This window comes from Hordeum vulgare, chromosome 1H, assembly GCF_904849725.1.
Source record: "Hordeum vulgare subsp. vulgare chromosome 1H, MorexV3_pseudomolecules_assembly, whole genome shotgun sequence".
In the NCBI taxonomy this organism is placed as follows: Eukaryota; Viridiplantae; Streptophyta; class Magnoliopsida; order Poales; family Poaceae; genus Hordeum; species Hordeum vulgare.
Genome location: NC_058518.1, coordinates 455855463 through 455927551, shown reverse-complemented (window position 1 = coordinate 455927551; position 72089 = coordinate 455855463). Strand labels below are relative to the sequence as shown.

Here is a 72089-nt window from a genome sequence, read left to right as displayed (position 1 = left end):
TAACAGGGAGGTGGCCGGTGTGCATGCGAGCACGGGGCCGGCTGCTCGCCAGAGTGCGGGAAAACGAGAGGAGGGGGGTGGCCGGACCCGCGGTGGTTCACCATCGTTGACGGGGAGAGGGGCGGCGAGGAGGAGGTTGAGGAGGTCCGGCAGTGCGATGAAGGGGAACCGGAGGAGGCGCTGAGGTAGGGAGGGGGGCGGCCGGAGGAGGTGCCGAGGTAGGGAGGGGGGGCGGCCGGATCCGGCCGAGGGCGGAGTGAGATGAGGGGCCAGCCGGTGGGGAGGTCGCCGGAGGGCCGGCCGACGGCGGGGTGGCACTGGGCGAGGCGGAGGAGGGCTGGAGAGGGAGAAGAGGAGCCGGCGAGGTGCGGTGGTTGCCAGCGACGCGCTGGGGGCGCCGGCCGACGGGAGCGGCACGGGGCTGTTGACGTGCAACTATTCCTGACTTGATGCCTCCACGACAACGACGCCAGAAAAGAGCTGCTCCCGAGTTGCTCAACAATTAGCAATTGTCTTGCAATGGCCCACCTACGTGTGGGATCGCGACAGTTTTTGAGGGTAGAGTATTCAACCCAAATTTGATGGTTCGACACGATGGGAGTGAAAGAATATTCTCCAGTATTAGCAGTTGAGTTGTTGGCTCAACCACACCTGAAAGATTAGTATCTGCAAGCAGGATATAAGCAGCAAAGTAGTATGATAGCAACGGTGCTAGGAAAGATCTGTTGACAAGGTAGACTATTCCTAACTGAAGTATCAATGGCGCCAGAAAAGTATTGTAGCAGGTAGCAGCAGTGTAACGAGTAACAGCAGTGGCAAGGAACAACAGTAGTGACAGCAGTAGCAAGTAGCAGCAGTAGCAAATAACAGTAGCAGCAAGTAGCAGTAGTAGCAACAGTAGTAGCAGCAGCAGCACGACAAAGCAAGTAACAGTAGCAGCAACAGTAGTAACGACAGAGCAAGTAACAATGGCAGTGGGACAAACTCGTAGGCAATGGATCGGTGATTTGTTGGACGACATTCATCATGCAACAGTTATAACACGGAGAGATATGTGGCTAGCTCCCGTTTGTCAATGTGATGTAGGCATGCATTCCGTGTGTAGTCATACATGCTTAGGGAAAAGAACTTGCATGACATCTATTGTCCATCCCTCACGTGGCAGCGGGGTCCAAATGGATACTACGGGATATTAAGGTTCTCCTTTTAATAAAGAACCGGACCAACGCATTAGCACTTGGTGAACACATGAACTCCTCAAACTATGGTCATCACCGGGAGTGGTTCCGGTTATTGTCACTCCGGGGTTGTCGAATCATAACACATAGTAGGTAACTACAACTTGCAAGATCGGATCTAAAACACACATATATTGGTGACAACATAATAAGTTCAGATCTGAAATCATGGCACTCGGGCCCTAGTGACAAGCATTAAGCATGGCAAAGTAGTAGCAACATCAATCTCAGAACATAGTGGATACTAGGGATCAATCCCCGTCAAAACTAACTCGATTACATGATAGATATCATCCTACTCATCACCGCCCAGCGAGCCTACGAATAGATTACTCACGAACGATGAAGAGCTTCATGGAATTGGAGAGGGAAGAAGGTTGATGATGACGATGGCGACGATCTCCTTGATCCGAAGCCCAAAACGGACTACAGATCTGCCCTCCAGGACAAGAACGGGATGTGGCGGTGCCTCTGGATCGAAAACGCGATGAAATCTTCTCTCTTGATTTTTTCCGGGACGAAAGGGAATAAATAGCGCTGGAGTTGGGGGCGGCAGAGCCACGTGGGCCCCACAAGCCCTGACGGCGCGACCTGGGGGGGTGGCCGCGGCCACAGGGCTTGTGGCCAAGTGGCTCACCCCCTCCGGTCAATCTTTGCGCAGGTATTTTTAATATTTTCCAGAAATATTCTCCGTAAATTTTCAGGACGTTCCGAGAACTTTCATTTCTGCACAAAAACAACACCATGGCAATTCTGCTGAAAACAGCGTCAGTCCGGGTTAGTTCCATTCAAATCATGCAAACTAGAGTCCAAACAAGGGTAAAAGAGTTTGGAAAAGTAGATACGATGGAGACGTATCAACTCCCCCAAGCTTAAAACCTTGCTTGTCCTCAAGCAACTCAGTTGACAAACTGAAAGAGAAAGAAAAACTTTGACAAACTCCGTTTGATCTTGTTGTTGCAACTATGTCTAACTCATAACCAGAATTTCAGCAAGATCACAAGTTAACCACATAAGCAAGTGACACATAGGTCCCACGGTAAACTAATATCAATGGCATAATCAGCTAGCGAGCAAATAATAATGAGTTTCAGATACCAACAATTCAATCAAAACAAGCATGAAGCAATATGAATAGGTGGTATCTCGCTAGCTCTTTCTGAGACCGCAAAACATAAATGCAGAGCACTTTCAAAGATCAAGGGCTGACTAAACATTGTAATTCATAGCAACGAAGATCCAGTCATAGTCATACTCAATATCAATCAAAAGCAAAGCATAAAAATGACAGAGGTGCTCTCAAATTGGTGCTTATATAAGAAGAGGATGACTCAACAGGAAAATAAATAGACAGGCCCTTCGCAGAGGGAAGCATTGATTTGCAGAGGTATCAGAGCTCAATCTTTGAAAACAGAGATAATAATTTTGGGTGGCATGCTTTCATTGTCAACGCAATGACCAAGAGTTCTCAATATCTTCCATGCTACTGATGCTATAGACGGTTCCCAAACAGAAAATTAAAGTTTTAACTCCCCCACCACCAATCAATCACACTCCACGGCTAGCCGAATCCTCGGGTACCATCCATACTAACATCAATCTGGGGGAGTCTTGTTTTACAGTTATGTTTTCGATTTAAGCGTGGAACTGGGCATTCCAATTACCGGCCCCTTTCTCGGGAATGACAATGAATAAACACATGTCGAGGATAACACGCCTAACATGGAAGATACCAATAGCCCCCTGTCACCACATGAGCGGTTCGGGCATGCAAAACAGATTATTTCTTGAAGGTTTAGAGAATGGCACATGCAAATTTACTTGGAACGGTAGGTAGATACCGCAAATAGGTAGGTATGGTGGACCCTCATGGGAAAACTTTTGGGTTTATGGAAGTGGATGCACAAGCAGTATTCCGCTTAGTACAAGTGAAGGCTAGCAAAAGACTGGGAAGCGACCAACTAGAGAGCGACAACAGTCATCAAGATGCAATGAGTTTGACTAACATTGAGTGCAAGCATGAGCAGGATATAAATCACCATGAACACGAACATCATAGAGGTTATGTTCATTTTGTTTCAACTACATGCATGAACATGCGCCAAGTCAAGCCACTTGAATCATTCAAAGGAGAATACCATCCTATCATACTACATCATAGTCATCTCAAAATCTATGTTGGCATTCAAGACAAACCATTATAAGCTCCTAGCTAATTAAGCATGGCATCAGAAACTATGATCTCTAAGTTGTCATTGCAAACATGGTTCTCTCTCCACAAAGCTGAATCTAGGACGACAAGCTAGTCATATTTACAAAAACAAAATAGATAGAGTTCATACCAGCTTTTCCAGTCTCAGTCACTTCATCATATATCATCATTATTGCCTTTCACTTGCATGATTGAACGATGTGAACAATAATAGGCGTGCTCGTGCATTGGACTAAGCTGAATCTGCAGGCAAACACAAAGGAGAAGACAAAGTAATATGGCTCTATGAAAGCTAAACAGGTATGCATGCAAGAGCCACTAAACATTGTAACGAATATCTTCTACCTTGACTCAAAGAAAAAGAAAAGTATTTACACGGGAAAGCTCCCAACAAGCAAAAGAAGAAAGGAAAATATTTTTGGGTTTTCTCAAAAGGACACAAAACAAGAAAACAAGAAAATGAAAATAAACTAGCATGGATAATACAGTGGCAAAGTGTAAACACCGACTAACAAAGTGAAAGCATAAGCATGAATGTAAAGTTGGTGCAAACACGTACTCCCCCAAGCTTAGGCTTTTGGCCTAGCTTGGTCTACTCCCAAGGAGGGAAATAACCAGCTCCGGGATACTCCGGAGCGGACTGTGGATGCCACTGCTGTGTGAGCTCCTCTGGCTCCCACTGATAAACTGGCGTCTGGTACTCGACTGGCGGCTCGGTCACGGGCACCTGTGGTTGGGCCAAGCCCCAATATGCGTAGATGTCCGAGGGCATAATAGTGTACCTGTCTACATAAATGTTGAACAAAGAAGGAGCAGGCAAAGTAATAGTCTCTCGAGTACCCTGACTAAATACCAGGTTATAAATCATCCGTCTACTAGCATCTCTATCTAGAAAATCATGGTGAACCATGCTGTCATAATCCAGATATTTCTCAGGAAAAAGCATCTCTTCTTCCTCCCCCAGTCTAACGGGTATCTCAAAGTGTGTGGCAAGACGGGTAGCATAGATACCTCCATAGACGACACCTTTGGAACGGTTTGTGTTCAACCGCTGAGCTACTATAGCACCTAGGCTATAAGTCTTATTGTTATAAAGGCCTTCGCACAAAACCGCAAGGTCTGGAGAGCTAAGTGATCCAGCCTCCCCACGGCCTATCAAACATTTTCCCACAAATAATGAGAAGTACCGAAGCACAGGAAAATGTATGCTAGCAATTCTAGCGCAAGACACTCCTCTCTCCTCTCCAACAGCAATAGTACCTATGAAATCCTCCAAGCCCCGTGGACGAGGATCATGAATATCCCCAACATAAGGTAATTTGCATACATTGCAAAAATCATGTAGTGTCATGCACTGGGGGATATCGTATAACATGAACTCAACCATAGGAGGATTCTTCCTCGGATAAAAGTTGAAGCTTTGAACAAAAATACTGGTGAGGAGGAGGTATTGTGCGCACTTATCTTCAACGAACGCGGTAAGACCCGCGTTCTCCACCAAGTAATAAAAGTCTTCATAAAGCCCAGCGGCGCGCAAAAATTCATCACTTGGCCACTCGCACGCTCGAACTTCTGTGACTCGAGGAACCACGTATTTGGGGTGGTTCTTCTCATCCTCCTTACGACTTCAAGAGCCTCTCAAGAACCTCCTCATCTTTTCCCTTTTCTAACTCTGAAAAATTCTGAAATTTTTAGAGACTTCGAAAGAAAAGTGAGTAAGGATTAACCCAACTCGTAGCAACTATTCCTACTAGTGCCTAGAGACCGTATCACGCGCTAAAACTACCTGGGACCAGTTAAAATCAACATTTCAAGCTCAAGAACAGGGTCACCAAGGTAGCAATAATACGCGAAGGATAAAGCACTAGAGTAGAAACTAATTGGACCAATGGAGGAGTCACTTACCAAGGAGTAATTTCCCCAAAACAGTTCGGGGAATGTGGCTTTGAGCAAGGAGATCGAAAATCACAGCCAAATGAGCAAGAACACGGGTTTGAGCTGCAAAGCGATTTTTCTAGAGGTAGAAGAAGAGGATGGGAGGTGGAATGAGTGGAAGGGGTCCCTATGTGCCCCACAAGCTTGGTGGCCGCGGCCAGGGGGCAGGCCGCGGCTACAGGGCTTGTGGCCCACTGGTGTGGCCCCCAGGCCAGCTCTCAGTCCTAGTATTTTTCAAAAAATCCAGAAAAAATCTTATTTGATTTTCAGGACCATCGGAGAACTTTTACTTTCGGGGTACTTTTCTCCAGGACGCTAAAACAGAGAACATGATAAACTAAACTAAATCTATCATTTTTCTTCTAAGCAACAGAAAGTGAAAGCTTAAAACAGAGGTATGTGACTCCTCGATTCATCCATCTCATGGTCATCGAAAGAAATCCGTCAATGGGGTTGATCAAATCCTCATGACAAAACCTTTTCAAATCGCAAAAGGAAACGGAGAACTTCTGAATAGTCACTAGGTCACCTCAATGGGGATGTGTATCTCCCCAACAAGCAAATCATACTTCATCTTGACACGAGGAATAGGGCATTAAAAGCTCCCAATAAGAATTGATGAAGTTTTTCGATAGCATTGATGCAATGTACTTGATATAGTTTCTTCAGAAAGTGCATTGTATGCTCATTACCGTTGACATGGAAAATGACATTGCCTTTGTTGCAATCTATAACAGCCCCTGCAGTGTTTAAAAAGGGTCTTCCGAGGATGACGACCATGGCATCGTCCTCGGGAATATCCAAGATAACAAAGTCTGTTAAGATAGTGGTGTTAGCAACCACAACAGGCACATCCTCGCAAATGCCGAGAGGGAAAGCAGTTGATTTCTCGGCCATTTGCAGAGAAATTTCAGTGGGTGTCAACTTATCCAGTTCAAGTCTACGATAAAGAGAGAGAGGCATAACACAAACACCGGCTCCAAGGTCACATAAGGCAGTTCTTACGTAGTTTCCTTTAATGGAGCAAGGTATAGTGGGCACTCCGAGATCACCAAGTTTCTTAGGAGTTCCACCTTTGAAAGTGTAATTGGCGAGCATGGTGGAGATCTCAAGATCTGGTATCTTCCGTTTATTGGTCACGATATCTTTCATGTACTTGGCATATGAAGACATTTTGAGCATATCAATTAACCGCATCTGCAGAAAGACATGTCTCAACATTTCAATAAAGCGCTCAAAATCCTCATCATCCTTTTTCTTGGATGGCTTAGGAGGAAAGGGCATGGGTCTCTGAACCCATGGCTCCCTTTCTTTACCATGCTTCCTAGCAGTGAAGTCATTCTTATCGTATCTCTTAGGTTGTGGGTTATCAGGATTAACCGTAGGTTCAATCTCCACATCCTTATCATTTCTAGGTTGAGCATTATTATGAACATCGCTGTCCATATTGTCACCAGGTTCATGTTCATCACCAGATTGTGTTTCTGCATCAGATGCAGAAATATCATTTGGTTCTTCAGGTGTAACAATATTTGGTGAACTCACATGTAGGTTTCTATCATCCTTCTTCTTCTTAGGATGACTGGGTGTATCAGCATTAATTCCTTGAGAATCTTGATGAATTCTCTTAGGATGGCCTTCAGGATACAAAGGTTCCAGAGTCATTTTGCCTCCTCTTGTAATGACTTTGACAGAGTTGTCATTTAATTCATTGAGCAAGTCATTCTGAGCTTTAAGTACTTGTTCTACCTGAGTAGTAATCATAGAAGCATGTTTACTCAGAAGTTTCAGATCATTGACATTTCTGTCTACACAAGCACTTAAATGACTAAGCATACGAGCATTCTTTTCCAATTGTCTGCTAACATAATCATTGAAACTCTGTTGTTTGGCAACAAAGTTATCAAATTCATCCATGCATAAGCTAGCATGTTTATCAAAAGGAATATCACTCTCATCAAACCTACGCAGAGAATTTACTTCTACTACCTGTATCGGGTTATCGAGACCATGGATCTCTTCGATAGGTGGTAGATTTTTGACATCTTCAGATTTAATGCCTTTCTCATGCATAGATTTCTTGGCTTCTTGCATATCTTCGGGACTGAGGAATAGAATACCTCTTTTCTTAGGATTTGGCTTAGGAGGTGGTTCGGGAATAGTCCAAGCATCATCGTTGATCAAGATGTTATTCAGTAGGACCTCAACTTGTTCTACAGTTCGTTCCCTAAAAACACAACCGGCACAACTATCTAGGTGGTCTCTAGAGGCATCGGTAAGTCCGTTATAGAAGATATCAAGTATCTCGTTCTTCTTAAGAGGGTGATCAGGCAAAGCATTCTGTAGCTGGATGAGCCTCCGCCAAGCTTGTGGGAGACTCTTTTCTTTGAGTTGAGCAAAGTTGTATATTTCCTGCAAGGCAGCTTGCTTCTTATGGGCAGGGAAATATTTCTCATAGAAGTAATAGACCATATCCTGGGGACTACTCACACATCCAGGAGCAAGAGAAGTGAACCAGGCTTTAGCATCATCCTTTAGAGAGAAAGGAAACAACTTAAGGATATAATAGTAGCGGATCTTCTCCTCACTAGTGAAAAGGGTGGCTATATCGTGTAGTTTGGTAAGATGGGCTACGACCGTCTCAGACTCATAACTGTGGAAAGGATCAGATTTGACTATAGAGATTATCTCAGGGTCGACAGAGAATTCATAATCCTCATCGGTGATAAAGATAGGTGAAGTGGCAAACTTTGGGTCGTATTTCATCCTAGCTTTCAGAGATTTTTCCTTCCACTTGAGAAGTAATTTCTCAGCGTCATAGGCATCCTTACACGCAAGAAAATCCTCAGCTATCCCTCCCTCCATAACATAACCCTTAGGTATATCAGGCAATTCATATCTAGGAGAGCTAGATCTAGTAGGAGCAAAAGCAGGTTCTATCTCAATAATATCGGCAGTTTCAGAAGCATCACGCGCATTGGCAATAACTCTAGCAATATGAGCATCAAGGAATACCCCTAGTGGTATATCAGGCAAAGTAGTATCTCTAGCAGTATCAAGCATAGCATCATCAGGAAAAATAGCATCTCTAGCATCATCAGGCAAAGCAGTATCAAGCATAGAATCTCTAGCAGTATCAGGCATAGTAGCATCATAAGCATCATCAAGCACAGGCGACATATCAAGATTTCTAGCAGGAGGTGGTGTTGCAAACTTACTCATAACTGAAGGGGAATCAAGTGCAGAGCTAGATGGCCGTTCCTTACCTCCCCTCGTAGTTGAGGGCAAAACTTTGGTTCTTGGTTCTTTCAGATTCTTCATAGTGATCAGCAAATATAAATCCCAAGTGACGCAGAGAATATAGCTATCCTTCCCCGGCAACGGCGCTAGAAAAATGATGTTGTCGTGCAACTATTCCTGACTTGATGCCTCCACGGCAACGACGCCAGAAAAGAGCTGCTCCCAGTTGCTCAACAATTAGCAATTGTCTTGCAATGGCCCACCAGCGTGTGGGATCACGGTAGTTTTCGAGGGTAGATCATTCAACCCAAATTTGTTGGTTCGACACGATGGGAGTGAAAGAATATTCTCCAGTATTAGCAGTTGAGGTGTCGGCTCAACCACACCTGAAAGATTCGTATCTGCAAGCAGGATATAAGCAGCAAAGTAGTATGATAACAACGGTGCTAGGAAAGATCGGTTGACAAGGCAGACTATTCCTAACTGAAGTATCAATGGCGCCAGAAAAGTATCGTAGCAGGTAGCAGCAGTGTAACGAGTAACAACAGTGGCAAGGAACAACAGTAGTGACAACAGTAGCAAGTAGCAGCAGTAGCAAGTAACAGTAGCAGCAAGTAACAGTAGTAGTAGCAGCAGCATGACAAAGCAAGTAACAGTAGCAGCAACAGTAGTAACGGCAGAGCAAGCAACAATGGCAGTGGGACAAACTCGTAGGCAATGGATCGGTGATTTGTTGGATGACATTCATCATGCAACAGTTATAACACGGAGAGATATGTGGCTAGCTCCCGTTCGTCAATGTGATGTAGGCATACATTCCGTGTGTAGTCATGCGTGCTTAGGAAAAAGAACTTGCATGACATCTATTGTCCATCCCTCACGTGGCAGCGGGGTCCAAATGGATACTACGGGATATTAAGGTTCTCCTTTTAATAAAGAACCAGACCAACGCAATAGCACTTGGTGAACAAATGAACTTCTCAAACTATGGTGATCACCGGGAGTGGTTCCGGTTATTGTCACTCGGGGGTTGCCGGATCATAACACATAGTAGGTAACTACAACTTGCAAGATCGGATCTAAAACACACATATATTGGTGACAACATAATAAGTTCAGATCTGAAATCATGGCACTCGGGCCCTAGTGACAAGCATTAAGCATGGCAAAGTAGTAGCAACATCAATCTCAGAACATAGTGGATACTAGGGAACAATCCCCGTCAAAACTAACTCGATTACATGATAGATCTCATCCTACTCATCACCGCCCAGCGAGCCTACGAATAGATTACTCACGAACGATGAAGAGCTTCATGGAATTGGAGAGGGAAGAAGGTTGATGATGACGATGGCGACGATCTCCTTGATCCGGAGCCCAAAACGGACTCCAGATCTGCCCTCCAGGACAAGAACGGGATGTGGCGGCGCCTCTGGATAAAAAACGCGATGAAATCTTCTCTCTTGATTTTTTCCGGGACGAAAGGGAATAAATAGCGCTGGAGTTGGGGGCGGCAGAGCCACGTGGGCCCCACAAGCCCTGACGGCGCGGCCTAGGGGGGTGGCCGCGGCCATAGGGCTTGTGGCCCACTGGCTCACCCCCTCCAGTGGATCTTTGCGCAGGTATTTTTCATATTTTCCAGAAATATTCTCCGTAAATTTTCAGGACGTTCCGAGAACTTTCATTTCTGCACAAAAACAACACCATGGCAATTCTGCTGAAAACAACCTCAGTCCGGGTTAGTTCCATTCAAATCATGCAAATTAGAGTCCAAAACAAGGGCAAAAGAGTTTGGAAAAGTAGATACGATGGAGACATATCAGGGGCTGCGGTGGAGCTCCCTGCGTGGTGGGAGTGGGAACGAGGGGAGAGGGGGTTCGGTCATAGGGTGGGGTTTCGATGGGTGGCTCGTGGGGTGAGCGAGGGAAGGGAGAACGAGGGGCTGGTGAGTGAGGGGAGCGCTCGTGGGGTGGGATCGGTGGAGGAGTTGGGGAACGAGGGTGGATCCCCTCGTGGGGATGGGGAGGCTGGCGGCTGGGAGGAGGAGGGAGTGGGGGGCTCGGTGATGGGCTATGGTTAGGAGGTTTTTTTATACCCATGAGGTAGTTGGGCCGGTTTGGGTTAGATTAGGTGGGCCGGCTGGCCCAGTTGGGGTGGGTATTTTTTTCTATTTTATTTTATTTATTTTCAATTTTCAATTTAGTTTTATTTTATTTTAGTGAACTCAAATACCTTCAACAATAATGATTCCTAAGGGAAATTTCCTATGTAAAATATGACACACATCGAACATTTTTATTTTGACATTGAAAACTTTTATCGTTTGATTTTATTTAAATTTAAATTTGAACCGGGTTTGATCCAACGCGAGATTAACAATAGCAATCACGGTGACATGGCATCATTAGCATATGGTTACAGTAGCTTAATTACAGAGATTACTGTAGCAAAAGTTGAGGATGTCACAGCTAGGGTGTGGCGTGTGTGTAAGAGCATCTCCAGCCGTTTGCCCCCCAGCGCACCCGACGAAATGTTTTGGGCTTCTCCGCCGACGGTTTTTCGGCCAGGGGGGATCAAGTTTCCAGTCGCACCCTCAGGTTTCGGCCCCCAACGCACAAAAAAATTCAAAGTTGTCTTTCCCGCTACCAAAAAACCAGACAAGTTCGACGATCATCATGCCACAAGTCGACGGTCATCATGTCACAGGTCGATGATCCTCATGCCACAGGGTTGACGACCGAACATAGCCAAAGTCTGACGATCAAAAAGGTAGGAACCATAGACATGAAACTCAAATGATAGGCTCCCCCGGCGTAGGGCTGGGAGAGGTCGGCGTTGTGAGCACAACTTTAGTGCTTGGCGTCGTGGGTACAACTTTAGTGCTTGGCGTTGTGGCCGCAACTTCAGTGCTCGACATAGAGTGGGCGCAGGCGAGACTGAGTATGTTGGCGGCGAGTAGCTGTACTGGGTACTAAGGCTGACGGTGAACGTGAGGGATTGCATGCATGAGTCGGTGTTGAAGATGGTGGGGGGAGCCATGCGGGAAGGTGATGTTGGGGTTGAAGCCGCCAAGTGCGTCGCCATCGATGTACTCATAGTGGAGGCAAGAAGTTGGTCGGTGACGCGACGCTCAGCTGGCTCCCCACCCGCCTTATGGGCACTAGCCGGCCTACTGATGATGACGCGGAAGGTTCGCCATCCAAGTCGCGCGAGACGCCTCCTCCCGCTCCACCGCTGAGTCCCTGTCCCTCTTCATGTTGAGCCTGTTCCGTCCGTTGATGGTGACCGCCGCCCGACGATCAACGTCGCCCTTCCATTTGGCGTTCGTCAAGCCCGAGGGCCTTGCCATCGGCGCCCTCCACTACTAGGAAAAACCGTAGCAGTAGCGCGGGTCAAAAATCTAGCAGTAGTGCGGACAGCCGCACTACTGCTTGAGCTAACTTTTAGGAGTAGCGCCGGTTGTCGAGCGCTACAGCTAACTCTTAGCAGTAGTGCCGGTTGACAAGCGCTACTAGTAACTGAGTTAGCAGTAGCGTGCTTTTTTAACTGCTCCACTACTAAATACGCATATTATTTTATATTTATATTATATTTACACACGGTTATACATATTAATATACAACAACAATAATAATTGTGCAAAAAACAACATTTAGATTAAAGTGGAGGGTGCAAGTGATCAAGTTGGGTTAGAGAGAAAATATGATGTTGCGAATTGCAACATCATATTTTCCTTTAATTCAACTTGATCACTTGCATCCATCAACTTTAGTTTAATATCTATCATATAACTTATCATCCTCTTAATCATCTAACAACTCATCATCCTCTTAATCATCTAAGAACTCGTAATGCCCTTAATCATCTAACAACTCATCGCCATCCTAATCCACGAAATTAAAATGTCATAAAACAGAAAGACGCCATCATCATCATCGTCTTAGTCGATAATGCTAAGTTAATATATGTCATATAAACTAGAAAAACTCCTCTCTCATAGGACCTAGCCCTCTCTCCTAAGTAAAATGTCATAAAATAGAATAACACCTATGTCTCTATCATGAAACAAAGAGATCCAACTATTTTTAACTTGTGGCTTGCGATCCTACTTTATTTCTCCCATGCTTCAGTTTGGAGTTTTCCTTGTGTTTTGTGCTCAGTCGAGTATGGAAAAGCGAAATGGACCCTCGTAGTGTTTTTAATTGTCATATTACCTTTGCCATGCATCAACGGAGGCACAACACCATTTGACATTTTGTGTTGAAGAACATAATAGTAGCCTAATTAACAATTGTGATTTACATAATATTTGAATAATTAGAAATATTATTTATGTAATAGTAGTGTAGTTAGCAACTATTACCAAGATATTTCCACGAATGTCATCAACTTTCAAAATAAATGAACAAAATTTGAAAACAAGAACATTTTTTGAAATTTATGAGCTATTTTTGAAGCGGGAATATTTTTGAAATTATGTACAGTTTTTGAAAAGATGATAATTCTTTAGAAAATAAAGAACATTTTTTGAAACTCCCAAAAAAATTGGAAAACACGAATATTTTTTGAATTTTGTGAACAATTTTTGAAGCGGGAACACTTTTCGAAACTCCTAAAAAGTCGAAACATGAACATTTTTTAAGTCCCAAATAGTTTGAAATAACCTTCCAAACAAATTTTCAAAACACAGACATATATGCTGCTGCAAAAAGGGATACATGAACATTTTCGAAAATACTAGTAAACTAGTTTTTAAAGCAGGAACATTTTTTGTAATTCCAAACTATTTTTGAAAAACGTGTGAATATTCTAAAGGAAAACATACCGAATTTTGTTTTAAAAAAGATCAATTTTGAAAACTGCAAACAATCTTTCAAACGTGAACTTTTTTTGAACCCGTGAAAGATGGACATTTTACAAACAATTGCTGAAATAAGAACTATTTTTAAAATTTGTGAACATTTTTTGGCAATTCAACAAAATAATGTGAACAAATGTTTATAATGGGAATATTTTTTAAAATTCTGAACCTTTTTAAAAAGTACAAATATTTTTTTAAAATCCTGAACAACAAAACAATAAAACACAATGATTTATAAAAAAATGAAACAGAAAGGGAAGAAATAAAATAAAAATTGAAAGGAAAGGAAAGAAAAGAAAATAAAAAAGGAAATTGAAACAAAAGAAAAAATGGGGGAAATGAGAGAACATAAAAAAAAGAAAAAAACGAAAACAAAAAAAATAGAAAAGAAAGGTGGAAGAAACTTTTAGAAGTTTCCCCAAACCCAAAAAGACTGATTAGGGACCGGGCCAGCCGTCACGTCACTGCTTGGTCGCTCGTCTGTACGAAGCGTTGACAGTTTGATGCAAGGAGTGACGAATAGGATTTTCATTACCGGCGCCTATTATAGGTAATTTTTATTTGATACTGCAGGTGTTTGTTAATGTGTACTCTTTCCGTTCCTAAATATAAGTCTTTTTAGACATTTCAATAGTAAACTACATACAAATGTATATAGACATATTTTAGTGTGTAGGTTTACTCATTTTGCTTCGTATGTAGTTCCCTGTTGAAATGTCTAAAAAGACTTATATTTAGAAACGGAGGGAGTATTTTGCAAACGGATGCTTGTAGCACTGCCAGATGGGTGGCCCGTTTCTATGTTTTATTTTTCTTGTTTCTAGAGGGTTTCTTCCTAACCCACATGCCGTTACCCCGCGTTTGAATAATACTTTGCTCCTAACTTTTATATTTCAAAAGTGTCCTGTTTGGTTTTCTTTTCTTTTTACCCTTAATGTGTGGTGTTTTCCAAAATCGTGATCATTTTTTCTGAATTGATTAACCCTTTTAGAATTATGTAATTTGTTTTAAAATTTGATGAACTTTTTTTAAAATTGATAAATTATTTTTCAATTTCGAGGATTTGTTTTCAGATTCGATTAACTTTTTCGAAATCAATGAGATTTTTGCAAATCCTGTGAACATTTTTTTAATTGCTCAAAATTTCTTTCAAATTTGGTGATTTTTTTTCAATTGCGTTGATTTTTTTTTAAATTGGATGAACTTTTTTCAAATTCAGTGAGATTTTTTCAAATTTGACTAACGTTTTAATATTGGAAGAACTTTTTAAAAAATTGTGAACTTGTTTAGAAATTTCATGGAAATAATTTAAATTTTGTGAAGTTTTATCAAATTTATGAGCTTCTTTAAATTTGTTTGAATCTTTTGAATTTTTCAGTTTTTTTAATTCGTGGTTTTATAACTATTATTGAATTTCTTTTCAAAGTTTACGTTTCTTTTCATATAATTTATATAAGGGGGCTGCTACACATCTAGTGGCGGATGTTTACTAAACATCCGCCACCTGGAGGTCCGCCCGATGTACGCGCAGTCGGCCCGATCTATGCACGCGCAGCCGTCCGATCCGTTTCAACCGGGCACCATATAATTCCTGAAACGACGGCCGAGTTGCAGAAACTTTCATTCCTGAAACAACGGCCGAGTTGCAGAAACTTTCGATTTGTTGCGAGAAATAAATTTTGCACCCGTTAATTCCTGAAACAACGGTCGAGTTTCAGAAACAATTTGCTTGTTGCAACCGAGTGTTTGTTGTAGATTTTTTTTCTGCAACAGTAGACAATTTTTTTGCAACAAAAAATCATATTGCCGATTTTTTTCCTCAGTTTTTTCTCTTTTGCAACACATGTGTTGTTGCGGAAATAAGTTTTGCAACACATGTAATGTTTCAGAAAAAAAGAAAATAACGACGCTGCAATCCAGATTCTCGTCCGCACCGCCCGCCATCGACTTCAGAGTTGCGGCCTCCGCTCTGTTTGGCCCAACGCACGGGACACGTGTCGTGCACACAAGGAGGCGGATGAAAAATGTCCGTTCCGCCGGATGATTAGCATCATTTTCCTTTATATAAGGTAAGGTCAAATAGATCTCTTTCCTGATAATGGTTGTCAAGGGGACCTCGGTCTAGTGGTTAGTGACATTTGCTGCTGTATCATCGCCCTTTTTTTTGGCTGGCAAATACCAACTGATAAGAGGGCCAGTGTCTAAAGCAAACGACAGGCCCGGCCAGCGGTCTCATTCCAGCGAAAGCTCGGCCCACGGCCCAGCTGCGACATCACATCACTCTACTCGACGGTGGCACCGGAGCACGCCGCAATCGCCGAGGTTCGCTGGGGGCTGGGAGGGGAGCCCTGCCGGACGAAGTACCCCGTCGCTCGGTCGTTCCCCGTGGAGGCCGGCAGCACACGCCGTCCGGGTCAGCTCGCGAGTCTCTCCCGCCGCGGGTTGCCGGAGAGGGGAGGAGGAGGAGGATGCCCATGGAACGCGCCGTGGGGGTCGAGGGCGAGGGGATGGAGCAGGCGACTGCGACTGCGACGGCGACGCCTCCTTCCAGGTAAAAATATATATGCTCTGCTGCATTTCGTTGCTGGGTTCGTCTGATTCGCGATGTCCGTCCGAATCCCGCCGCGTGTCCTTTTTTTTTTTAGCTTCGATAGAGGGTTTCTCGGACTGGGGTTTTCGAGAGTGTGGTGTCGATTGCTTCAGGCGTTCGGGATTTTGGGCGCCGGAGATGAACCGTGGAGCACCCGAGCGTCATGTGCTGAACTCTGATCGATTTCGGGCAGAGTGCGAATTCCGTTCGCGATGTAGCCAGACTACTGAATTTTATCGGAGAATGTCAACATGTTTCCCATTGAAAATATTGGGGCTTTTTTTATACATGAAAACATGACCTAGCTTTGTCGTGAAAAATTGGGGGATTGGCACTAGTTGTAGTACTTGTAGTTTCCAGCAGTACAGCAAATAGTATTCTTGTTTCGAACTTGTAAGTCCTGGGAAGTTTGACAAGATATCTTGGCCTGGTAGATTTCTGAAAATTGTTTGCATTGTCTACTGAAATTTTAGCGCAACAGAGCAGGTAATGCAGAGCAATTCCTTGGTACAGTGCCTACAAAATGCATTTGCTCCTAACTCCTAAGATCTAAGTATTCAGCAACTGAACTCAGCCAATCCAGTGAGTGCGCTTGCAAATATGCATTTCCAGTAAACAAACCACGACTAGCTGAATATCTGTGTGCTGTTCAACTACCTACCACTTCAGAACACAGCTTCCAGCATAGCACAACCTTTTCTGCGTATCTTCTTGATCATATCCATGCTGATAATTGTTGATTAACCACTCCTAGAGCGCTGGCATGGCCTTGTTTATCACGGTTTCCATCGAGATCTGAGATGCGCATTTTGCTGTTTGCGTGCAGTACGAGCAAGACAAAGCGAGTTCGTCCCAAGAGCAGTGCCATTCTTGGGGTCAGGACTCCGGTGACGGCTCCTCCTGGATGGAAGGGTGGTCCGGAGAACAGGCACCACAAGTACCGTGGAGTTCGGCAGCGCATGTGGGGCAGGTGGGTCTCCGAATTCCGTGAGCCCAACGGCGGCAAGCGACACTGGCTAGGCTCCTTCGACACCGCCGCTGAGGCAGCCCTCGCATACGACAGGGCCGCCATGGCCATCTTCGGCTCCCGCGCAATCGTTAACTTCCCATCTGCCATCTCCATCCCCACCGCCCAGCCAGTGGAATGTCATCCCATGTCTTCTTCTCCTTCTGCTGCTGCTGCCTCTGTCTTTGTTAAGCATAAACTGAAGCCGGTGGCCGCTGCTGCCTCTGTCCTTGCTGAGCATGGAGTGAAGCCAATGATGGCTGCCACCTCTGTTCTCGATGAGCATGAAGTAAAGCCGATGTTCATCGCCCCTGTCTTCGGTGAGCATGAGGTAAAGCCGATGATCACCGCCTCTGTCTTTGGCGAGCGTGAAGTGAAGCCAATGGTCGCTGCCTTCAGTGAGTGTGAAGTGAAGCCAATAGTCACTTCCTCTGTCTTCGGTGAGCATGAAGTCAAGCCAACGACAGTGCACGGTGGTGATGATGGGATGGGGATCACTCAGCATTGGGATGCTTCTTGGGCCGAGCGAGAGGAAGCTTACGTTGACTACCTGAAGGACATTGCCATGTATATTGACGTCGATCCGATCACTGAGAAACTGGCATACCACCCCGACATCTGTAGTGAATATTCCCAGGTGGGCGGGTTCGATGCTGAATTCACCATCTCGCCTTTGTGGGAGCTGGGTGACTGAAATGGCAGCCGGAGGATGCTTCGTCTGGTGGAAATGGAGAATGTTTGCTGACTTGAGTGGCTTCGTTATATTGGTAGCCGTCTGGATGGTTTAGCTCGGCATATTACATACTTGATTTAGAAGGAGGGAGCCTTTTTATGGCAGGTAGAAGTGTAATGATATATGTAGATGATCATGCTGTGTCCAGCGAATCACCTCGTTGTCTTCTCTAATTCGGACAAGATGGGCGTCAGCATCTTAACATTGGGGTAACAACTACGATGATATGTGTTAGTTGCTAATAACTCTGATAATTAGAAGTGCAAGCCATTATCTTTGTTAGATACATGTTACATGTGTTCACTTCAGGAATTGCTAGAACACTCTCACGTGTCAATTTTTCTCGCCCTCTGATCTGCATCATGACTCCTGCACCACCAGTCTACCACAAGCAAGAATTCATTTGAGCAACTGTCCTTGATGATCGCATCCAGACGTCAGTATTTTCCCATATCTTTGTCATGGAGACAAGTGAGTGAAGACCAACATATACTATACTCGTAGATTTGTGCTTTAAATTATCATGTAAATACTTTCTTCGTCTGGAAAAACTTGTCACATAAATGGATGTACCTAGATGTATGTTAGTTCTAGATACATCCATTTTTATACATTTGTGCGACAAGTAATTCCGGACGGAGGGAGTATGCAACAACTTGATCTGCATGCTTTAAATTATCATGTAAATATGCAACTATGTGAGTTTAGTTTCATACAAGTTGTAAAATGCTAAACCACACGGCAAACTTGTGGGCTTGCAGTGACCTCCGCTTGCCTTTTTCACACTGATGATTTTGTAGGCGAGGGAGATGGAATGCAAAGATGCACCATCAGATCAAATGTCCCAAGATAACTTTTTTTAGGATGAATGTCCCATGTTATCTAGAGTAGCGGTAAGCTTGTTGAGAATGTTGAAATGATGAGAAAATGTGTGGACTTTTGCGATGTACTAGTCCTTTGTGATGTTGTGAACTTGTTTAGGTGCTCTTTAATATGCAATGTTATTGATCGTGTGCAATTGTTAGGTCATGTTGTGGACTTGTTTAGACGCCCTTTTGCTATGTAGTGGTATTGGTCTTAGAGCATCACCAGTAGTGCCCTCAAATGCTCAAACCAGTTTAAGGGCTGAAAATTGGCATTTTTCTGGCACTTTTAAGGATTAAAAAACGGGGGCAAAGACTAGAACCCTCAGACCCCAACTCTTAAAACTGTCATTTGATATATCACAATTTTCATCATCTCAATAACGGTTTGAAGAAAACAATAATCATTCTAGTTATTATTACAACACCGAATAGTATCTTCAAACACATAATAATCATTCAAGCAAACTACAACAATGTTTACAAGCAAATTACAATAATTGTTCGAATCAAATAGAATCAAATAGAACATAGAAAAATAAACAAAGGTAGATCATGGGCCTTGGCGCCGCCCAGCCAACTGCCACCGATGCTCTACTAGATCATCCCGGAGCTGACCATGAGTGTTTGCATTCTCAATCTGAAGATGTGCTTGAAGAAAATCTTGTATGCGACAAGGGTTTCTTTTCGGTTGCACACGGGTACCAACATTGTCATAAAACAAGACAATTTTAACGTTCTCATCCTCAATGATCATGTTGTGTAGAATCACACAACATTTCATGATGTTCTTCATGGTTTTTTTGTCCCAAAAACGAGCTGGACCCCGAACTATGGCAAACCTTGCTTGCAAAACACCGAAAGCTCTCTCAATATCCTTGCGGGCTGCCTCTTGTGCCTTGGTGAAATGAGCCTCTTTTCTGGTTAAGGGCACCCCATTTTTCTCCTCGATGGACTTCACAAGAGTTGCCCAATCGGGGTAAATTCCATCGGTGAGATAGTATCCCATTGAGTACTCATTGTCCATGATTTTGTAGTTGCAAGTTGAAACATCCTCAGAAACTAATCTTTTGAACAAAGGAGATCTATTGAGCACATTGATATCATTGAGTGTTCCCGGCAAACCAAAAAATGCATGCCAAATCCATGTGTCCTCCGATGCCACGACCTCAAGCACAATGATAGCATCACAACTTTTACCGCAATACATTCCTTGCCATGCCTTTCCATAATTTTTTCATGTCCAATGCATGCAATCAAGACTACCAAGCATCCCCAGCCATCCCCTTTTTTTCATTCATCTCCATCAATCTCTTTGTATCTTCCTCGTTGGGTGCCCGAAGATACTCATCGCCATACAACCGGATGACTAATTTTGCAAACCTACGAACGGGCGCCGTGGTTGTATCTTGTCCAATGCGTAGATACTCGTCGGTATAGTCCGCGGGTATGCCATAGGCGAGCACCCGCATTGCAGCCGATATCTTTTGGTACCCACTAAACCCCATGATACCGGCGGCGGATCTACGACGCTTGAAGTAATCTGAGGCGGCCTCACAATCGGTGACAATCTTCACAAACAAACTACGGCGCATTCGGTACCTTCTCCGGAAGAGGCGAGGTGGGTATGTCGGTACCTCCACGAAGTAGTCTTGCATCAAATGCTTGTGACCGAGACCGCGGTTCCGATAGATGGTGACTCGCCCCATCTTCGACCCTCTCCTCTGATCCATCAGCTTCGTGCGGTCTTCAAACTCTTTCACGTCGAGGAGGAGGCCCATCATCTCAACGTCATCGTTTTGAAGCAACTCCTCAATGTCTGAATCGTCCGATGACGTCCAACCGGAATCGTCGGACAACGCCTCCATCTACACAACACAAAATAAAAAATTGTGAGTGCCAACAATGAATCAGAAAGGAAGAAATTAAACACAAAAAAACAGAAAAAAAACATACATGCGGGTCGGCAAGGAGAGCTCGGTGCGGCCTCTTGCTGCGGAGGCAGAGGGCGCGGGGGCGGTGAAGGCGGCCGGGGAGGTCGAGGCGGAAGCGGGCGGGCGGCGGCCGGGGAGGCCGAGGCGGGCGACGGCTGGGGAGGTCAAGGCGGGCGGGAGGCGGCGACGGAGGTCGAGGAGGAGGCGGCGGCCGGGGAGGTCGAGGCGGGCGGCGGCCGGGGAGGTCGAGGCGGGCGGCGGCCGGGGAGGTCGAGGCAGAGGCGGCCTGGGGGCGAGACAGCGGCGGCGGCTCAGAAGGTGGAGGGGAGGCGGCCGGGGGGCGGGACGGCGGCGGTGGCCGGAGAGGCGGCGGCTCGGGTGGGCGCGGGAGGGAGTTGAGATGGGAAATTTCCCTGCCGCGCTAGGATGGATCGAAGTGAGGGTTGGTGTAGATTTTGCTCCCCAATCCTCACTTCTAGAGGTCGGGAGAGGGTTTGGAGGTCGGATCCTCAATTTTTTTGAGGGTTAAGGGGTTCTAGTCTACACGGTTTTTTGCTCGCAAACTATAAAAAACAGTTATTTTTAAAGATTTGAGAGTTTTAGGGCACTACTAGTGATGCTCTTATGCAGATAGTTGGGTCTTGTTGTGAATTGTGTTATCGTTCGCTCTCTTCTAGTCTTGACTCGTGGGATGGATATTCACATGATGATTTTCTTATGCCCTCGCAGAATCCACAGCTTCATCTAACTCACCGTCATCGACAATATTGCAGAAATAATTCATTCTAGACAATTCAGTGATAACGAATGCATTGTCTCATCGCAATATCACAAAAGATATACAAGTACACCATCATTGCATCATTTTGCTTTCACTTCACTAGTCTACAAGTGCATTTTTCACCTCTTAACTCTTCACCTTCTCATGACCATTGTTTGAGCTCCTATTCGGACAAACTTGGCTTCTTGGGGAGTATATGGTACAAACTATGCTTGGCTTGGCCTGGTCACGTGGCTCTGTCGGGGAAAAGTGCAAGTCCGCGCGTGTGTGAAGCTGTCGTAGCTCTTGACCTCCTAATTTTCTTACAAAAAAGACCACATGGAGTTCTAAATTGTCAAAATCAGGTCCCTTCTCTTCAAGTTCTATCGATGTACTCGAGGTCAGCAATTGGTGGGCAGGCTGCGAACTTCGACTCGTCTTTTTCATGTTGTTGATCATGCGGGTGACGGAGATGTAATGCGGCCCTCTCGACATCGACCCTTACTACGGTGAGCCTCCATATGTTCTCTTGGGTGCAAAAGAAGATGGAGGTGATGTCTTTGAGATCAACATGACACAAGATGCACCTATAGTTTGAATGTCCCAGAGTTAATTGCAGAAAACATCGACATTGAGGGCTAGGGTTGCAGGAACACTTCTTTGCAATTGTGCCCAAAACCACTAATTCAGAGGCTAATTTTTTGCAAAAAACACAAGTCGCTCGGTTCGGCCCTTTTAAGTATGATTATGACATGTGGGGCCGTTTTTGTCGACGTGGCGACATTGTTCACCCGATAGAGCCGTTTGATGCCGCCTGTCGGGCGGGTTTGATCTAACCCCCGCGAATTGGTACCCCGCACTCCCTCGCTCCTCACTCTCTCGCTCTCTGTTTCTCCCTCTGTGTTATTCGTCGCCACCGCCCCTGGCACATCTTCGATCGCCGACGCTGCCTCGCGATGGTGTACTGGAGTGATGGGGATAGCAGCGAGAGTTCCTTCCATTACCTGAGCTCTGCTTCAGACGATGGCATGAAGGTCAGTTGAGCTAGGGTTAGGGTTAGGATTTGGGGATTTCTTTGTTGATTTTGTTCTGATGTATTCTTTCACAATTTTTGTCTTTCCTTTGCACATGCAGCTCCCTGCTGCCACGGGGGACTCCAATTTCGCGGGGATTGAAACTAACATTGATGTTGAAAGGACGTGGATGTCGCCTAGAGGGGTAGAGGGGGGTGGGGGTGAATAGGCGCTTTAAAATAATTACGGTTTAGGCTTGAACAAATACAGAATAAAACTAACGTTTAATATGTCAAACACAAAACCTACAACAACTAGGCTCACCTATGTGCACCAACAACTTATGCTAAGCAAGATAAACAACTAAGTGATAGCAAGATATATTACAATAAACAATATGTCTATCACAAAGTAAAGTGCATAAGTAAAGGGTTCGGTTAAGAGATAACCGAGGCACGCGGAGACGATGATGTATCCCGAAGTTCACACCCTTGCGGATGCTAATCTCCGTTGGAGCGGTGTGGAGGCACAATGCTCCCCAAGATGCCACTAAGGCCACCGTAATCTCCTCACGCCCTCGCATAATGCAAGATGCCGTGATTCCACCAAGGGACCCTTGAGGGCGGTCACCGAACCCGTACAAATGGCAACCCTTGGGGGCGGTCACCGAACCCGTACACGTGGCAACCCTTGGGGGCGGTTATCGGTACCCGTACAAATTGCTCGGGGCAATCTCCACAACCTAATTGGAGACCCCGACGCTTGCCCGGAGCTTCACACCACAATGATTGAGCTCCGAGACACCACCAAGCTTCTAGGACGCCAAGGCATCGACGAAGAACAATATCTAGGGTACTAAGTACCAAAGGTAATAAGCTTCTCAAACTTCACTTCCACGTATCACCTTGGATAACTCAAACTGATGCAACCAATGCAATGGCAAGAACACACGAAGTGGTCAAGTCCCTCACACTCAAATCCCTCCACAACAACGAAAGCTATGGAGAAATATGAGAGGAAGAACAAGGAGCTCACAAAGAACTCCAAGATCTAGATTCAAGGGGTTCCCCTCACATAGAGGAGAAAGTGATAGGTGGAGATGTGGATCTAGATCTCCTCTCTCTTTTCCCTCAAGAACAAGTAAGAATAATTGGAGGGATTCAGAGTAAGCAAGCTCTAAGAATGTCAACAATGGAGGTAGAACAAGAGCTCAACTGATGGATAAGACCAAGGGGGAAGAAGACCCCCCTTTATATAGTGGGGGAAGGAATCATACCGTTACCCCCACTTACAGCCCGAGTCCAGCGGTACTACCGCTGGCTCCAGCGGTACTACCGCTGACCCTGCAGCAGTACTACCGCTGGCTACACCGGTACTACCGCTGAGACCATGGTAGCGCAAAGATACTACCGGGCCAACCACCGCCAAGAAAGTCTTCGCAAAAAGGTCTGACGAAGTACAGCCTCTAGGAAGGCGGTACTAAGCTCCTGGAGCGGTACTACCACTGACCAGGGGTGGTAGTACCGCTGTGCCAGCTCTAGCGGTACTACCGCTAGGGCCAGCGGTACTACCGCCAGCTCTAGCGGTACTACCGCTAGGTCCAGCGGTACTACCGCTCGTCCCTGAAACAACCATAACTTTCGCATACGAGCTCCGAATCGAGCAAACCCAAGCTTGTTTGATTCAGGACGACAAGGGCTATCCAAACAGCGTCTGGAAATCTTAAGACCATGCTGATATGAAAATGCCAATGATATAGAGATGTGAGACCTCTATGAATGAAGAACCGGCAAAAACTCCAACATCGAAAACATCATAGTAGTTGCATATGGACTCCGTTTTCGATGAACTCGAGCTTGTCATGAAGATGACCATAAGCTCTAAAACTCACAAAGAGAAACACCAAATAAGAACCAAGAAGTATGATGCAAGGATGCAAATGGTTTGAGCTCTCAACAAACGATACGATCAAGCTAATCACTTGAGAGCCCCCCCCCTTGACAGTAAAACATTCTATCCTAAACAGAAAACCTATCAAGGGCAAACATATACCTTGCACCTCGACCTCTTGAGCTAGATGACGATGATCTTGGCTTCCTCAAGATGGACCACCTTTCTTGATTGCGTTGGCTTGATGAAGACTAGTTGATTGCTCCCCCATACTCACTATGGATGAGCCACTCTTCAGCATACCTTCACAAGTCCATTGCCACCACAATGGACGGCAAGCTTCAAGCATGATATATTCGTGTTGATCCTCTTGAACTTGCACATCGCAATTGTAACGACCAAGATGCGGTTCTTTCCGATCTGGGGGTCGAGGCCCCCGAATAGGAAAGAAGCGCATCTAAGCGTTTCGCAAGCAAGTAACATAGCACAAATAATAATAAAAGTAAACAATTCGGGATTCAACTGTCTTCTCATTAATAACTCAGAGTACATCACAGATACAATCAAGGTAGTTCCGCTACGGACTACAGAACATGAAAATGCTATGCTACCCTGCCTGCAGGCCCACGATCACGACCACGCCTCAGTCCTCGGAATAGTTCACGTAGAGGTGGTCTGTCTCCTTGTCGTACTACCACGCCAGCTGGGTGCCGTCGGGATCATCTGTCTCTGGGGTACCTATACCTGTTGGGAGTTTTGGAGGAATCCGTGAGCCACGGGGACTCAACAATTTAAGACCTTGGTGCCAGAACTAGTCATGTTATTAGGTAGGGTGAGGGTGAAGTGTATAAGGCTGCAGCATCCTAAGCTTGACTTAGTGGCTAACTTACGCAAAGTAATTGTGAAGGCGGTCTACACTAGCGGTCGGGATTACTTGATCACTAAGTGATCCTGAACACCTACCTACGACATTCATAACGCCACCGTGTTCCCGATCGAAGAGAGATCTTCAAGGGGACAGTCACGGTTACGCACACAGTTGGTAATTTTATTAGCTTATGTTTAAGTTCTCTAATACCGGATGTTAACAAAATATTCCAAGTTGCCACATAACCGCGGGCACGGCTTTCCGAAAGATTAAACCCTGCAGGGGTGCTCCAACTAGTCCATCACAAACGAACACATGCCACAAAGGCATCCTCTATCACGAATCTCGTGATCTCGTCGGATTCCTTAGAGGAAAACCTCAACTCTGGGGAAACCAAAGCCTCACTGGGATTCCTATACGCAATATATACCGCTAAGGTAAGGCAAGGCTAGCAAGACCTCCCGTCACGTCGACGACCCTGATAAGAGCCGCGTATCTCAGTCTCAGGACACGACGGATGAGCTAGACGTCGGGATGGCTAAACCTCTGGGTGACCAGTGGGGCCCCGAACATCGCTCAGGTGGGACCAACACTCATGAGGAGCACTGGCCCGGGTTGTTGATTAAATTCCTTGGGGTAGCTATTCCCTATGCAGATTATTATGTGATTAGCAGATTAAAACCAATGTTGGGTCCTGCCGGACAAGCCTTAGCACTACGCGATTTATCAAGGGGGTCCCCATAACAACCCCGAACGTGTTAGGAGCGATCATTATGGAATCAAACACCGGTAACCGGTAACTAAGGCGGCAATAACGGAACAAAGCACCCGGCAAAAGGCTAGGCCTCCCGTCATTTACCAAGTATATAGGTGCATTAATTAAATAACAGAATTTAAGATAATGATATCAAGCTCATGTTATCACATGAGTCAAAGCACCTGCATCTAGCAACGCTATCATTAGTAGCTAAGCGAAGCCTACTTAGCCATACAAGTTTTGCTAGGAAGGGGAATGGTGTTTGGGCTCATGGCATATGAAGAGGCAATTTAATTTCAGTGGTAGGCAGCGAGCAATATGACATGGAAACGAAACTAGCATAACAATTCTAGAGATGGAATCAAGGTCATATCATCTTGCCTGTGATATCCTCAGCTTGGAATGGTTCTGGTTCGTCCTGCACGTACTCTCCTGACTCCACGTATTCGTTCTCCGATCCCGGTGCTATCCAACATAAGAATAACAACCAATGAACAGCAGCACCACAAGATGCAACAAACATGTGATGCATGAGATGAAAAATGAGCATGCATCACTATTTCTATTACTAGCACAAGCAAAAGAAACTACTATAAGGTTCTGGACAGAACTGTACACTACGCTATTTTTACATGCATGAGGATGGCATGAACAGATGCGGCTCGTGAAAACGATGCAAAACCATATAAAGAACATTGCAAACGGAGCTACGGATCAACGTGAATCAACGAAACAAGATATGAAGCTCTACGTGGAAGAATCTACACCACACCCACAATTGGCACAAATCTAGTATTCCCAGGTTGCCAAGACATATAACAACCCAACATGAATGGATTGGAGCAAGGAAGAACACCACAACATCAACTAATCACCCACAATCATCAAAATGACTATACTACACAATCTGCCATAATCTGTATCTTAGCTCTTTGTGAGCTACATGCAACATAGCTACAACCCTTCAAATATGACAAATGATATATGTGGCTGTAGCCAACCAAGAACACTACAAGCACCAGCAAGAATCACAGCAAAAGGTATTAAACTCTAGAAGATACAAGGCCACAAACTTTCCCAAAACCATCAGATCTCACGGACTTAGTGAAAATTCCTGCACCTGACTTTCTGCCTTAGTTCTGAAGCTTTTTGACAGCAATCAAAACACAACCTACTTGACTCCAAATGAGATAAAATTTGACAGGGAGCTTCACAAACATACCAGGTCCAAAATCCTAGCACTGAACTAAGGCTAGTTCCCAACACAATGATCAGCACATCCTCATCTATAGGAGAAGAAAATGTTTCCAGATTCTCAGACTTAGTGAAATTCCAGATTTCACTAAGCTGGACTTTTTCAGCCACATGCCCACTTTATCTAGGCATAGTTTGCACCCAAATAACACCAAGTGATAAATGACACCACTATGGTGTAGAGAAAACCCCCTAATACTATCACACAAAAGCTCATGCCCTTAGGCTCCACCTATTCCATGGAAACAAAGAGCAAACTTGCAACAAATCTGAATATGTCAACTTCATAAGGTATCCCAATAGCAAAACTAACTTCACCACTGGATTCCTTGGGAGATTGTACCCCAAAATCATATCTAATATGTGGGCACTTAATTGGAACAAGTGTCCACAAATTAAGGAAGAGGAAACTACTATAAATCATGCCTAGTGAATAGGGCATCATTTCATGCAATTCCACTATATCAACTACCACATAGGTGAGCTCATGTGCACAATGACAAAGTGACATGGGGGTTTGAACCCCATGTTTGTGTCATGCACATCAACTTCACAACTACTTCTCTCTAAGTCACTCACACACTCACACATCATGCCCTCTCTCATATGAACATGAGGAGGTGCACAACTGTTGCCAATGGGGCTGTTTCACCTCACACACATATCATCACCACAACCTCATCTAGGTGCACATGAGGGCTACCCTCTTGCATAAATGAATGTGCCAACACATGCACACACCAAGTGCACAATGCACCACAACTCCACTCACTTGTGCATGCATCTGCACTAGCACTCACACACACAGACAAGTACTCTAGAGCACACACACTCACAAACAATATGCAGGAGGATATTACATAGAGAACAAAAGAAATATGCTAAGTTGCTGCCAAGACAAGAGCACAGGAATTAGACAGGGAAAATACATGGCAAAAAATAACAGGGAACAGTAAAAATAAAAGGGAGAGGGTCTGGAATCGAACCCCAGACCTGCTGGTGTTACTGCTGCAGCGCTACCACCCTGCTAAGCTAGTGCACTCGACAAAACACGGGCTTCACACAAGTCAACATGCCCTGATGCGACAACCTCAACACCGAATAAAATCAACAAAACAAAAGGAGGCCTCCCCTGGGATCGAACCCAGGACCTCTCGAGTCAAACCGCAAGACACCAACCACTGCGCTAATGCATCACAGAGAAGGAACTGAATCAAGAAATGCTACTGCTACTGACCACCTGTCTATAGGGGCGCACCGGCGTCAGGGAGAACGACGGCTGACTCGACGGGCTTGCTGCTGCTGCTGCACTACCGGAGGGGCCGAGTCAAAACGAGGAGAAGGACGCCCCTGCTGCACAACATGCAGGCACAACATCTCCCAGTACTGCACCACACACCACCCACTCGAACGAGGGTAACCGGCTGCTGCTCTGCTCGACAGGGTAGCACGGCGACAGAGAGATCACCGGCTACTCGTCGTGCTGCTGCTGCTACTGCGCCACCGGAGGTCTACCCCGACGCTACCTCTCTGCTGCTGCATGGTGCTAGCCACGATCTGCTCTGCTGCACGAGCACGCCTCACACACATCACAACTCGGGCATGGAGGTGCAGCAACTACGGCTAGCCGGAGCCAACGAGGGAGAAGGGAGGAAGAAGGAAGGGGGGGAGGCACCTCACCTTGGGGAAGGAAGGAGAGGACCCCACGGCGACGAGACGATGAAGAGGAAGGAGACAAACTGCTGTTGTCGAACCGAAGAAGAGGAAGAAGAGCTCCTGGACCGAGGCCATGACGAGGTCCTGGCCGTCGTTGAGGTCGCTCCTCGACCTCAGCGGTGGCGGGAATGGAGTGCGGGGTGATCTCCCGTGCCACTGGACATGGCCACCGGTGCCGGAGACGACGGGAGGACGGCGTTCGACGGCGGAGGGTTCTCTGGCTACCTACTGTACTTACCAGAGAGGGGAGGAAGAAGAAAGGAGAAGGCGGCGGCGATGGAGGAAGGAGAGGGAACCCTAGGTACGGAGGAGGGTTCCTGCAGCTTATAACACCTCGTGGAACGCGCATGAGCCGCAGGATCGAAGGGGAGGCGATCGAGAGGTCGAGCTGCAGTCGTACAGAGATGACGTCGAGAGGAGGAAGAGAGGTTCGCTCTTGTGGGCTCTGTGCACGTGAGGGAGAGAAGATGGGCCGACCAAGGAGGGAGAGAGCCCACCTGTGGCGGCAGATAAGGGAAAACTATTTCCTTTTGATTCCCTATTTACAGAAATAATAATAGGGAAGAAAGAAATGCACATGGGTATATACAAGTGATAAAAATATCACGAGCACATCCCTGGACTTGGAAAATCAAATCCTATTTAATAAAAATAAGACCAAGGATATATGAGCAAGTAGATATTTTTACAAAACAACATTAGTTTGATCTGTTTTGTAATTTCATATGCACCTTTAACACCCATTCAAGCCAGCAATTTACATCTCTCATCCATCACAATTTTAGCTAAAACATGGGCATTATTTTAAAAGGAAAGGAAGAGGTGAGATTTTACATAGGGGAAAATAGAGAGGGGGAGAAGGTGGTTGGTTTTGAAAACTAAGCACTTGCTAACACATGCTACACTCCACACAAGTCACACATCACATGAACACATGAAATATAACACCACAATACTCACTCCTAGCAAGACCATATGCAATCATGATCATGACATGCAATCATTGTTGGAATTATGCCCTAGAGGCAATAATAAATGTATAGTTATTATTATAATTCCTGTATCAAGATAATAGTTTATTATCCATGCTATAATTGTATTGAATGAAGACTCATTTACATGTGTGGATACATAGACAAAACACCGTCCCTAGCATGCCTCTAGTAGGCTAGCCAGTTGATCGATGATAGTCAGTGTCTTCTGATTATGAACAAGGTGTTGTTGCTTGATAACTGGATCACGTCATTGGAAGAATCACGTGATGGACTAGACCCAAACTAATAGACGTAGCATGTTGATCGTGTCATTTTGTTGCTACTGTTTTCTGCGTGTCAAGTATTTATTCCTATGACCATGAGATCATATAACTCACTGACACCGGAGGAATGCTTTGTGTGTATCAAACGTCGCAACGTAACTGGGTGACTATAAAGATGCTCTACAGGTATCTCCGAAGGTGTTAGTTGATTTAGTATGGATCAAGACTGGGATTTGTCACTCCGTGTGACGGAGAGGTATCTCGGGGCCCACTCGGTAATACAACATCACACACAAGCCTTGCAAGCAATGTAACTTAGTGTAAGTTGCGGGATCTTGTATTACGGAACGAGTAAAGAGAGTTGCCGGTAAACGAGATTGAAATAGGTATACGGATACTGACGATCGAATCTCGGGCAAGTAACATACCGAAGGACAAAGGGAATGACATACGGGATTATACGAATCCTTGGCACTGAGGTTCAAACGATAAGATCTTCGTAGAATATGTAGGATCCAATATGGGCATCCAGGTCCCGCTATTGGATATTGACCGAGGAGTCTCTCGGGTCATGTCTACATAGTTCTCGAACCCGCAGGGTCTGCACACTTAAGGTTCGACGTTGTTTTATGCGTATTTGAGTTATATGGTTGGTTACCGAATGTTGTTCGGAGTCCCGGATGAGATCACGGACGTCACGAGGGTTTCCGGAATGGTCCGGAAACGAAGATTGATATATAGGATGACCTCATTTGATTACCGGAAGGTTTTCGGAGTTACCGGGAATGACGAATGGGTTCCGGGAGTTCACCGGGGGGGGGGGGGGCAACCCACCCCGGGGAAGCCCATAGGCTTTGGGGAGACACACCAGCCCTTAGTGGGCTGGTGGGACAGCCCCAAAGGGGCCTATGCGCCAAGAGAAAGAAAATCAAAGGAAAAGAAAAAAAAGAGGGAAGAAGTGGGAAGGGAGGGGGACTCCTCCCACCAAACCAAGTCCAACTCGGTTTGGGGGGGGGGAGTCCTCCCCCCCTTGGCTCGGCCGACCCCTTGGGAGTCCCTTGGACCCCAAGGCAAGGTCCCCCTCCCTCCTCCTATATATATGGAGCTTTTAGGGCAGATTTGAGACGACTTTCTCACGGCTGCCCGACCACATACCTCCATAGTTTTTCCTCTAGATCGCGTTTCTGCGGAGCTCGGGCGGAGCCCTGCTGAGACGAGATCATCACCAACCTCCGGAGCGCCGTCACGCTGCCGGAGAACTCTTCTACCTCTCCGTCTCTCTTGCTGGATCAAGAAGGCCGAGATCATCGTCGAGCTGTACGTGTGCTGAACGCGGAGGTGCCGTCCGTTCGGTACTAGATCGTGGGACTGATCGCGGGTTTGTTCGCGGGGCGGATCGAGGGACGTGAGGACGTTCCACTACATCAACCGCGTTCTCTAACGCTTCTGCTGTACGATCTACAAGGGTACGTAGATCACTCATCCCCTCTCGTAGATGGACATCACCATGATAGGTCTTCGTGCGCGTAGGAAAATTTTTATTTCCCATGCGACGTTCCCCAACAATCATAAGGTATGGCAAGGAATGATATGTTATGCATGCATGCAAGGGAAGCAAGTAATAAGGGACACACATGAAATCATGGCTCAAAATGACATCATCATGTCCAAAACAAGGTGGACCCACTTGCAATAGGTTCCAAATGTGGCAATTACACACTTGGGGCATTACAACAATCTTGATGACGATCACCACTTGACGTCATCCTTCATGGGTTGTATGAGATCTTCCTTTTGACGCAAGCCCATGGAAACACACCTAACCCATACATAGAACTCTCACGAAGACCATGGGTTAGTACACAAACACGTAATGGACAATGCTTACCATACCATGGGATCACTTGATCCCTCTCGGTACATGTTGTATGCTTTGTGTGTTGATCATCTTGATTTACTCTTTGTCTGAGATCTTGATCAACCTTGTGTCTCTATGACCATTCTTTGGATAATACCTTGAATACCACCTTGGTCATCATATAAACTCCTTGAACCCAACAGATGGACTTCAAAAGTGCCTATGGACAAATCCTATAAATATAACTTAAGGCAACCATTAGTCCATAGGAATTGTCATCAATTACCAAAACCACATATGGAGATATATGCTCTACCAAACACCTCACTGATGTTGTTCACAACCAGATCAGTCTTGCAGTTAAAATCCATTGCATGTCTAGCCCAAGTATGAACATGTATTTTATTAAGACATGCCCAAGCTTCTTCACACTCTCTTTTCAAATCATTCATTGCAGCAAGGTGTTCGTTCTTAGTATAAGAGTAGCTAACTGTATCCTTGTGTTTCTTTATTTCATCACCTCTAAAACCACCAGTTTGGAAATATTGATATATATGTCTAAGGCAGAATCTTTGTGGACAAATTGAAAAAACATGGTTGACTCCATTTAAAAGGCCTCGCTCACACAGTAGGAACTATAGCTAAGCATGTGCAAGACTTTAAGATAGCTATGAAACAACAAAGCTATGAAAAGAGAAGTTTACCTTCTGCCTATCAGAAATTATTGTATAGTAGCCAAATTGTCCACTTTCTCCATCAAGTGCATCTTTCAGCTGTGTTAAGAACCAGGTCCAGCTATCCGTGTCCTCTTTGTCAACAACTCCAAATGCTATAGGGTATATATTGTTGTTTCCGTCCCTTCCAGTTGCAGCAAGAATTTGTTGTCATGTTGATAGCTTGATAAAACACCCATCTACCCCTGCAAAGTGACAAATGAGCACATAAATACTTCACAATGTGAGCACAAAAACACTTCACAAGTTAAACACAGAGTACTTATGAATGGCCTGCGTCCATTTAAAAACCCCTTCTTTGCAAGCATTAAGACAAAAGAACACGCCATGGAACCTTGGGTTTTTTCTTGGGTGTTCTGGTATGTGCTTTGTGGTCACATCACATCTACTGCCTGGATATGTATCCAACACATCCTGCAAATAATATCTGATCCTACAAATAATCTCTGATCCTAGTGTATTGTCCTCTCTGATCTCCTTGGACAACCTTCACGGCTTGCTTCCTAGCCTTGTAGGTCATCTCGGTTCAGATCTCTACTCCATATTTCTTCTTTAAATTCTGGATTATTGTGGTGATTGGTGTACCAATATCAATTCTCATCATGGCCTCACACTAGTGTGCTACCCATTTTTCTGTGACCTTGGTGTTATGTGCTACTGCTGGGCATGTGTGCAGAAAATTAGCCTTTCTTATGCAGAAAGTGCTCTCATTTGCAATTACATAAGCTACAATGTAGAAAGGGCATTTTACATTAGTGCACACAACTATGATGTTGTCATTGCAGTTTCTATGGAACTTATAGTTTCTATTCTGACTTATGTGAAATGCCTGAAGTGCTCTCCTAAATTGTAGACATCAAGGAAAGAAAGCTTTCTACAAAACTGCTCGTGTGGGTTCTCTCTTTATTCACTATACCACTTCCTTGGCAAAGATTTATATGCCCTGCTCTTCCTTTCACTAGCAGAAAATGTGCTTCCTCAGCCCCATCATCATATTCTGTATTCAAATCACCTACATCTGGCTCCTCATCTGATGATGGCACCCACACATGCTCAAACCTTTGCTCCAAGCTAGCATGTGACCTCTTGTTTGGCCCTTTTCTATTTATTTTTCTTCTTTGATGCTCCCTCTGTTGGTTCATGTTGCTACTCTACCTGCTCCTCTGGCTCTTCCTCAACCTACTCCTCTTCCTCTTCTTCTCCATACACTTCATCCACATGTGTGTCTCCTTCAAAATGAAGGAGTGGGTCCTCTATCTCCCTCCTCATCTCATTAAGCCTCTTAAGAAAGTCCTCATCTCCATCCACATCTGGATCATCTTCAGTTAGAAGAACTGGTAGTTTTTGCCTAACCATTTGAACATGCTTAGTTGCCTTCTTATGTTTCCTAAATTGGCAAAAAAAAATCTCCTCTTAAGCTCCACTAATATCTCCAACTCATTATGTTCATCCTGCTCCATAGCAGCAACTAAAGCTACACCCTAGTTTGTGCTTTGTTGTGTGGAGAAGAACTGTAGTGGCTATGGCTGCTTTCTGTTCCTTGCATTTTTCTGGTGATCTGAACAGAACACCAGAAGGATTGACTTCATGGACACGTTTCTCTCCTATTTGACTCAAAGGAACCTCCTTCTCATAAACATAGCCTGAATTCAAATCTGTAGGTCTCGGATCAGTGGCCCTAATCACTGTCAAGTTAACTACAGTGTGAGCTTTATTAGCAATATGATCAAGCATTTCATCCACCTTGTCATCATCACAAACTTCTTCCAATCCTGCAACACCCACACCAGGATCATTCACAAAGTAAATGTAATCATTTAGCCCATATCCCTCTCTATATATTAGTGCTACCAAATTGCAATAAAGTGATGTCTGAAAGGCAGATTGATCTCTCCAAGTTGTCTCTATCATGGAAGTGCATTCTAACTTCCCACACAGCATCATCCAAACTACACTGGAAGAAAACACAACAATTAGTATGAAAGTTCAAAGATTTTTGTTCTGATTAACACTTAACTAAATATTGAACACTGCCTTGACTGAATATAAGACAGTGACTTAACTGAAAATATCTAATTAACAACATATTGACTACTCCAACAAATTCTCACTACTCTAATTAGCTAGCTCATTGACTACTCTAACAATGCCAACATATCTAATTAACAACGCATAGTGCCCAAATTCGAATAAGCCGAACCCTAACCCTAGAGATCATTCAAAACTAGGTCCAATGCAGATGGAAACTTACTAGACGTCGTCGAATGACGAGCCCCACTAGTGGCTTTCTGTTGGATTCTCTTTCACGACCCTAGCCCAAGATCTAGCCGCGGCGAATTCGAGCGACTGCTCGGGGCTCGGGCTGGTGTCCGAAGGGGCGTCGGGGTTTGAGCTGTCGCAGAGATCCGCCTCCACTTCTTCTCCGCCGCCAGCAGGGCCGCCACAGTCACCGTCGCCGCTCGTCGTAGACATGTCTAAGAGGAGAGGAGAGGGCGCGGAGGAGGGAAAGAGATAGGGAGAAGAGCGTGGCAAGGGAAGGAGACAAGGGTTATATCGAACCCGCCCGGAGCGTGGCGTGAAACGGCTCTGTCGGGTGAACAATGTCGCCACGTCGATAAAAACTTACCCCACATGTCATAATCATACTTAAAAGGGCCGAACCGAGCGACTTGTGTTTTCTGCAAAAAAAAATAGCATGAGAATTAGTGATTTTGGGCACAATTGCAAAGAAGTGTGGTTTCTGCATCCCTAGCCTTCAATGTCGATGTTTTCTGTAATTAACTCAATATCCCAACATATCTAATAACGACATATTTTAAAGTGTACATTTATTTAATTTGCGTGTATAGTTTATAGTGAAATCTCGAAAAGATCTTACATTTAGGAAACGAAGGGAGTAGTATTTTGTACTCCATCCATTTCATAATGTAAGACGATTTTTGATATTAGTATAGTGTTAAAAAACGTACTGAGGGAGTAGTTTCGAGCCATAGATTTGGGCATAGAAAATCTCTGACTTAGCTTTTAGCAAGACCATTTTGTGTTCTTTGAGAGAAGATTGCATGACATGCATCAATGTTGTTCTTGACCGTTCAGGTTTAGCTTAATTGCTATTCTTGGACACTCGCCTAGATCGAAGAATCACTAAGTTGGCAGTTCCTAGCCACAAGAATCCAACTAAACAAGCTGAGCTCGATATATTCTCAAGGCTATCATGTTCTGAAGCTTTTTTGACATGTCATTATTTTATCTGGTATTCGCCTCCTCCGCATCCCCTCACCATCGCTCCTCACACCCACCATGCAAACCGCCATGGATGAAACAGCTTGACGAGGCCACAGGCGTCGGGCAAGAGGAACCACGGGTGCGCGCGGCGACGGCGCCACTGCCAACAGCGCCGAGCCGGAGGAATTGATGAGATGGACAAGGTCGACTGCTATGTCGTGCCGCAGACCACGGGCACCAGCCGGAACATCTTCCAGGGCGGCAGCCCGCTGTCGTCGTCGCTGCCCCTCCTCGGCGTACAGCTCGTCCTCATCGTCTCCGTCACCCGCGTCCTTTACTTCGTCTTCAAGCCGCTCAAGCAGCCCCGCGTCGTGTCCGAGATCATGGTACGCTCTATAATTTGACAAGATCATGGGCTTGAATCGATCTCTTGCGGTGGATGTGGATCGAGAATGAGATCGATGGAGAAAGTGTTTGTTCATTTTGGCGTTGATTTCAGGGCGGCATTATACTTGGCCCGTCGCTGCTGTGTCGCTACGAGGGGTTCAAGCAGCTGGTGTTCCCGGCGAGGGGGGAGCCGGTGCTGAACACGGTGGCGACGTTCGGCCTCATGTACGTCATCTTTCTGATCGGCGTGCGGATGGACCCGATGCAAGCCGTCCGGTCCGGCAAGAAGGGCGTCACGATCGGCCTCTCCGGCTTCCTCCTCGCGCTAGCCCTGACGGCGGCGGGATGTTCCGGCGACGCTCTGTCCGAGGAGGAGGACATGTCGATGCGGTTCACGTTCCTGTTCGCGCTCACGGCCACGCTCTCGGTCACGTCCTTCGCGGTGCTCTCGCCGATCCTGTCTGAGCTCAGCCTTCTCAACTCGGACCTCGGCCGCATCGCCATGTCGGCGTCCATGACCACGGACGGCATCGCATGGCTCATCATGGTGGGATACGTGCTCGCCGAGGCGTACCTCGTGTCCCCCGCCACGTCGCTCTGGGCGTTCATCTCGGTGGCGGCGCTCGTCGCCTTCATACTGCTGGTCGTGCGCCCGATCGCGCTCCTGGTGATCGAGCGCACGCCGGCGGGCAGCCCGGTGGACGAGGCGTACGTCTTCTTCTTCCTCCTCATCGTGCTCCTGGTGGGGCTCTACAGCGACATCATCGGCACCAACTCGTTCCACGGCGCGCTCATGTTGGGGCTGGCGATCCCCGACGGGCCGCCGCTGGGCACGGCGCTCGGCGAGAAGATCGAGGCAATGGTGACCGGGCTGATCCTGCCGCTCTACTACACCATGACCGGGCTCAGCACCGACATGTGGGAGGTACACTGGGGGAGGCTGCAGTTGGTCCTGCTCCTTGGGTGGTTCGGGAAGTTCGCCGGCGTCCTGGCGTCGTCGCTGTTGCTTGAGATCCCGGCGCTGGACGCCGTGTCGCTCAGCCTCTTCATGAACTCCAAGGGCATCGTCGAGGTCATCACCTTCAGCTTCTTCCTCACCAACAAGGTGACCACCTTACCTGAATCTATCGTTGCGATCATCATCTCGCTAGTCACGATCCGGTGCGTACTGAGTACTGACATGCAAGACTGATTTCGGTTGCACGGGCAGCTGATCGACAAGCACATGTTCAGCGCGCTGGTGTTTTCGTCGGTGGCGCTCACGGCGGTGTCGGTGCCGGTGGCGAGCTTGCTGTACGACCCGGCGCGGCGCTACGCTGTGTACAAGCGGCGCACGGTGCAGCACCTCAAGGCGGACGCCGACCTGCGGATCCTGGCGTGCATCCACGACGAGTCCCACGTCCAGGGCACGCTCTCGCTGCTCGAGGCGTCGTACGCCACGCCGAACACGCCCGTCGCCCTCTGCCTCCTCCAGCTCGTCGAGATTGCCGGCCGCTCCGCGCCGGTGTTCATACCCCACAAGCTCCGCCGGAGCGCCTCGTCCAGGATCGGCCCGACGTCGTCGGCCAACGCGCAGTCCACCGACTCGGACCGCATCATCAACGCCTTCCTCCAGTACGAGCAGCGGCATCCGGAGGGCGCCGTGTCCATGCAATCCTTCACCACCATCTCTCCCTACTCCTCCATGCACGACGAGGTGTGCCGCCTGGCCGTAGACAAGCGCACGTCGCTCATCCTCCTCCACTACCACAAGCGCCACATGCTCGCCGGAGGCATGCGCGCCGCCATGGGGCTCCGCGTGGTGAACCGCAAGGTGCTGGAGGTCGCGCCGTGCTCCGTCGGGGTCTTCGTCGACCGCAACGCCGGGAGCGTGGGCCTGAGCGCTTTCATCATGCAAGACCACTCGGTGTCGTCGTCGTCCGGCGGCCGCCCGAGCGGCCTCGGGTTCCACGCGGCCGTGGCGGCGCTCTTCTTCGGCGGCGGCGACGACCGCGAGGCCCTGGCGTACGTGACGCGCATGGCGCGGCACCCAGGCTCAAAGGCGGCGGTGATCCGGTTCCTGCCGACCCGGGGCATCAAGGACGACCCGGCGGACCGGCGGGTGGACAACAAGGCCATCGAGGAGGTGAAGTCGCTGTCGGCGCGGAGCAAGTACATGAACCTGCAGGTGCAGGAGGAGCTGGTGGGCGACATGGAGAAGATCGTGGAGGTGCTGAGGGGGCTGGACAAGGCCGGCTACGACCTGGTGATCGTGGGCATGCGGCACAGGTGGTACCCGGTGATGTCGGCCAACGGGCTGTCGGACTGGAGCGAGTGCCCCGAACTGGGCGTCATCGGCGACCTGCTCGCGTCGTCCGACTTCGACACGCCCTACTCGGTGCTCATCATGAAGCAGCAGGACCAGGGCGGGCTGAACGCAGCCGTGCCCGGCGCCCAGGACGTGTGGCACGGCGACGATGGTGCCGGGGCGCCCGCGCCGGAGCGAACAATGACGACTGCCGTGTCTAGCAGGTACCGGCAGTAGGCTGGAGCGAACAATGGCGACCGCCGTGTCTAGCAGGTACCGGCAGTAGGCCGGCGCGGGGAAGAGCAGCACTGACGTGATGTTGACCTTTGCATCGTAGATGTTGACATGTCTAGTTCCTAGTTGGACCTGATTCAAATAGACATTTTTCAGTTCATCGCTTCGCAGTTCGTATGTTGTGTAGTACAGTACAGCACAGCCACCGCAGCCCCGCTATGGTTCCGTTTAGTACGTTGGTACTTCTACTTATAGCGAAATATAGGAAAATAATCAACAACGGTTTCGTGGTGTAGTTGGTTATCACGTCAGTCTAACACACTGAAGGTCTCCGGTTCGAACCCGGGCGAAGCCATATGTCTTTTTTTTTTCTCTTTTTAACAGACAAAGCTCCTCATTGTACACAGCAGCGGTCCAAATGCCATCTGCTATGTGCATTCCACGTGGTGCAGAATGCAGACTTCCCATTTCTACCTTAAGCAAACAACATCCATGGATGCCTGTATCATCAACTGCTGCAAAAAAAATTACCTTAGCCATGGTTTTAGCATTGTAGGGACGAACATTCATCAATGGGGGATGCTCCCATGATCTCCCAGGTATCTCAAGCAGAAGAATATGTAGCTTACAGCTTGAGTAATCCTCATCAGCGAGCATTCGTCGGTACGCCTTGTGCCAGATCCTAACCTAACACGGACTCGCTGGCGACCATGTTCATTACACCGCTGGGACCAAAGCCCTCACAGAATTGAGTCTTCAGACTAACCCTGCAAGTTCATGAGCTACAGAATTACTACGCCTGCGGCTGAATGCAAAATGGAAGTTATCAAAATTTACATGTGCTGCCTCTTCGCCTCCTTCACCAGGACACGAATCGCCGACTTGTTATAATCGTTGCTGCTCAGAGCTCGCACCACGCTTGAGGCGTCAGATTCAAAGATTACTTTGGTCCACTCGCAACCCGATAGCCCTGTCAACAGAAGCAAAGCAAGCCAACTTTAGAATGCTGAGCCTCTCTCAGGCACCACCCCCTTTGCTCATCAAGATGGCATGGCTAGAATTTATATGCGATATTGCATGTTCAAGGAGAGAATTTATACACAAAATTCATCCCAACTGAATCCAACAAAGTGCGGCGCATGAGTGATTCCAGCAGCATCAGCGAAATGTGCACTGCAACTAGAGACAGTCATACTGCCATGAGATAGGTTATGGGATTATGGCATATGGTTACTGGATCCAAATAATGAAATTTGAGATCTACTAGTTCTGAGAGGTGTCAACATTGAGATTCACTGAGCTGTCCAGATTATGGATCACTGCAGCAAGTCAGTAAGCAACTTCCAGGAGTAATTAGCATTACTAAACGCAACCTGGTAGAGCACTGCAGTACCAGGAACGGTGACGTCTGGTAGTCGAGGCCGAGGCCGAGGGCTGGATACTACCTTCTGACCCTCTTTGCTAATCAGCATCACTCTGAGAGCCCTAGGGTTTCGAAGGGGACACTTAGTTCAGGTCAACTTTCATGCATGAACCTACAATCCCCAGTACAAGGCACTGAGGATGACAGGAGCATCTCCAATTATCTGCAGTGAAAATAAAACATATAGTTTGCACTCATAAGCCTACAGTTAGGAAAGAAGGATCATGTGCAATGATCTGCAGTGGAAATAAAAACTCGCATGGTGTTACTCGAAAGTTGAACCTACAGTTACCAGTTGATCAGGAACAAGGAGTTCTATAAGAAGAAGAAGAAGAAAATCCAGAACACTGTTGAGCGGCATACGCGTTTAATCAGTTCCCAGCAGTTGCAAGTTTTCTAGAAGCTCCAACTCCGCTCACTATCGCCGACGTGAGGGAAACCAGGCCCCATCTTTTACTCATGATCGACAAAGGACATATATCATGTAAAAGAAACATCAGTAAACAAACAAAAATGATTCCAGCCCTCTTTGCTATCAGTAAACAAAGAAAGGACACAACCTTCTGACCTGCTTTGCTATTAGTAAACAAACAAACAAAAATTAAGCAGAGAAAACTGAGACAGTAAACGTAAACTAGCAGACATAAATAATATATGATGACTTAACTAGTAGAAAATTTAGTGAAAAGGGGACATGCATGTGCTCACTGTATGACTATTCCTAGTCCTAGGCCATAACAGTATCATGCCCTAGCCGACGAACATAATTTATTTCACGGGAAATAAAAATTACTCAACATTGAACCTATACTGTCATGCACTGGACAAGTATAACAGTTGTATATTTGACTGCTGACAGCTGCACCAGACACATGTCTATGATACGCCTAAATGATATCCTAATAACTGCACATCAACAACCACAGTTGAACATAAATAGACCTGTGTGACCAAGCCATTCTGTGGCATATAATTTTCTTTCATGGAAGTTACTGGGTACCATCTGAATTCTGAAATAAGGTACACTGCAACAATAGAAATTTTCCATTTCATTGCTTCGCAGTTCATATGTTGTGTACAATACAATCAGTCCCCACTAATACAGGAAGTTGAAATAGCTTGTAACCCGATCATGAGGGTAGGATCTACTTCTGGCCTGGGACACCCAGGATTGGTTATTATGTATCCAAGTAGTATGAAATAGGACTAAGCACAAAACGGTTTCGTGGTGTAGTTGGTTATCACGTCAGTCTAACACACTGAAGGTCTCCGGTTCAAACCCGGGCGAAGCCACTAAGTTTTTTTTTATATTTTAAATCATAAGAGATTGTTCAATGACCTAGTAACATTTACGGAATGAAATCAAGGCATGGCAATAACAATCAACTAAACGAGCACCAGCAAAGCTCCTCATTCTACACAGCTAGCAGCAGTCCAAATGCCCTCTGCATCCAACATAGTGCAGAACGCAAACTCCCCGTTTCTACCTTAAGCAAACAGATCTTCAGTCGAGCAAACAAGGTTCATAGTTATAGGGGCATTTACCAATAACTGTTGTAAAAGTAAAACCATTTACCTTGGTCATGGTTATAGGGGCAAAAACTCGTCGATGGGGGATCCTCCCACGATCTTGTAGCTTCTCCTGGACCATCAGCAAACCTTCCGTCTTACACGGCCTTAAGCCAACAAGCCCCAGCCATCTGAAGGTACCTCTCTTTGCTCATCAAGACGGCACAAGTGGGGACCTGATGACAAAAATTTATATGCAATATTGCCTCTTCAGAGAAAGACTGTGTGCACAGGATCCTTCTTGAGTACAACGTGCCAACCTAATGCAACCAATGTGCACCACACCTAAGTGATTCCAGCAGCACCAGTGAAGTGTGCGCTGCAACCAGTAGTAGATAAGATAATGGGACAGCCGAAACTGCCATCACATAGGTTATGGGCTTATGGCATATGGTTACTGGATACCTGAATTTTCAGATCTACTAGTAATTCTCACTTCTGACAGGTTCTAATATTGAGATTCACTAGGTTGTCCAGATTATGGATCACTACAGCAACTCAGCAAGCAACTTCCAGGAGTAATTAGCATTAATAAACACAACCTGATAGAGCGCTGCATTACCACGAATTGTAATTTCCGGTAGATTAGGCTGAGGCCGAGGCTGCACAATAACTACCTTCTGGCCTTCTATGCTATTCGGCATCACTTTGGGTGCTCTAGAGTTTCAAAGGAGACACTTGGTTCAAATCAACTTACATGCATGAACCTACAAGTCCAAGTACATGGGATTCAGGAACCTACAAGTCCAAGTACATGGGACTCAGGATGATGGGAGCATGTCCAATCATCTGCAATGGAAATAAGACATAAATTTTGTATTCCTAAATCTACAGTTAGGGAACAGGGAACATGACCAATTATCCACACTAGATATAAAAACTCGCGATGTGTTACTCGAAAAGTAAACCTAACACTGAATCAGATACCTCAGGGAGAGGGTGTTTTGCAAGTAAAAATACATGATACTGTTGCTCTGTACACCTTTTAACTCAATTCAACAGTGTTAGGGGAAAATTTAACCAATTCCCAGCAGTTGCAAGTTAAAAATCCAGAATACTGTTGAACTGCATACCCTTTTAACTCAATTCAACTGTAATATGGGAGATTTAATCAATTCGGGGCAGTTCCAAGTTTTCTAGAAGCTCCAACGTCTGCTCACTATCGCAGACATGAGAGGGAAATCAGACCCCATCTTTTACGCACGGTAGACAAAGAGCATACATCATGCAAAAGATACATCAGTAAGCAAACAAAAATGATTCCAGAAGGAAGTTACAATGAGAAATTTCATTAAGCAGAGAAAACTGAGATGGTAAACGTAAACAAGCAGACACAAATAATATAGGATAACATTAACTAGCAAATTTAGTGAAAACGGACATGTATTTGCTCACTGTCCTAGGCCATAACAGCATCATGCCCTAACCGACGAACAAAATATATTTCATGGGCAATGAAAATTACTTAACACTGAACCTATATAGTCATCCAATGGACAAATATAATACTTCATCCGTCCGGAATTACCTGTCGCTCAAACGGATGTATCTAGACGTATTTTAGTGCTAGATACATCAGTTTAAGCGACAAGTAATTCCGGACGGAGAGAGTATATAATTACAGTTGTGTATTTGACTGCTCGCAACTGCACCGGAAATGTGTCTATGATAGGTCTAAAATGATATCCTAACAACTGCACATCAGCAACGACCATTAACACAAGTGGACCTGTGAACAAGGCATTCTGTGGCATCTATATTTTTTTCATGGAAGTTACTGGGTACCATATGAATTTTGAAAAAGGGTACACTGCACACTGAAGTACCTCGCTACATCAGTTTTGACAAAATATGGCGTTAACCAGTTTTTAATGGAAGTTATTATGAATCTGAAAGCAAAAGCAAAATATAAACGGAGGATCGGGGATACCAGCTTACAAAAGAGCATCAATCATTCAATGGAAAAAAAACAGCCACAGCTTGATACTTCAGATACAAAATGAAATCTGTGAAGTGAAACACACAGTCCAATGCACCTGAGACTAGACTGCCCATTTCCACAGAACATTGCTAGAAGATGCAACCAGTCTACATTCTAAACAACAACGACAGAGATTTATGACGAGGCTCATGTTTACGGACTCACCTGGCACGAAAAGAGTCCACCACTTTATCTGCATCTCTTTGCTGATAACGTTATAGACTTGTAGTGATAAAGTGATAATGGCATGTTTAGGTATGCCATTGATTTCAAGATGTGGACATATCTTTGCCAACCACAGAATTAGATCTTCCACAAGATCATAATAGAGCAATTCTTTTGAGATGTATGAGCACATGAAGTTGTAAAATAAATGTTGAAATTCGCACATAATACAATTGTGTGGTTAAACTGAAGGAGTAGTTGGAACCAAAATGGGACCCTACTTTTCTTACAAAATAATCAGCTTACTAGTTGACATACACACACCTAGACAATCATAAGCATGTACACCAGTTGCCAAACTCCATAATTTCTTCATGGAGGACAACATACAAATGATACAGCAATACAAGGTTGAGGTAAGAATATCACCATGACTGAGGCACGGATATGCAGCAAGATCCCTGCCAGCAACTTCACAAACCCAAAGAATAATAGATTATCAACGGAACCACAAGGTACTGATTAAGTGATCACTTTGCTGCTCCTTCAAACAAGTGCTGGATATGTGCCTCGACATCTTCTGGGGTGTACTTGATGTACAAGTCACGTCCGGTTTCTGGAGCTGATTTTAACCTGGCAATCAAAGCCGCATATGCTGGCATTACTGAATCCTCCACTGCTGACCTAACGTCCATTCGCAACTGATCATCGGCTACCATCCATTCTGATTGTACTGCATAGATCTCCTCAAAGTAGGTATTAAACATCCGCAATTTCTGCAGCATTGCCTTGGCTGGGAGTGCACCAACGCCTGAACCACCAATCTGCAGCACGGTTGTAACCTTGCCCCATGTTGAACGCTGATAATCCATGCTCCAGCGACGCACTCTAGTTGACAACTGCTTGATCCAGTCATCGCCAAGTAGAACACCTAGCTCGCTATCATTGACTTTTTGGATAATGTACTTGCCATTGTTCATCAAGAAGATGCAAGCTAGTGATGGATCTCGGTAAATCTTAGATTTTGTATCCAAATTCTTGTGAAGAACATCCATGATCCATGCGATGTGCACAGCAAGTGAAGACGTGGGGCGGTCGGGGTCCACGGAAGCAGCAGCTCTACCACCAGCACTAAGGTCACCTTCCATCACCTCTTCCAATGTCTGTCGTGAACCGCATGCGGCTCGGAGATAGTTCATGACGTACCGAGTGATGGGGTGTATACCACCACCAGGGGTGGCAACCCGGGCAGGATCTCGGCGGATGAGATTTTCCAATTCCATGAATATACCTTTGATTGAGGAACCGAGGGTGTTGCACACGGCAGAGACCTCTGCACGGAGTGCAGCAGAGTAAGGGTCGGAGAACACAGGGTCAAGGTCCGGGAGGATGTCCCGCACAGCCTCATACATGTCCACAACTCGGAAGAGGCGCTCAGGCGAGCGGCTGGAGGAAGAAATGGCGTCGCCGAATGATATGAGCTGCAGTGCCTGAGTGCGCACAGCAGCTATAAAGGCGAGGTCGCCGAAGGGGGCGAGACCGTCGAAGACGCGGTCGCATAGGCGGCGCTCGCTGGGAATCAGAATGCGGAAGACCATGTTGAAGGCTGGGATCCAGCGGGCGATGTCGAACTCCAGCTCCTCCCAGGGCGACGCATGGACCTCTTCGGCGGTACGCGGCCGGACGCCGAGACGCGCAACGCTCTCGTCGACGAAGCCGCGTCGTGCGGCGGCGTAGGCCTCGGCGCACTCCCGGCCGAAGCCAGCGTCCACCATCCGGCGCGAGATCTGGTGCACGTTGGCAATCGAGCCCGGCGAGAGCGCGTCGATGACGACGTCGTAGTCGGTGACGGGCTTGGCGATCGGGATGGGCTCGTCGCCGTAGCCGTCCTCGCCGCCGTAGAAGTCCTCGTCGTCGCTCCCGTCGGACGCGAAGCCGCCCGGCGCCGAGGGGGCCGCGTCGTCGGGGCGCTCGATGAGCGCCCGGAACTCGTCCTCCAGCCGCGCCATGCACCGGCTGAGCAGCTCATCGGCCCGGTCGAGCAGGACGCGGTTGGTCCCCGCGGCATCCAGCTCCTGCACGGTGCCGATGAGGTCGTCGACGGCCTCGAGGAAGGCGTCGGCGTCCCCCGAGTCGGCCCAAATCAGCCTGTCCATGGTGACGAACTGCGAGATCTGGCGGTCGAGCGTGCGCACGGTCCGCTCCATGGACGTGACGGGCGGCCTCGCGGACGAGCCCGGCGCCGCGACAGCGGGCGGCGGGGGCAGCGGCGGCGACGCCGGCATCGAGCGCTCCCCTCCCCCGCCGCCGCCGCCGCCGCCCGCCGCCGCCGCGACGGCGCCGCGCGCGGCGTAGATCTTGTCGAGCGAGAGGCGGCCGTCGTAGTTGGAGAAGACCTTGAGGATGTCCTCCGTCATGGTGTCGCTGCTGCCGAGCGTCTGCACGATGTGCTGGACCGTGGCGAGCAGCTTCTCCTCGCCGTCCTCGGCCATCGCTGGCGCACCGTGGGCACGCAGGTTCGCGGGAAGACGGCCTTCCCACGGGGGTCTGCGGCTGGCTCCGATCTGGACGAGGTTTCCACCTCTCCACACGCGGCTTCGGGTGGTAGTGGTGGTGGTGGTGGTGGTGGTTGTGGACTGCGGCGGGGTTGGGGGTGAGGCGATGACTTCCTTTCCCACGCGGTTGCTTGTGGCGGAGGAGAGGACGACAGCGCGTGGACTGGCCGTCGTCTTTACTGGCAGTGGGCACGGGACGCAAGCGGCCGCGCTCGACTCGAATGGTGGCCGCGTGGGACGGGTAACTCGCGGCTGACGGTCGGATGAGAGGAGGTCGAGGGATGAGTGGATGGTGAAAACGGCGTGGCCTCGAGGGAGGCGAAAGGCAGGCGCGACAGGGTGTGCAAAGTGGCCGAGGTGGAAATGGAGGAGGGGCGTGATTGACGCGCAGGTCGGGCGCTTGGAGGCAGCGTTTGTGTTCGAGCGACACTGCAAATGTAGAGTGCACATTTGTTGAGATTCAAGCTTTAAACTTTGCGTGAAACCTAAAGAGTGTGTACGCACTATTTGGAAAGAAGCAGCCGGCCCTCCCACACACACATGCATGTAGTTTTGTGGTTTAAATTTTATCTTTACTAGCAAAAGGGCTCATGCGTTGTAACGGGAGAAAGAAATACCACATGCTCTTAATTTATAAAAAATGGTCTATAATCTGAGAATTTGTAGTTACGACACAAATAAAGATGGTCTTATCTTACAAAAATGCAGTTCAAAATTTCACAGGTCTTCTATTTTAACACGGCTTGCATGTAGATTTAATACGTACAAAGAATCAGTCAAGTTACCTTCAGTTTCATCTCTAATCCTGATTTTGTTGACGTGTTCATCCCCAACCCAGATGAGTACCGGTATGAAAGAAAGACGAATAATGACTTATTTATTAAGATTGCACCCTAGATAGTATTTTTATTAAACGTTTAACAGATAAAATAATATCATATTTAAATTCTACATATTTTTCTAATCAAATTCCATATATAATATGTTACAGTTTAAAAGATATAAGTGTTTTAAAAAACATTTAATATATACTACGAGTTTAATGTCATAAACAGTAAGGGTTTTTTTGTAAAATCACCTCGGTGGGTTTTCCGACGGAAGCGATAGCCTCTTTATTATTAGGTAAAGATTCATGACGTGGCCGTATTAGATATGCATGTGCATTTATTCGGATTTACATTTTTTTAATCATATTTTTCAAATCATACCTCGGAATTCAGATTTGTTTTCATCATTGAAATCTTTGGGACGAGATCTTTAAAACTAGATCCCGCTTAATATCTTTTAACGAAAAAAACTTATGTCAATTTTGGTGTTATATGGTGCAACTATATTACTATATCGTGCAATTTTAATACAACATGGTGCAATTTTTTTCAAAATCATTTTTCAAGTTGCATGACCGAAATTCTTATGAGATTTGCCCCCTACAAACCATGACAATCATTTTTGAGTGATGCGTAACTAGTCTATTATCCGACCAATTGCCTAGTAATCGATGTACAACCATTCTCTTCCCTATTTATGGATGATATAGTTTTTCATTACTTTCATACCATGCCCCACCTGCCTTATCAGCTATATGTGCAACTTAATATGTAGTTTCAGCTATATGTGCAACTTAATATGTAGTTTCAGCTAACTTCCTAGTACTCAATGGGCAACTCCTTTCCATCCATACTTGTGGGTATGTAGTTTTAGTTGGTGAGGGCAATAGAAAAGTTGCACACAGTCTGTTAGGTAGTTGGCCAGGACAACAAATAAACTTGCACATCTCACCGACATGGATTTGTTGGATGGTGAAAAGTTGTACATTCGTAAGACCATGAGGGTGGACAAAAGTTGTCTACAGTGAGACCCTAAAGATGCACACCTCAGTAGCTGGGGTGGACAGGAAAGGGTGCTAGGAATGAAAACTACAATTTCACGGGTATGGTGAAAAGTTGCACAACGACCCTTAGATAGTTGGTTGGGACGGTTGTTTAAGTTATACATCCACCGTTTGGTAGTTGACCGAGTTAACAAACAGTGCAAAATGCACTTCCAACTAGTGGGAAAAGTTGTACATTTACTACTAAGCAATTGGCCCGGGCAACACACGAAGTTGCACATCTCACTTGATGGCGGCTAGTTTACGGAGATATCTCATTAGTGAAAACTGCACATCCATGTATAGAGAGAAAATTGCACATAGATTATTTCGTAGTTGCACATCAATAACTAGGCAGTTGCACAAAACACAGACAAAATTGCACAAAAAAAAAATTGTCAAAACATACTCATATACTCCCTCTGTTCCTAAATATAAGTCATTTTAGAGGTTCCACTAAAAGACTATATACGGATGTATATAGACATATTTTAGATTATTGATTCACTCATTTTGCTCTGTATGTAGTCTTCTGATGAAATCTCTAAAAAAACTTATATTTAGGAATGGAGGAAGTAGGATCTAGTTTTGAAGAGTAGGATTTCAATTGTGAAAGCGGATCTTAATTTTGATGTTCGTTTCAAAAGTTATGACTTTGACTTTTTAAAATATTTAGAATCCAAATTAAATGCGTTCACACTTGTTCGTATATGTGCTTTCGCAATTTTGTTTAAAGACGTTGTATGGTCTTTGTCTTTTTCTTACTAGAAGGATTAAATATTTCCTAATATGTTTGATTAGGACAAAAACATATCAAAAAAGAAGTTGCTACGGAATGCTACCGAGCCAGCGGCCGCTCGGCAAACACGTCGTAAACTTTGAGGCGTCTTATCCGGGACAAAGTTGAGGATGAATGGAGTAAACGTTTTGCTTCCAAGGAGAGTTGTTACATGGGTTGTTAAGGGCATCATACACTATTAGAGAAAACTTTACCAGTAGCGTGGAATACTTAGCTATGAGTAACGCCGACATGCATGCTACTGCTACAACGCTATCATCTTAATTATATCAAGTTGGAATGTTATAAAACAGAAAATTACCATAATAATCATAAACTAAAAAAGTCATCTCTCTTGGCTAGCACATATTATTCTCTTTTAGGTAGAACCTACTACTCCCTCTGTAAACTAATATAAGAGCGTTTAGATCACTATTTAAGTGATCTAAACGCTTTTATATTAGTTTACGGAGGGAGTACTTTCTATTGGGTAAAATAGCATAAAAAGGTAAGCTCCACTCTCTCCATTGTGAAGAATAGAGATCCACCTATCTCCTACATGTGGCATGCGCAAATCCTTCGCGTCTCCGTCAAGTAGTTGTTGACAGCTTTTCATTAAGTTATCAAATCCTTTAACTTTTAGGCGTCCATCCCTTCTAGAAAGTGAGTATGCGTTGCGAAAACATATAGGCCACTGTGCCCGTAAGCTGATAGCATTCAAATGACGGCCTTCTATAGTCATCAGATTAGGCACAACCTCTGGTGGGAATTTTTGTTGAAGACCATAATAATAACATAGTTAGCAACCTAGTTTTGCTTAAAAAATTATGTATGCAAAAGATGGACTAATTAATGACACAATAGTAAAAAACTAATCTTACCATGCCACCTACATGAAAATTATTAGGGTTCAACTCGGACACTAGTGACACTTATTTCGAATAATTTTCGCCGATATCTTCATAATTGTTGTTATAATCATCAACATCATCAATAAATGACATGAGATGGGTTTTCTCCAACCAAGTTAGATCGGAGCCATGACTCTAGTAGGTATTGGCTAATGTCTTTTGAGTTTTTTTTAAGAAGAGAAATAGGTTATCAATTAAAAATAAATAAGTTAAGCAGGGATGAACATCAACTATTTTTAAATAAACAATGCCTATCAATTAACAAATATGGTTGTCAAACTCACATTGAGGTAAGACTGGAAGCATATCAGCATCCACCCAAATGTCGATATTACCATCAATAATCATCTTCGGGACGAATATCGAAGGTTATTTTCATATCCTCGTGAAATCCATATGCCTTGCCTAGAGCTTTTCAAGTTGAGCAACCAAAATGTGAGTGATTAATTGCATTGTATAGTGTAACCAGAAATGTGATACCATGTTTAGTCCTTACGTGAGCCCTGTTCATCTCCATATTCTCCATTTCTTAGAAATCGAACTTCTTCAAGACATGCGGTCTTGCATGGCAGGGGATGCACTAGTCGAATTGTAAAAAAACAGAAGTTACACATTGAAGCAAAGAAACACAAAGCAAAGAAGCAAAAATAGTGGTCATCATTACATATCGTAAAAACATCAAAATGTTGGGGAACGTCGCATGGGAAACAAAAAATTTCTTACGTGCACGAAGACCTATCATGGTGATGTCCATCTATGAGAGGGGATGTGTGATCTATGTACCCTTGTAGACCGTACAGCAGAAGCGTTAGTGAACGCGGTTGATGTAGTGGAACATCCTCACGTCCCTCGATCCGCCCTGCGAACCGTCCTGCGATCAGTCCCACGATCTAGTGCCGAACGGACGGCACCTCCGCGTTCAGCACACGTACAGCTCGACGATGATCTCGGCCTTCTTGATCGAGCAAGAGAGACGGAGAGGTAGAAGAGTTCTCCGGCAGCGTGACGGTGCTCCGGAGGTTGGTGGTGATCTTATCTCAGCAGGGCTCCGCCCGAGCTCCGCAGAAACGCGATCTAGAGGAAAAACCGTGGAGGTATGTGGTCGGGCTGCCGTGGAAAAGTCGTCTCAAATCAGCCCTAAAACCTCCGTATATATAGGGGGAAGAGGGGGAGCCTTGCCTTGGGGTCCAAGGACCCCTAAGGGTTTCGGCCGAGCCAAGGGGGGCAGCCCTCCCCTTCCAAACCGAGTCCAACTAGGTTTGGAAGGAGGAGTCCTTCCCCCTTTTCCCACCTCCTCTTTTTTTTTCTTTTCTCTTTGATTTTCTTCCTATGGCGCATAGGGCCTTCTTGGGCTATCCCACCAGCCCACTAAGGGCTGGTGTGCCACCCCCAAGGCCTATGGGCTTCCCCGGGGTGGGTTGCCCCCCCGGTGAACTCCCGGAACCCATTCGTCATTCCCGGTAACTCCGAAAACCTTCCGGTAATCAAATGAGGTCATCCTATATATCAATCTTCGTTTCCGGACCATTCTGGAAACCCTCGTGACGTCCGTGATATCATCCGGGACTCCGAACAACATTCGGTAACCAACCATATAACTCAAATACGCATAAAACAACGTCGAACCTTAAGTGTGCAGACCCTGCGGGTTCGAGAACTATGTAGACATGACCCGAGAGACTCCTCGGTCAATATCCAATAGCGGGACCTGGATGCCCATATTGGATCCTACATATTCTACGAAGATCTTATCATTTGAACCTCAGTGCCAAGGATTCATATAATCCCGTATGTCATTCCCTTTGTCCTTCGGTATGTTACTTGCCCGAGATTCGATCGTTAGTATCCGTATACCTATTTCAATCTCGTTTACCGGCAAGTCTCTTTACTCGTTCCGTAATACAAGATCCCGCAACTTACACTAAGTCACATTGCTTGCAAGGCTTGTGTGTGATGTTGTATTATCGAGTGGGCCCCGAGATACCTCTCCGTCACACGGAGTGACAAATCCCAGTCTCGATCCATACTAACTCAACGAACACCTTCGGAGATACCTGTAGAGCATCTTTATAGTCACCCAGTTACGTTGCGACGTTTGATACACACAAAGTATTCCTCCGGTGTCAGTGAGTTATATGATCTCATGGTCATAGGAACAAATACTTGACACGCAGAAAACAGTAGCAACAAAATGACACGATCAACATGCTACGTCTATTAGTTTGGGTCTAGTCCATCACGTGATTCTCCTAATGACGTGATCCAGTTATCAAGCAACAACACCTTGTTTATAATCAGAAGACACTGACTATCTTTGATCAACTGGCTAGCCAACTAGAGGCTTGCTAGGGACAGTGTTTTGTCTATGTATCCACACATGTATATAAGTCTTCATTCAATATAATTATAGCATGGATAATAAACGATTATCTTGATACAGGAATTATAATAATAACTATATTATTATTGCCTCTAGGGCATAATTCCAACACAAAAGTCTCATCAAGCTTGATGGTGAAGAACCTGTCATTTCATAGGTGAGGCTCGCGATCGCATAGACCTCGATTTTTGCCGCAATAATCACACTCAGGGATCCCCTCGTCGTGAGATGACATTTTCCGTGTTCATGATTCAAAAATCGACGACAACTATTGATGTATATGGAAAATCGGCATGGGTTGAGCTTTGGTTTGTCGAGGCTTCCTTGAAAAACTCTCATATCTCATGGTGTATATAGTGCACACACTCTCACACTAATACGGTGGTGTATGTTGGTGGACACTCTCTCACACTATTATTTTGACCGTCGGAGATGACCGCTCATCCTTCGTTCCCGCATGCATTACCAAAATCTCTGGCACACGGGAACGAAGGAGGAAGCGGCCACCATGACAACTGTCGAGATTCTTCCTCGGATATTCCGACCGTCGGGGCTGATCACTTTCTCCTCTTCTTCTCTCCTTCACACCATTATTTCATCCGTCGGTGATGGTCGCAACTCTTCTTTTCTCCTTGCGCATTGTACCGAGGTATATATCGCAAGAAGAGAAGAAGGGGAAGTGACCCCCACGGTAACAATCGGTATTCCTCCATCAAGAACATACAAAAAGTCACACAAGGAGCTTCGACATACTGAAAGTCAACCCTATAAGTATTACTCATCCTAGTGGAAAATGATAATGAAAATGTGAAAATGATTATGAAAATCTCTGGATGGCCTATGTTTTGCCAAATTACGGGCAATCGATATTTCCTCAAAAATTTTGGCATGACCTTTTCTAAAAACAAGAGATATCGAGCGCTTGAAATTTGTCAGAACGGAAATGAATCAACATCCCGTTAAAACATAGGCCACTCGAAGATGTTCCCTCCAATAACATACACGCATGTCCAAATAGACCTAATTTTTTTACTAAAAATTTCTAGACCTAACCTTTTTACTAAAAATTTGTATACCTAATTTTTTTACTGCAAATTTATATTAGTGAAGTCCTAGGAAATTCAATACCTAAAAATTTCTCATCTACAAGCAAAACTACTCGAGGCTACCTGTGGCGGACGGGAGGCTACCTACAGTGGCGGCGGACGATCGGGATGGGGAAGCACGTCGGGAGGGCCGGGATGTGGGGGAAGGGAGACCGCGTGGGAAGGGCCAGGATGTGGGGGAGGGCAGCCACGGGGGGGATGTGGGGGAGGGTGGCCGCAGGGGGAGGGCGACCGGGCGTGGGAGGGGTGGCCGCGCGTGCGGGGGCGGGCCGACGAGTGTGGGCGTAGGGAGTATGGGGAGAGAGTGAAGAGGGAGAGAGTGAGAGGGGCGAGGGGAAGAAGAAGATATGGTATGACTTAGCAGTAGCGTGTGTTGGGAACAAGCGCTACTGCTAAGTTGGGCAAGGAGTGGTGGGCATGGGCAACAATAGTAGGAGTGTTGGCCAAGAACAAGCGCTACTGCTAATACGGTTAGCAGTAGCACTTGTCGTCACCCAGCACTACTACTAATAACAATAGCGTCGGCCTTATTAAACTGATACAAGTAATATTCTACCTATAAGCTTTTTCCTAGTAGTGATAGTACGAGTTACGGTATCTCTCGCAGAAAATTAAGACTGTATTAAGGACAGTAAACCTGAATCACTTTTCAGCCCTCTCATTCACTAAGTAATTTTGGTCATCGGAACTGGTCTTTGAATCGTTTCGGTCGTCAGATATCCGTGTAATCCCGTTTTACCACGTAACTCGGCCAACTGTCCTTGAGGGGAGCTATTCCCATGGAAAAATCGGGTGCTTTTGGTTAATTGGGCCTTGTGAGCCCATGTAACATCGGGTAAAGCATTGAGGTAGGCCTCCCGTGGATTTCCGGAAAAAGGTTCCCTCCCCTCTATTTTGGTCCCCCGCTCCATGGATGCTCTTGGGTTGGAGCAAAACTGAGTAGCGTTGCCGCCCCTCTCGATCCTTCCCTTCACTCTGTTTTCCCTAATCATCGCCCACGCGGACACAACCGACCATTTCCCCAACTCGTCCCTCCTGAGTGACCTTATCTCCTTGTCCAACATAATAAGGCCACCACCGTGAAGCTTTCTTCTCCTACGATGTCCCTCGACCTAACCGGGTGGTGTTGAGGAGTATGTAGCTACAAATGTGGTGGTTCTTAGTCGAGGACCAATTACGGTTGGCTGAGTAACAAGGTTGATGGTACCGGAGAGTGAGGATAACACTGAGGACATCCAACTTGAAGTGCGACAAGAGGAAGTGGGAAGTACGAGAAATTAAGGACAGTAAAACTGAACCACTTTCCAGCCCTCTCATGCACTAAGTAATTTTGGTCATCAGATCTAGTCTTTGAATTGTTTCAGCCATCAGATATCCGTGTAATCCCGTTTACTAGCTAACTGGGCCAACTATCCTTGAGGGGAGCGACTCCCGTGAAAAAATCAGGTGCTTCTGTTTAACTGGTCCTTCTGAGACGATGTAGAGTCGGGTAAGCATCGAAGTAGGCATCCCCTGCATTTCCAAAAAAGGCTTCCTCACTTGCAGTTTCGTCCCCCGCTCCATGGATGCGCTAGGGTTGGAGCAAAACTGAGTAGCCGCGCCGCCCCTCTCGATCCTCCCCTTCACTCTGCTTTCCCTACTCCTCACCCAGGCGGGCGCCCCTGATGGGGATATGTACCTAGGGTAGGGTCATAGGCCTGAGCTACATGTCCTACCCAAGGGCACAAAATTAAGGACTTACAGATTTCAAAGAAGATTCCGACTGACTCGCCATGGGTCACTCGGTAGAACATCCACTCGGAGACTTTCTCCTTCCACTCGGCGGGAGACTTCCACTCGGAAGAATTAAAAGCCATTCGATCGCAGAAGTTCAGAAGTCACTCGAGGTAGGCCAACCAGCAGGCATTCGACTGGTCGTCATAAGTAACATTTATTACGTACGTTATCAGTAACGCACACCTTTGTCTTTATTGCTCGAACCCTTGGTTGCCTGGGCCTGGATGAGGGGTAGCTCACTCTATATAAGCCACCCCTCCCCTCTGGCACAAGGGTACGCACCCCCTGTAACACACACTCCATACGGCAAGAGCTCCTGAGCACTGAGACGTAGGGTTGTTACCTTCACGAGAGGGGCCTGAACTCATACATCGTGTGTACAAGCTTGTCGTAGCTAGGACTCTGCCCTCTACTTTCATACCCCTCACCTCTACTGTTAGGTTCGTTCCTACGAGAGTTGGCGCCCACCATGGGGCAGGCGTCTAAGCGACTCCCGACAAGTTTGCGGTTTTCATTCAGTTTGCGATTTTCATTCTTCGTCATGTCTTCCGGCGGCGATTTGTTCTTGGGCCGCTAGATCTGTCTCGGCGCGCTCGTCTTCATTGACGATGACTCGGCATGGCTTCAAGAAGCGCCTCTCGACATTGAGGCCCTCCCGATCCGCGGGGCAACACACTTCCGTGCAAGTTCCTGCGGTGTTCTCCTTCGGCAGCTATCGACCCCGGTGTCGAATATTCTCCCTGCCTCTCGTCGCCACAAGCGATCCGATCGCTCACGACCCCAGCGATGGGTGAAGCACGTGGTGGCTAGCCAAGCATCATCTCCACAAATTGCAGCAATCGAGCCCGCTGAATCACTTCGTGGCGCGTTCGACTCGGCGTGAAATCAGTCTGATGTCTCTTCCGAGTGCGAGAGCTGTGATCCTGTAGCTGAGATCTTCATGGCGGGTTCTATGGAGAGCCCGCCTGGGTTCGGTCGCGCCGGACGCGAGGCTGGAGAGCCGTCGAGTGGACACACCCGCTGATACGTCTCCAACGTATCTATATTTTTTGATGGTTTCATGCTATTATCTTGTCAAACTTTGGATGTTTTGTATGCCTTTTATATCTTTTTTGGGACTAACTAATTAACTTAGTGCCAAGTGCTAGCTCCTGTTTTTTCCGTGTTTTTGACCTTTTTCAGAGGAAGATTTGAAACGGAGTCCAAACGGAATAAAATCCCCGAAAAGATTTTTTCTGAAACAGAAGAAGATCGGGAGACTTGAGAACAAAGGCACGGGGTCCCCAGGGACCCCACAAGCCCCCTAGCCCCCGCCAGGGGGGGAGGCCGGGCCTCCCTGGCTTGTCGGCTCCCTGGACCTCCTCTGCCCTAGGTTTTGCGCCTATATATTCCCTAAAATCCCAGAAAAAATCAGGAGATCATCGAAAGTACTTTTCCGCCGCCGCAAGCTTCTGTCACCGCAAGATCCCATCTGGGGCACATTCTGATGCCCTGCCGGAGGAGGGATTCAGATACGTAGGGCTTCTTCATCAACACCATGACCTCTCTGATGATGTGTGAGTAGTTCACCATAGACCTACGGTCCATAACTAGTAGCTAGATGGCTTCTTCTCTCTCTTGGATCTTCAATACAAAGTTCTCCATGATCTTCATGGAGATCTATCCGATGTAATCTTCTTTTGCGGTGTGTTTGTCGAGATCCGATGAATTGTGGATTTATGGTCAGATTAGCTATGAATCTTATTTGAGTTTCTTCTGATCTCTCTTATGCATGATTTCATATCCTTGTAATTCTCTTCGAGTTGGGGGTTTTGTTTGGCCAACTAGATCTATGATTCTTGCAATGGGAGAAGTGCTTGGTTTTGGGTTCATACCATGCGGTGACCTCACCCAGTGACAGAAGGGGTAGCGAGGCACGCATCGTGTTGTTGCCATCAAGGGTAAAAATATGGGGTTTTCATCATTGGTTTGAGATTATCCCTCTACATCACGTCATCTTGCTTAAGGCGTTACTCCGTTCGTCATGAACTCAATACACTAGATCCATGCTGGATAGCGGTCGATGTGTGGAGTAATAGTAGTAGATGCAGAAAGTATCGGTCTACTTGTCTCGGACGTGATGCCTATATGTATATGATCATTGCCTTAGATATCGTCATGACTTTGCGCGGTTCTATCAATTGCTCGACAGTAATTTGTTTACCCACCGTGATATTTGCTATTTTGAGAGAAGCCTGTAGTGAACACTATGGCCCCCGGGTCTACTCCACACCATATTTTCAGCCTTACACTTTTTCTTTGTTTCACTTTCCGCCTTCACATCTCACTTTGCAATCAATCTTGAAGGGATTGACAACTCCTTTATAGTGTTGGGTGCAAGCTCTTTGTGTTTGTGCAGGTACTCTGGACTTGACGAGATTCTCCTACTGGATTGATACCTTGGTTCTCAACTGAGGGAAATACTTACTGCTCCTGTGCTGCATCACCCTTTCCTCTTCAAGGGAAAAACCAACGCAAGCAAGTCTCCGTCAACGTGTCAATTTCTGGCGCTGTTGTTTGAGAAGTAGTAGAAGGATTTCTGGCGCCGTTGCCGGGGTGGATCAAGTCAAGAACTCATCCAAGTAAGTGTCGCAAACTCATCTCTTGCATTTACTTTGTTTGCTAGTTGCCTCCCGTTTTCCTCTCCCCCACTTCACCAATTTGCCTTTTTCGTTTGCCTTTTCGTTCGCCCTTTTTCTCGCTTGCTTTCTGTTCGTCTGTGTGGGATAGTCTATCTGTCCTCATGGCTAGGTCCACCACTTCAAATGATACTCCCGAGAAACAAATTGAGGAAGAAAACTTAAAGGACGCTTGGTATAGGATTTAGAACGCTCAGAGTAGATCTACTCATAAGCAATCCACTACCGTCCTGCTTCGCGGTTTTTATGTGGGTGTTTCTCCTTGGAATAGGTATATTCTTGACACCATCGTAGGTGGAAATTTCTTGGGTAGCCATACCGTTGATTCTTACAGAACTGTAATAAATTTGGTAGGCTCACCCCCACTCATGGTTAATGGAACTACCTTAACTCTGGTACATGTGATGCGTAGGCTGGACGTCATTGAAAATAAAGTTGCTACGATCGAACTCATTGAGAATTTGGATAAAAAGATCCACAATCAAATCACTCAATACGGATCCAAGGTGGGAATGGTTTTGAAAAATTTAAAGGATAAGGAACCCACAGTTAACGAAAAGCTAGGTCATGATTCCGCTAGGATTGGCAAACTAGAGGATGTTATAACCAACTTGGGTTCCGCTTTTGCCGCTGTGCAGAATACTCCAAATTTTTCCCACAATAAAATAACCAAGTCTATTTTTGTTCCTAAAAGTAGTGGTGAATCATCTAGCAAGAAAGATGAAAACCTTAAGATGACAAGTGATCACGCCACTTATGGTTTGAGCACCAAAGCCGACGATACGTGATTCTATCGCCTTATGCCTAGCTAAGGGCGTTAAACAATAACGCTTGTTGGGAGGCAACCCAATGAATTTCTTTCTTTTTGTTTCTGTTTTTTTGCGTCCACACTATCACAATTCTGTTATGATTGTGTTTTTTGTGTTTCTTTTTGTGTTTGAGCCAAGCAAATCCTTTATGACTAGTCTTGGTAATGGTTGTTTGATCCTGCTGGAAAAAGACAGAAACTTTTCGCTCACGAGATGATTTTTCATTTTTATTCAGAAAGAGATTTTGAGTTGATTCTTTTCGCTGCTGGTTTATATGCCTTTTGCTCAGGCAGTCGTAATGTTTCAGAATTTTTGAGGTACCAGAAGTATACGAAGTATACAGATTGCTACAGACTGGTCTGTTTTTGACAGATTCTGTTTTTGTTGAGTTGGTTGCTTGTTTTGATGAAACTATGGTTAGTATCGGGGGGTACTAGCCATGGAAAAGTGAGAATACAGTAGCCCAACATCAATATAAATAGAAATCAAGATTGCTACAGTACCTAGAGTGGTGATAGTTTGTTTTCTTGTGCTAATGTTATCACGAGTTTCTGTTTTAGTTTTGTGTTGTGAAGTTTTCAAGTTTTGGGTGATGTTCTCATGGACAAAGAGATAAGGAGTGGAAATAGCTCAAGATTGGTATGCCCAAGGCATCCCAAGACAAATTCAAGGACACCAAAAATCCTAAGCTTGGGGATGCCCCGGGAAGGCATCCCCTGTTTCGTCTTCAATCCATCGGTAACATTACTTGGAGCTATATTTTTATTCACCACATCATATGTGTTTTGCTTGGAGCGTCTTGTATCTTAGGATTCTTTTCTTTTTGTTGTGTCACAATCATCCTTGCTGCACACCTTTAGAGAGAGACATGCACTCATCGTGATTTTGCTAGAATGCTCATTGTGCTTCACTTATATCTTTTGAGCTAGATAGTTTTGCTATGTGTGCTTCACTTAGATCTTTTAGAGCACGGCGGTGCGAGACTTGGTAGTTGGCTTATGCTTTGAAAGTAGTCCCAAAAGTGATAGGTACCCAAAGAAGATACAAAAACATCCATCTTCATGTGCATTGAGTAGAAAGAGAAGTTTTGATTCCTCTCAATTAGTTTTGAGACGTGGATTTGGTAATACTAAGAGTTATGTTAGTAGGGTGTTGTGAATCTAGAAATACTTGTGTTGAAGTTAGTGATTCCCGTAGCTTGCACGTATGGTGGACCGCTATGTTAGGAAGTCGGAGCATAATTGATCTATTGATTGTCATCCTTTGTGTTGAGGTCGGTATCGCACGATGGTTAACACCTACCAACCCTTCCCCTAGGAGTATGCGTTTAGCACTTTGTTTCGATTACTAATAAAAACTTTCGCAACAAGTATGTGAGTTCTTCCTGACTAATGTGAGTCCATGGTATAGATGCACTTTCACCTTCCACCATTGCTAGCCTCTCTAGTGCCGCGCAATTCTCGCCGGTGCACAAACCCACCAAATGCCTTTCTCAAAACAGCCACCATACCTACCTACTATGGCATTTTCATAGCCATTCCGAGATATATTGCCATGCAACTCCCACCGTTCCGTCTCATGACTTGTGCCGTCACTCTCATATTGCCATTGCATGATCATAAGATAGCTAGCGAGATGTTTCAACGTCATACACCAAGCTAGATCGTTGCACATCCCGGTACACTGCCGGAGGCATTTCCTATAGAGTCATTTCTAAGCTTTGAGATGTGAGTAAATAAAAGTGTGATGGATCATCATTATTAGAGCATTGTCCCATGTGAGGAAATAAAAAATAGGAGGCCAAAGATCCCAAATACAAAAAGAGAAAAAAGAGAGGCCTAAGAACCCAAATAAAAAAAAGAGAAAAAGAGAGAAGGGACAATGCTACTATCTTTTTCCACACTTGTGCTTCATGATAGCACCATGTTCTTCATGTTTGAGAGCCTCGCGTTTCGTCACCACCATATGCTAGTGGGAATCTTCATTATATAACTTGTCTCGTATATTCCAATGATGGGCTTCCTCAAAATTGCCCTAGGTCTTCGTGAGCAAGCAAGTTGGATGCACACCCACTAGTTCTCCTTTTGAGCTTTCACATACTTATAGCTCTAGTGCATCCTTTGTATGGCAATCCCTACTCATTCACATTGATATCTATTAATGGGCATCTCCATAGCCTTTTGATATGCCGAGTCAATGTGACCATCTCCTCCTTTTTTGTCTCACAACCACCACCACACTCTATTCCACCTATAGTGCTATATCCATGGCTCACGCTCATGTATTGCGTGATAGTTATAAAAAGTTTGAGAAAGTAAGAGTGCGAAAACAATTACTTGGCCAATACCGGGGTTGTGCATGATTTACATTAGTTGTGTGAGGATGATGGAGCATAGCCAGACTATATGATTTTGTAGGGATAACTTTCTTTGGCCTTGTTATTTTGAAAGTTCATGATTCCCTTGCTAGTTTGCTTGAAGTATTATCGTTTTCATGTCAATAGAAAACTATTGTTTTGAATCTTACAGATCTGAACATTCATGTCACATGAAAGAAGTTGCAAAGGACAACTATGCTAGGTAGCATTCCACATCAAAAATTCATTCTTTATCACTTCCCTACTCGAGGACGAGCAGGAGTTAAGCTTGGGGATGCTTGATACGTCTCCAATGTATATATAATTTTTGATGGTTTCATGCTATTATCTTGTCAAACTTTGGATGTTTTGTATGCCTTTCATATCTTTTTTGGGACTAACTTATTAACTCAGAGCCAAGTGCCAGTTCCTGTTTTTTTTCCGTGTTTTTGACCTTTTTTAGAGGAAGATTTGAAACAGAGTCCAAACAGAATAAAATCCCCGAAAAGTTTTTTTCCGAAACAGAAGAAGATCGGGAGACTTAAGAACCAAGGCAGCGGGTCCCCAGGGGCCCCACAAGCCCCCTAGCCCCGGCCGGGGGGGGGGGGAGGCCGGGCCTCCCTGTCTTGTGGGCCCCCTGGACCTCCTCTGCCCTAGGTTTTGCGCCTATATATTCCCTAAAATCCCAGAAAAATCAAGAGATCATCGAAAGTACTTTTCCGCCGCCACAAGCTTCTGTCACCGCAAGATCCCATCTGGGGCACGTTCTGGTGCCCTGCCGGAGGGGGGATTCGGATACGGAGGGCTTCTTCATCAACACCATGACCTCTCCGATGATGCGTGAGTAGTTCACCATAGACGTACGGGTCCATAGCTAGTAGCTAGATGGCTTCTTCTCTCTCTTGGATCTTCAATACAAAGTTCTCCATGATCTTCATGGAGATCTATCCGATCTAATCTTCTTTTGTGGTGTGTTTGTCGAGATCCGATGAATTGTGGATTTATGATCAGATTGTCTATGAATCTTATTTGAGTTTCTTCTGATCTCTCTTATGCATGATTTCATATCCTTGTAATTCTCTTCGAGTTGTGGGTTTTGTTTGGCCAACTAGATCTATGATTCTTGCAATGGGAGAAGTGCTTGGTTTTGGGTTCATACTATGCGGTGTCCTCACCCAGTGACAGAAGGGGTAGCGAGGCATGCATCGTGTTGTTGCCATCAAGGGTAAAAAGATGGGTTTTCATCACTGGTTTGAGATTATCCCTCTACATCATGTCATCTTGCTTAAGGCGTCACTCTGTTTGTCATGAAGTCAATACACTAGATGCATGCTGGATAGCAGTCGATGTGTGGAGTAATAGTAGTAGATGCAGAAAGTATCGGTCTACTTGTCTCAGACGTGATGCCAATATGTATGATCATTGCCTTAGATATCGTCATGACTTTGCGCGGTTCTATCAATTGCTCGACAGTAATTTGTTTACCCACCGTGATATTTGCTATTTTGAGAGAAGCCTGTAGTGAACACTATGGCCCCCGGGTCTACTCCACACCATATTTTCAGCCTTACACTTTTTCTTTGTTTCACTTTCCGCCTTCACATCTCACTTTGCAATCAATCTTGAAGGGATTGACAACTCCTTTATAGTGTTGGGTGCAAGCTCTTTGTGTTTGTGCAGGTACTCTAGACTTGACGAGATTCTCCTACTGGATTGATACCTTGGTTCTCAACTGAGGGAAATACTCACTGCTCCTGTGCTGCATCACCCTTTCCTCTTCAAGGGAAAAACTAATGCAAGCAAGTCTCCGTCAATGTGTCAATTTCTGGCGCTATTGTTTGAGAAGTAGCACCCGCCAACGTCTTCCAGTTTCTAGTCGACGTCAGCAACAACCGTTTCCCAGTGGACCATAGAACAACGTCGAGGTATTTCGTACTCCGGTTCTAAATGTTGCATCTGCCACTAAGATAGCAGATTCTATCCAGCCGTCAAACTCAGAGGCTCGCAGAGGCTTAGAGCAGATTCGTACATTGCTTCAAGCAGCGCAACAGAAAAACTCGTCTGTATCATAGTCACTCAATAGATTGCACAGTAATTCACCCAGAGCAGATACAGTTCGTTCGGTTTATAGTCCAGGGTCACCTCAGCGTCGCGGAGGCGGAGGATACTGAGAGGATCAATGATACATCTCCGTCGTATCTACTTTTCCGAGCTCTTTTGCCCTTGATTTGGACTCTAATTTGCATGATTTGAATGGAACAAACCCGGACTAACGCTGTTTTCAGCAGAATTGCCATGGTGTTGTTTTTGTGCAGAAATAAAATTTCTCGGAATGACTTGAAAATTTACGGAGAATTTTTCTAGAATTAATGAAAAATACCTACGCAAAGATCCACCTGAGGGGGTGAGCCAGTGGGCCACAAGCCCAGACGGCGCGGCCACCCCCCAAGCCGCGCCATTAGGGCTTGTGGGTCCCACGAGGCTCCACTGACTCCAAACTCAGCTCTATTTATTCCGTTTCGCCCAGAAAAAAATCAGTGAGAAGGATTCATCGCGTTTTACGATACGGAGGCGCCGCCACCTCCTGTTCTTCATCTGGAGGGCAGATCCGGAGTCCGTTCTGGGCTCCGGAGAGGGGAAATCGTCGCCATCGTCATCATCAACCTTCCTCCATCGCCAATTCCATGATGCTCTTATCGTTCGTGAGTAATCTCATCGTAGGCTTGCTTGACGGTGATGAGTTGGATGAGATCTATCATGTAATCAAGTTAGTTTTGACGGGGATTGATCCGTAGTATCCACTATGTTTTGAGATTGATGTTGCTACTACTTGGCCATGCTTAATGCTTGTCACTAGGGCCCGAGTGCCATGATTTCAGATCTAAACCTATTATGTTGTCGCCAATATATGTGTGTTTTAGATCCTATCTTGCAAGTTGTAGTCACCTACTATGTGTTATGATCCGGCAACCCCGGAGTGACAATAGCGGGAACCACTCCCGGAGATGACCATAGTATGAGGAGTTCATGTATTCACCAAGTGTTAATGCGTTGGTCCGGTTCTTTATTAAAAGGAGAACCTTAATATCCCATAGTTTCCATTAGGACCCCGCTGCCACAGGAGGGATGGACAATAGATGTCATGCAAGTTCTTTTCCCTAAGCACGTATGACTACATACGAAATACATGCCTACATTAGATTGACGAACGGGAGCTAGTTACTTATCTCTCCGTGTTATAGCTGTTACATGATGAATCACATCCGGCATACTCATCCATCACCGATCCACTGCCTACGAGTCTTTTACTACTGGTCCTTACTAATTACTTTGTCGCTACTACTGTTGCTACTGTTGTTACTCTGCTGCTACTAGTTACTCATGTTACTTGCTGCTGCTGTCACTACTGCTGTTCCTTGCTACTGCTGTCAGTACTGCTCTTACTTGTTACTTTGCTGCTACTTGTTGCAAGACTTTTCTAGGCGCCATTGTTACAACAAGTCAGGAATAGTCTGCCGTCAACAGACCTTTTTCTGGCACCATTGCTACCATACCACTTTGCTACTAATACATTGCTTGCAGACACTAATCTTTCAGGTGTGGTTGAATTGACAACTCAGCCGCTAATACTTGAGAACATTCTTTCGCTTCCCCTTGAGTCGAATCAATAAATTTGGGTTGAATACTCTACCCTCGAAAACTTTTGCGATCCCCTACACTTGTGGGTTATCAAGACTATTTTCTGGTACCGTTGCCGGGGAGGCACAACTATATTCTCTAAGTCACTTGGGATTTTCGTCTGCTGGTCACTATGAGGAATCCGATAGATCCAAGAACTAAAGTTTTGCCCTCAACTACGAGGACAGGTAAGGAACTGCCATCTAGCTCTGCACTTGATTCACCTTCAGTTGTGAGTAAGTTTGCGACATCTCCTCCTACTAGAAATCTTGATATGTCGCCGGTCCTTGATGATGCTACTTCTGCTGCCCATGATGCTTATGATGATGCTATGCTTGATACTATGCCTGATGATGCTATGCTTGATACTATGCCTGATGATGATATGCTTGATACTATGCTTGATGATGCTATGCTTGATACTGCTTTGCCACTTGGTGCATTCCTTGATGCACATATTGCTAGAGTTGCTGCTAGATGTGATGATACTTTTGAAACTGTTGATACTATTGAAGTAGAACCTGCTATTTTGCCTACTAGAACTAGCTCTCCTATGCCTGAATTGCCTGTTATGCCTGAGCGTTATGTTATGGAGGGAGAGATAGCTAAGGATTTTCTTGCGTGTAAGGATAGCTATGATGTTGAGAAATCACTGCGCAAGTGGAAAGAAAAATCTCTGAACGCTAGGATGAAATACGACCCGAAGTTTGCCACTTCGCCTATCTTTGTGACCGATAAGGATTATGAATTCTCTGTCGACCCTGAGTTAATCACTCTAGTCGAATCTGATCCTTTTCACGGTTATGAGTCTGAAACGGTTGTAGCCCATCTTCCCAAACTACACGATATAGCCACCCTATTCACTAGTGACGAAAAGATCCACCACCACTATATCCTCAAGCTGTTTCCTTTCTCGCTAAAGGATGATGCTAAGACCTGGTTCACTTCTCTTGCTCCTAGTTGTGTGCGTAGCCCCCAGGATGTGGTCTACTACTTCTCTGAAAAATATTTCATTGCCCATAAGAAGCAAGCTGCCTTGTAGGAAATATACAACTTTGCTCAAGCTGAGGAAGAGTGTCTCCCACAAGCTTGGGGGAGGCTTATCCAGCTACTGAATGCTTTGCCTGATCACCCTCAAGCTGAGGAAGAGAGTCTCCCACAAGCTTGGGGGAGGCTTATCCCACTATATCCGATCTGCGTACCCTTGTAGATCGCACAACAGAAGCGTTAGTGAACGCGGTTGATGTAGTGGAACGTCCTCACGTCCCTCGATCCACCCCGCGAACCGTCCCACGAACCGTCCCGCGATCCGTCCCACGATCTAGTGCCGAACGGACGGCACCTCCGCGTTCAGCACACATACAGCTCGACGATGATCTCGTCCTTCTTGACCCAGCAAGAGAGACGGAGAGGTAGATGAGTTCTCCGGCAGCGTGACGGCGCTCCGGAGGTTGGTGATGATCTAATCTCGGCAGGGCTCCGCCCGAGCTCCGTAGAGACGCGATCTAGAGGTAAAACCGTGGAGGTATGTGGTCGGGCTGCCTTGAAAAAGTTGTCTCAAATCAGCCCTAATTGCTCCATATATATAGGAGGAGGGAGGGGAGGCTTGCCTTGCGGCTCAAGGAGCCTCAAGGGCTGCGCCACCAAGGGGAGGAGGAGTCCTCCTCCAATCCTAGTCCAACTAGGATTGGAAGGTGGAGTCCTTCTCTCTTTTCCCACCTTTCCTTTTTTTTCTTTCTCTTCTTTTGGTTTTTCTTTCTCTTGCGCAAGACAGCCTTGGGCTGACCCCACCTACTTGGTGTGCCACCCCCAAGGTCCTTGGGCCCTCCCGGGTGGGTGGTCCCCCCTCCCGGTGAAGATCCGGAACCCATTCGTCATTCCCCGTACATTACCGGTAATGCCCTAAAACCTTTCGGTAACCAAATGAAGTCATCCTATATATCAATCTTCGTTTCCGGACCATTCCGGAAAGCCTCGTGACGTCCGCGATCTCATCCGGGACTCTGAACAACATTCTGTAACCAACCATATAACTCAAATACGCATAAAACAACGTCGAACCTTAAGTGTGCAGACCCTGCGGGTTCGAGAACTATGTAGACATGACCCGAGTGACTCCTCGGTCAATATCCAATAGCGGGACCTAGATGCCCATATTGGATCCTACATATTCTACGAAGATCTTATCGTTTGAACCTCAGTGCCAAGGATTCATATAATCCCGTATGTCATTCCCTTTGTCCTTCGGTATGTTACTTGCCCGAGATTCGATCGTCAGTATCCGCATACCTATTTCAATCTCGTTTACCGGCAAGTCTCTTTACTCGTTCCGTAATACAAGATCCCGCAATTTACACAAAGTCACATTGCTTGCAAGGCTTGTGTGTGATGTTGTATTACCGAGTGGGCCCCGGGATACCTCTCCGTCACACGGAGTGACAAATCCCAGTCTCGATCCATACTAACTCAACAAACACCTTCGGAGATACCTGTAGAGCATCTTTATAGTCACCGAGTTATGTTGCGACGTTTGATACACACAAAGCATTCCTCCTGTGTGAGTGAGTTATATGATCTCATGGTCATAGGAACAAATACTTGACATGCAGAAAACAGTAGCAACAAAATGACACGATCAACATGCTACGTCTTATTAGTTTGGGTCTAGTCCATCACATGATTCTCCTAATGATGTGATCCCGTTATCAAGTGACAACACTTTCCTATGGTCAGGAAACCTTGACCATCTTTGATCAACGAGCTAGTCAACTAGAGGCTTACTAGGGACAGTGTTTTGTCTATGTATCCACACATGCACTGTGTTTCCAATCAATACAATTATAGCATGGATAATAAACGATTATCATGAACAAAGAAATATAATAATAACTAATTTATTATTGCCTCTAGGGCATATTTCCAACAATAACATCTTGTGCAATGAGAATGCTTGGACTATTCCCGAACCACCTCCTAAGCCAACTCCGAAGAAAAGAGGTATTCTATTCCTCAGTCCTGAAGATATGCAAGAAGTTAAGAAATCTATGCGAGAGAAAGGCATTAAATCTGAAGATGTCAAAAATCTACCACCTATCAAAGAGATCCATGGTCTTGATAACTCGATACAGGTAGTAGATGTAAATTCTCTGCGTAGGTTTGATGAGAGTGACATTCCTTTTGATAAACCTGCTAGCTTATGCCTAGACGAGTTTGATAACTTTGTTGCCAAACAACAAAATTTCAATGATTATGTTAGCAGACAATTGGAACAGAATGCTCGTAATGTTAGTCATTTAAGTGCTTGTGTGGACAGAAATGTCAATGATCTTAAGCTTCTGAGTAAACATGCCTCTATGGTTACTACTCAGGTAGAACAAGTACTTAAAGCTCAAAATGACTTGCTCAATGAGTTGAATGACAATTTTGTCAGAGTCGTCACTAGATGCGGTAGAATGAGCCAGGAACCTTTGTATCCTGAGGGTCATCCGAAGAGAATTGAACAAGATTCTCAAGGAGTTAGCACTAATGCACCTAGTCATCCTAGAAAGAAGAAGAAAGATGATAGGAACCTGCACGCTAGCAACCCTGTTGCTGCTACACCTGAGAGTCCAAATGATGTCTCTGTCTCTGATGTTGAAACACAATCTGGTGATGAACATGAGCCTAATGATAATATCAATAGTGATGTGCATGAAGATGCTCAACCTAGCAATGATAAGGATGTGGAGATTCAACCTGTTGATCTTGATAACCCACAGCCTAAGACTAAGAGATACGATAAGAATGACTTCACTGCTAGGAAGCATGTTAAAGAAAGGGAACCATGGGTTTAGAAACCTATGCCCTTTCCTCCCAAACCATCCAAGAAAAAGGATGATGAGGATTTTGAGCGCTTCGTTGAAATGATCAGACCTGTCTTTCTGCAAATGCGTTTGACAGATATGCTCAAAATGTCTCCGTATGCTAAGTACATGAAAGATATTGTGACTAATAAGAGGAGGATACCTGAGGTTGAGATTTCCACCATGCTCGCTAACTATATCTTCAAGGGTGGAACTCCTAAGAAACTAGGTGATCCCGGTGTGCCCAATATACCTTGCTCCATTAGAGGCAACTACGTTAGAACTGCGTTATGCGACCTTGGAGCCGGTGTTAGTGTTATGCCTCTCTCTCTTTATCGTAGACTTGAACTGGATAAGTTGACACCCACTAAAATCTCTCTTCAAATGGCCGAAAAATCAACTGCTTTCCCTATCGGCATTTGTGAGGATGTGCCTGTTGTGGTTGCTAACGTCACTATCTTAACAGACTTTGTTATCTTGGATATTCCTGAGGACGATGCCATGGCGGTCATCCTCGGAAGACCCTTTTTAAAAACCGCAGGGGCTGTTATAGATTGCAACAAAGGCAATGCCACTTGCCATGTCAACGGTAATGAGCATATGGTGCACTTTCCAAAGAAACAATATCGAGTACATTGCATCAATGCTATCGAACAAACTTCATCGATTCTTATTGGGAGCTTTGAATTCCCTATTCCTCGTGTCAAGATGAAGTATGATTTGCTTGTTGGGGAGATACATATCCCCATTGAGGTAACCTAGTGACTGTTCGAAAATTCTTCGTTCTCTTTTGTGATTCGAAAAGTTTTGTCGAGGGGATTTGATCAACCCCATTGACGGATTTCTTTCGATGACCATGAGATGGATGAATCAAGGAGTCACAAACCTCTGTTCCAAGCTTTCACTTTAGGTTGCTTAGAAGAAAGATGATAGATTTAGTTTAGTTTTCCCTGTTTTTTGTTTTAGCGTCCGGTAGAAAAGTACCCCGAAAATAAAAGATCTCCGAACGTCCTGAAAATCAAGTATGATTTTTTCTGGAATTTTTGAAAAATACTGAGACGAAGAGCTTGTCTGGGGGCTGTACTAGTGGGCCACAAGCCCTGACGGCGCGGGCACCCCCTGGCCGCGCCACCCAGGCTTGTGGGGCGCACAGGCACCCCCTCCACTCATTCTTGCTCTCATCTGGTTCTCCTACCTCCAGAAAAAATCGTTTCGCTGCTCAAACCCGTGTTCTTGCTCCTCTTGCTGGGATTTTCGATCTCTTTGCTCAAATCACCATTCTCCGAACTATTTTGGGGAAATTACTCCTTGGTAAGTGACTCCTCCATTGGTCCAATTAGTTTTTGCTCTAGTGCCTTATACTTCGCGTATTTTTGCTGCCTTGGTGACCATGTTCTTGAGCTTTGCATGCTGATTTTAGCTGGTCCCAAGTAGTTTTGATGCGTAATATGGCCTCTAGGCACTTGTGGGAGTAGTTGCTACTAAGTTTAGTTGAGCCTTGTTCATTTTTCCTTTGGGTCACTGAAAATTTCAAAGAAGGAAGATGTTCAGGAGAAACTATCATGGCGGTTCCTCAAGCAAGAGAGGTTCCCGTCTTGCGATTCGGGAGCCTGATCCTTACCAACCAAGGGACGCGCAGGTACAACCATGTGAATGGCGTTCTGATGAATTTATGATTGAGGCAGGTTTCAAAGATGAGTTTGATGCACTTGTTCGCAACGTCAGACTCGAAGAATTCATCTCCGATAAATGGGAACAGTATGTTGCTCTCACTGCCTCTTTTGTTCGTAGATTCAATTTTTCAGTTGGCCGTGACACATCGGTACTGTTTGATCTCTATGACAAATCGTATACCATGGATTTAGAGGATTTTAATAGAATTTGCAAAATACCTACTTGGGGTAGCCTCAATGATCCTCCTAAATCCTCGGTTAGAATTTTTTTTCTCTGGTATTACCGTTGGAGAAACTAGAGACATTACGCAAGCTACCATGGGGAGTATTCATTTTCCTGGCTTGCATTACTTTGCCCTCTTCGTAGGCAGATGCATTAATGGCAAGATTGAGCATTGTCACCTTTGTGCATCCGACCTTAGTATCCTTAAGAGCGCAGTGACGGGTGACAAGAGTTTCAACATGGGAGCTATAATAGCAATGAGGCTGAATAAGAATGCTAATGAAGGAGATTTCTTTGGTGGGATCTATGCCACTCGCATAGCAAATTATCTTGGAGTACCCATCCGCGAAGGAGATCCCCCGCTCCATAAAGCTTTCCTCGACCGCGTTGCTTTGAAACGTTACCAGTTCCTTGAGAGGGATGACGAATCCCTCCTATACCGTTTGATATTTAACCGGCAGCGTGTTTTCCATATTACCCTTCCTGTTCCTGCCTTCTTTGACTTTCAGGTAAAACAGAGATATTACATAACCAGAGAAGAGGCAGAGGAGTATGAGAGGGAGGCAAAGGCTGCTCGTCTCTGTGAGGCAGCTATTCAGGCAGTGGCTGCAGCGCTCCCGTATAACCCCCATTATGATTTTGGGTGTCGCAGGACCATCCTTGGGAGTAGACCAACTTAGGCCAAAAGCCTAAGCTTGGGGGAGTACGTGTTTCTCACCGACTTTACATTCTTGCTTATGCTTTCACTTTGTTCGTCGGTGTTCACACTTTGCCACTGTATCATCCATGCTAGTTTATTTTCTTTTTCTCGTTTTCTTTTCGTGTGTCTGTCTAGTTTGAAAAACCCAAAAATATTTTCTTTTTCTTCTTTTGCTTGTTGGGAGATTTCCCGTGTAAATCGTTTTCTTTTTCTTTTGGTCAAGGTAGAAGATCATAGTTACAATGTTTAGTGGCTCTTGCATGCATACCTGTTTAGCTTTCAAAGAGCCATATTACTTTGTCTTCTCCTTTGTGTTTGCGTGCAGATTCCAGCTTTAGTCCAATGCACGATCACTCTTATTATTATTCACATCAGTCGGTCGTGCAAGTGAAAGGCAATAATGACGATATATGATGAAGTGACTGAGCCTGGAAAAGCTGGTATGAACTCGATCTATTTTTTTTTGTAAATATGGCTAGCTCACTGTTCCTAGTTCAGCTTTGTTGTGAGAGAAACATGTTTGCAATGACAACTTAGAGACCATAGTTGCTTATGCCATGCTTACTTAGCTAGGAGCTTATAATGGTTTGTCTTGGTTGCCCGCATGAATGTTGAGATGACTATGATGTAGTATGATAGGATGGTATCCTCCTTTGAATGATTCAAGTGGCTTGACTTGGCACATGTTTACGCATGTAGTTGAAACAAAATCAACATAGCCTCTATGATATTCATGTTCATGGTGATTTGTATCCTCCTCATG

The 72089-nt window shown here is 45.7% G+C and overlaps 3 protein-coding genes and 2 non-coding genes across 5 annotated transcripts; 4 read left to right on the top strand and 1 right to left on the bottom strand.

Moving 5' to 3' along the window:
• The first annotated feature begins 15752 nt into the window (after positions 1-15752).
• LOC123414165 (dehydration-responsive element-binding protein 2D-like) lies at positions 15753-18097 on the top strand. The gene is made up of 2 exons (XM_045106642.1): positions 15753-16037; positions 16903-18097. Exons 1-2 carry the CDS (start codon positions 15955-15957, stop codon positions 17774-17776), a joined length of 957 nt encoding a protein of 318 aa, XP_044962577.1. The 5' UTR covers positions 15753-15954; the 3' UTR covers positions 17777-18097.
• An 18042-nt stretch (positions 18098-36139) lies between these two features.
• Positions 36140-39013, top strand: LOC123414149 (cation/H(+) antiporter 15-like). The gene is made up of 4 exons (XM_045106641.1): positions 36140-36331; positions 36445-37437; positions 37543-38202; positions 38500-39013. The coding sequence occupies exons 1-4, from the start codon at positions 36140-36142 to the stop codon at positions 38854-38856; spliced, it is 2202 nt and encodes a 733-aa protein (XP_044962576.1). The 3' UTR covers positions 38857-39013.
• A 121-nt stretch (positions 39014-39134) lies between these two features.
• Positions 39135-39208, top strand: TRNAV-AAC. The gene has a single exon. It is a non-coding gene; the product is annotated as a tRNA-Val (tRNA).
• A 2287-nt stretch (positions 39209-41495) lies between these two features.
• On the top strand, positions 41496-41569 carry TRNAV-AAC. The gene has a single exon. It is a non-coding gene; the product is annotated as a tRNA-Val (tRNA).
• Positions 41570-44173: 2604 nt separating this feature from the next.
• On the bottom strand, positions 44174-46873 carry LOC123444855 (exocyst complex component EXO70B1-like). The gene has a single exon (XM_045121720.1). It carries the CDS (start codon positions 46481-46483, stop codon positions 44522-44524), a length of 1962 nt encoding a protein of 653 aa, XP_044977655.1. The 5' UTR covers positions 46484-46873; the 3' UTR covers positions 44174-44521.
• Between the last annotated feature and the right edge of the window lie 25216 nt (positions 46874-72089).

Coding starts and splice junctions, on each gene's coding strand:
- LOC123414165 (XM_045106642.1), top strand. CDS start 15,955: ATGCCCATGGAACGCGCCGTGGGGGTCGAGGGCGAGGGGATGGAGCAG. Junction 16,038..16,902: donor ACGGCGACGCCTCCTTCCAG/GTAAAAATATAT, acceptor GTTTGCGTGCAG/TACGAGCAAGACAAAGCGAG.
- LOC123444855 (XM_045121720.1), bottom strand. CDS start 46,483: ATGGCCGAGGACGGCGAGGAGAAGCTGCTCGCCACGGTCCAGCACATC.
- LOC123414149 (XM_045106641.1), top strand. CDS start 36,140: ATGGACAAGGTCGACTGCTATGTCGTGCCGCAGACCACGGGCACCAGC. Junction 36,332..36,444: donor GCGTCGTGTCCGAGATCATG/GTACGCTCTATA, acceptor CGTTGATTTCAG/GGCGGCATTATACTTGGCCC. Junction 37,438..37,542: donor GCTTCTTCCTCACCAACAAG/GTGACCACCTTA, acceptor TTGCACGGGCAG/CTGATCGACAAGCACATGTT.